The sequence below is a fragment of the Nycticebus coucang genome, chromosome 3 (assembly GCF_027406575.1).
Source record: "Nycticebus coucang isolate mNycCou1 chromosome 3, mNycCou1.pri, whole genome shotgun sequence".
Lineage (NCBI taxonomy): Eukaryota > Metazoa > Chordata > Mammalia > Primates > Lorisidae > Nycticebus > Nycticebus coucang.
This window is the reverse complement of record NC_069782.1, coordinates 9,344,072-9,414,234: the sequence shown is the minus strand read 5'-3', so window position 1 is coordinate 9,414,234 and position 70,163 is coordinate 9,344,072. Positions and strand designations below refer to the sequence as shown.

General features: G+C 48.9%; 2 protein-coding genes and 1 pseudogene across 5 annotated transcripts in view; all 3 read left to right on the top strand.

Moving 5' to 3' along the window:
• SYNGR1 (synaptogyrin 1) overlaps positions 1 to 15,508 on the top strand; it is a 30,382-nt gene extending 14,874 nt beyond the window's left edge. The window contains exons 2-4 of one of the 3 annotated variants that reach the window (XM_053585999.1): positions 5,198 to 5,435; positions 6,779 to 6,924; positions 11,728 to 15,508. In XM_053585999.1, the coding sequence (XP_053441974.1) occupies positions 5,198 to 5,435; positions 6,779 to 6,924; positions 11,728 to 11,949 (606 nt within the window). In that variant the 3' untranslated portion in view covers positions 11,950 to 15,508. Of the gene's footprint in view, positions 1 to 5,197; positions 5,436 to 6,778; positions 6,925 to 8,738; positions 9,044 to 11,727 lie in introns of those variants that run through there. The other 2 variants (XM_053586000.1, XM_053586001.1) reach the window with 2 other exon arrangements.
• A 13,966-nt stretch (positions 15,509 to 29,474) lies between these two features.
• Positions 29,475 to 29,840, top strand: LOC128582266 (histone H4-like; annotated as a pseudogene).
• Positions 29,841 to 32,117: 2,277 nt separating this feature from the next.
• TAB1 (TGF-beta activated kinase 1 (MAP3K7) binding protein 1) lies at positions 32,118 to 67,673 on the top strand. Of its 2 annotated transcripts, XM_053585995.1 has the most exons (12): positions 32,118 to 32,306; positions 52,312 to 52,448; positions 52,792 to 52,945; positions 54,103 to 54,189; positions 54,615 to 54,753; positions 55,579 to 55,692; positions 56,370 to 56,481; positions 59,579 to 59,723; positions 62,042 to 62,264; positions 63,679 to 63,835; positions 65,729 to 65,962; positions 66,154 to 67,673. In XM_053585995.1, exons 1-11 carry the CDS (start codon positions 32,274 to 32,276, stop codon positions 65,934 to 65,936), a joined length of 1,509 nt encoding a protein of 502 aa, XP_053441970.1. In that variant the 5' UTR covers positions 32,118 to 32,273; the 3' UTR covers positions 65,937 to 65,962; positions 66,154 to 67,673. The 2 variants fall into 2 exon arrangements, with proteins under 2 accessions (XP_053441970.1, XP_053441969.1); XM_053585994.1 differs by having other exon boundaries at positions 65,729 to 67,671.
• The last annotated feature ends 2,490 nt before the right edge of the window (positions 67,674 to 70,163 follow it).

Below are 70,163 nucleotides of genomic sequence, written 5' to 3'. Positions count from 1 at the left end.
AGCCCAGGGACTTCCCTGTACCTGCTCTACAGTCAGCTCCCACAGCAGGGTCTCCTTGGACTCTGGTTGCTGCTCTCCCAGAGTGGTGACATGTGCTGAGAAACCCTTGACCTGTGATGAAAGCCTGATTAAGACGGGTGTCTATGGGCACCCTGGTACCATGGGGCCCCACCCTGTCCCTCTGAGAGTTTTTTTTTTTTTTTTTTTGGAATCAGAGACTCACTTTCTTGCCCCCAGTAGAGTGCCCTGTATCATAACTCCCAGCAACCTCAGACTCCTGGGCTTAAGCGATTCTCTCGCCTCAGCCTCCCGAGTAGATGGGATTATAGGCACCCTCCATGACGATTGGCTATTTTTATTTATTTATATATTTTTTGAGACAGAGTCTCACTATGTCACCCTCAGTAGAGTGTGCTGGTGTCATAGCTCACAGCAATCTTAAACTCTTGTGCTTAAGCAATTCTTTTGCCTCAGCCTCCCGAGTAGCTGGGGCTACAGGGGCCCACCACAACACCTGGCTATTTTTTGTTGTTGTAGTTGTCATTGTTGTTTAGCAGGCCTGGGCCAGGTTCGAACCTGCCAACCCCGGTGTATGTGGCCAGCACCCTAACCACTGAGCCATGGGCACCAAGCCGACTGGCTATTTTTAGAGGCAGGGGTGTCACTCTAGCTCAGGCTGGTCACCAACCTGTGAGCTCAGGTGATCCGGATTGCCCGCGTTGGCCTCCCAGAGTGCTGGGATTATAGATGTGAGCCACTGTGCCCGGCACTCTGAGGGTGTTTTGATCTTGCTCTGTACCCTCTTGGGGACACATCATCTCCAGCACTTTCCTCCTGCCTCTCCAAGGACTCCCTGTCCCTCTCCCATAAGAGGGCCCCGTCCTAATGGTTCCTCCTCTGCTGTCCCCCAGGCCTAGGCTTCCATCTGCCTGTTTGTTTCCCCTCGGCCTCCTCTCTGCTTTTGGCCAACCAGTATTTTTCTGTGTTTAGAAGAGGAGCTTCTAAACTTGTTTCCACCACTGGCAGCAGTGGGGTCTCCTCCAGCCCCTAGGTTGCAGTGTTTGCTGGGAAGAGCTGTTCAGGGGGCCTTCCTAGTGTTATTCTTCCTGGGGCCTCCAGAGAGGAAGTGAACCCTTAGCAAGCTCCTCCGGGGCACTGTTCTGCTCTGGGTACTGCTGCAATTCTCTCAACAGGCCCAGAAGGGAGGCTAATTTTTTACAGAGAACCAATCTGAGACTCAGAGAGGTTAAGTCACTTGTCTTACACCACACAGCATGAGCTACAAGCTTCCAGTTTGAATCTGGCAGGTCTGTATGACTCCTCAGTGTCTGCGGCCTCTCTCCATCAGGAAGCTTTTTTGTTCTGCTGTTTTGGTAGCATCTAATGACATCTGGGACTAGAACTGAGATTCCTGACCTGGCAGTTTTCTAGTAGGAGCCTCGGACTTGTCATAGTGCACAGGTCCAAGGGGGCTGTGTAATGGTAGTCCCTGGAGTTGTGCAGTGCACGACATAGGCAGCTGACTGTGATTTTACCTGCCTTTGCCTTCTGGTGCCCAGGTCTGCCTTGTCTGGGTACCTTTGATAATTTGTTTTTTAATTGTTGGGGAATCATTGAAGGTACCTTTGATAATTGCTATGAAGTCCTGACTTCCTGTCACTGCCCACATGCCTCTGAGCACCAAACTTGGGCCTCAACTCATGTCACCTGATCCAGTCACACTGAAGCTGCCCAGAAGGCCTCTCCTCCTGCTGATTCCTCTGCCTGATTCCTTGGTTTCTGGAAGTAAATACCACCCTTCTTCAGGGTCCACCTCTTGAAGCTGAAGATCAGCTCAGCCGGATGGAAGAGAACACAGAGCTAGGAATCGAGAGACCCAGGTTCAAAGTCAGCCTCCCCTGCTGACAGCAGCGTCACCTTCTCTGAGCCTCAATTTTCCTATCTGTCAGTTGGGCACAATGTGATTATCCCTCTCAGATTTAAGGAGTGATCTTGAGGTTACAGAGCCTGTTAACAGGTAGAGCTGTGGTGTTCCCAAATCAGGACTAGCAAATGTGTGGTTCACGGGCTGCCACTGCCCACTTCTGTGCTGTGGCTGAATCAAGGACACATTCTCGGAATCTTTTCTTTTTTTTAATTGCAGCCAAATTCATGGAACCCTTGATGAACCATGTTAAAGTGTATAACTCAGTGATGTTTAGTGTATTCACAGAGCTGTGCGGCTGCTACTGTGCTTTGAAAGTGTTATCCTCACCCCAAAGAAACACCTCATCCCCATGAATTAGTAACTGCCATCCCCTCTGCCCCATCTCTGGTAGCCTTGAATCTGCTTTCTGGCTCTCTTTTGCCTGCTATGGATATAGCACATAAAAGAAATCCTGCCTGTGACCTGTGTGCCTGGCTTCTGTCCCTTGTGTTTTCTCTCGTTTCCAGGGTTTATCCACGTTGTAGCATGTGTCAACTTCACTCCTTTTTATGACTGAATGATAACCCGCTATATGAATATGCTGCAGTTTTACCCTTCCTTCATCTGCTGGTGTAGGTTTGGATAAGAATCCTCCTTTTTTTTTTGAGACAGAGTCTCACTTTATCACCCTCAGTAGAGTGCTATGAGATCACAGCTTACAGCAACCTCAAACTCCTGGGCTCAAGTGATACTCTTGCCTCAGCCTCCCAAGTAACTGGGACTATAGCCCCCGCCACAACACTCAGCTAGTTTTTTTAGAGACAGGGTCTTGTTGGTCTTGAACTCCTGAGCTCAAGCAATCCACCTGCCTCAGCCTCCCAGAGTGCTAGAATTACAGAGGCGAGCCATCACACCCAGCCCTGGATCATAATCCTTCTTAATGGACTGTCCTAAACCAGTGGTCTCCTAACTCGTAATCATGCCCTCCTTTCAGGAAATTATACATATATGTGTGTGTGTGTGTGTGTGTGTATATATATATATATATATATATATGTTTTTTTTTTTTTTTTGTGACAGTGTCTCACTTTATCTCCCTGGGTAGAGTGCTGTGATATCATCATAGCTCACAACAACCTTAAACTCTTGGGCTTAAGCAATCCTCTTTCCTCAGCCTCCCTAGTAGCTGCAACTTCAGGTGCCTGCCACAGTGCCTGGCTAATTTTTCTTTTTATTTTTGGAGAGACAGAGTTTCACTTTATTGCCCTCGGTAGAGTGCTGTGGCGTCACACAGCTCACAGCAACCTCCAACTCCTGGGCTTAGGCGATTCTCCTGCCTCAGCCTCCCGAGTAGCTGGGACTACAGGCGCCCACCACAACGCCCGGCTATTTTTTTGTTGCAGTTTGGCCGGGGCTGGGTTTGAACCCGCCACCCTTGGCATATGGGGCCGGCGCCCTGCTCACTGAGCCACAGGCGCCGCCCTAATTTTTCTATTTTTAGTAGAGACAGGGTCTCATTCTTGTTCAGGCTGGTCTCAACCTTCTGAGCTCAAGCAATCTGTCCAGCTCAGCCTCCCAGAGTGCTAGGATTAGAGGTATGAGCCATAGCACCCAGCAAGGAAAAATTTTTGAGTCAATGCTCCCATGAAATGTAGATTTAGCTGGGTGCAGTGGCTCATACATGTAATCCAAACAACTCAGGAGCCTGAGGCCAGGAGTTCAAGGCCAGCCTGGGCAACACAGTGAGACGTGTTTCTTAAAATAATAATAATAAGTATAGATTTGGTGTATGTATATATATATATATAAAACCATTGCACCAGTGTATCCTATGGATATATTATAAAATCCATGTAAAGAATAGGCATCTTAAAAAGATAAGATCATTTTAATGCTTCTCATATGTTTTCCTACACCTACACTAGAATCACTACCCATCCTGTTCATTGGCTATGGGAGAAGATGTGCCCGGCTCATATTGAAATTATACTTTCTTATTGAAGAAAAAATGGAAAATAGGGGCGGCACCTGTGGCTCAAAGGGGTAGGGCACCGTCCCCATATGCCAGAGGTGGCAAATTCAAACCCAGCCCTGGCCAAAAACTGCAAAAAAAAAGAAAGAAAGGAAAAAATGAAAAATAAAGAGAAGTGGAAAAGGGACAATAAAAATCTCCTCCAGCTGCCACCTAGCCTTAGCTGCCTTGTCTGTGAGGTGCTGATGGTGCCGAGTGCACCTGTTAGCCATTGGTGTACAGTGGAGGGCCCCAAACTGCAGACATCCATCATCTCACCATTTCTGTGGTTCTGGAGTCTGCCACTGCCTCAAGGTCCTCATAAGGCTACAGTCACAGCACTGGCCGGGGCTACGGTCTCCTCTGAAGGCTCAGCTGGAGGTGGACCCACTCTCAAGCTCACTTTCCTGGTGTGGGCAGGACTCAGTTCCTTGTGGGCTGTTGGATTGAGGGGCTCTGTTCCTGAGACTTCTCTTGGTTCCTCGCCATGTGGGTCTCCCCAGAGGGCAGCTCAGAACTGGACAGCTGGCTTGCATCAGAGTGAGCAGGGAGGGGACAAGAGAAGGCAAGCAGGATGGAAACCAGAACCTCTTATCCATTAGAAACAATCCCTAGGTCCAGCTGCCCTGGGGGAAGTAGGCTGCAGGAGCCTGTGAGTGGCAGGAGGTAGAGTCTTGGGGGCCATCTCAGCCAGCTGTCTCCCCAGCCACAGAGGCCCCTCAGGACTTAAATGAGGTAGCACACGTAGCACCTGGGTATCATGCAGGGTGCCCTGTATCTGGCAGCACCATGACTCTTTTATTTTTTCGTTCCTCACTCCATCCACTTGCTGGGCTTGGGTAGGCACCAGGACAGGGTCTGAGACCCCAGACCAGCCCATGGCTCTGCAGAGGGAAGGGGCTTGCAGGATGGGGCTGTGATATGCCAGCATCTGGAGACAGCCTAGAAGGTGGGGTTCTTGTGCTGGGGACTGGTCCAGTTTTAGGACACCTTGGTGTCAGGACTTCTCTTGGTTGGGGAGTGGTGGGTGGGACCACATCTGTGGTCAGAGGGTCCTCAGTGCCTGTGGCTGAGGAAGGAAGCGATTGACCCCACCTGTGCTGTGTGACTCCGAGCAAATGGCTCTCCCTCTCTGGTCCTCCCCTCTGAAATGACTGTAAGTCATTCACACAGTCCTGTGGCTCACAGAGGGACTGGCAGCAGGCTGAGGGCATGTAGGTAGCCTGCCCCTCCCTCAGGCTGCTACTGGGTCTGAGGCTCTGCCTCCTCCCTGCCCGCAGCTGTTCTCCATCGTGGTGTTCGGCTCCATCGTGAACGAGGGCTACCTCAACAGTGCCTCGGAGGGTGAGGAGTTCTGCATCTACAACCGCAACCCCAACGCCTGCAGCTACGGCGTGGCTGTGGGCGTGCTCGCCTTCCTCACCTGCCTGCTCTACCTGGCCCTGGACGTGTACTTCCCACAGATCAGCAGTGTCAAGGACCGCAAGAAGGCCGTCCTGTCCGACATTGGCGTCTCGGGTGAGCCCTGCCTCAGCAGGTAGCCCCTCTGCACAGTCTGCAGAGGGCTGTCCTGGCCATGGGAGGGGGCGGCCACCCTTCTCCCCATTTTCCAGATGAGGAAACTGAGGTACAGACAGGGTCAGAGGCTGACAACAGGGGAGGGCAGCACCAGGATGGGGCCTGAGACCCTGGAATAGCCCATGCCCCTGGGGCAGCTCAGGTGGGTCTGGGCACCTTCTAGCCTTGAGGAATCACCTCTTGTTTCAGTGGCTGCCTGGTTTGGCCCCATGAGAATTGGGCAAGGGGTGACTGGACACCTAGCTCCTAGTAGGGCCTGGGGGCCTCAGCCTCTCTTATCCCCACCCCAGCCAGACCTGGCAGGATGAGGACCTGGAATTAGGAGTCAGCGTGACCTGTAGCCCTTTGCTTTTGGCAGAGGCAGCTGACCTCCTGGGAAGGAGTCCAGGAACCTGGTGGGCAGATGCTATTGGTCAAGGGCAGAACCTCCCTGGTCTAAGGCTGTGCTCTTGGATCTCAAAGCTGGGCCCTCCTCCCATTTCCAGGCCTGGGTCTCTGGATGAGCCTGAGTCTGACTGCAGGCAGTGGGGCCTGGGGCCCCTAGGACTAGAAGGAACTAGAACTACATGAATGGTTCTCAAACTTCCATGGATCCTAGGGTTCCCAGCAGCGCCTCTGGGAGGTGGGCTGGGCCCAGACACCCCACACCTTGGCATATGTGCACTTTGTCCTGAGCAGCTATGGGCTTCTGTGGGGAGATCTTGGACACCTACGGGCTCCCATTAGTAAAACCTTTGGCTTTTAACAGGCCCCTCACTAAACTCAGGGTGTGGTAAGGCTGCAGCACTCCAGAAGTCAAGGCCCAGACTTACTCCTGTCTCCTCTTTGTCCCCCACCCCAATTCTCTGGAAGCCTATAGGAGGGTGGGGCAGAGGTCCTCCTCCCTGAGAGCTGCAGGCCTCGGGTGCACCCTGGGGCCCAAGTCAGGATGTGGCTGGAAATTGGGGTTTGGCAGGAGCTAGAGCCACATGGCCTGAGTTGATTGCCTTTTCTCTCTGTCTCTCCCTCTTCCTCCCCTCTCGCTGCCCATGGCTCTCCTCTGCCTGGCCTCGGCCCTGCCCTCCATGGCCTCTCCCCTCTGCACCTGGCTGGTCTCTCTCTTCTCACCTGCACCTTCTCTTGGCAACCCCCCATATCCTTGTGCCTCTCCCTTTGGGGGTGGGGGAGTGTGGGAGACATGCTCTTGAACTTTCCCTTGCTCCTTGGTTTCCTTGCTTTTTCCCACTCACCCTCTCTCTGTGTGTGGTGCTGTGGCTATTCTGCCTGGCCCTGGGGAACCCCAGCCTTCTGGGCCTTCCTCTGGTTCGTGGGCTTCTGCTACCTGGCCAACCAGTGGCAGGTCTCCAAGCCCAAGGACAACCCGCTGAACGAAGGGACGGACGCGGCCCGGGCCGCCATTGCCTTCTCCTTTTTCTCCATCTTCACTTGGGTGAGTATAGCCGCCCACTGAGCCCACCTTCCCCCCTCCCCCAGCCACACCTCTGTGCTGGTGGCCTCTGGCATCACCAGGAACTGTCTCTGTCTCCTGGAGCCCACGCTTGTCTCTGTAGCGCACATGGCAGTGCTAACTCCCTGAGAAAGGAGGCTGTGGCCCTTGGCACCAGGATAGTCATGCGGTGAAGGCAGACCCTGGCTTTGCTTCAGAGCAGCCTCCCTGGGGGTCAGGGACCCCCCTCAACTACTCGGGGTGGATAGTGTTTATTATGCCCTCTTACAGACGAGAAAGCAGAGGTCTGGACAGGAAGACAAGGCTTCGAGGCTGAGAGGAACTGGCCTAGGAGCCAGGAGCCCTAGCTAGTTTTCTAAGCTGCTGCCTCCTTATCTGGAGAATGAGGGGATCAGATCTGGGGGCCAGCAGGGGCACAAAGCCAGATCCTCAGGGTCCAGGCAACCGGGAGAGCACGCTCTGCTTGACTCCTGTGGCCATGTAGGAGTGGAGAGCCAGAAAAGCCAGGCATCTGGATTTTCATGTGTAATCTGATCTTTGTATGTCACCAGTTTAGTCAAGTTTTTTTGTTTGTTTGTTTGTTTTGTAGAGACAGAGTCTCACTTTGGCACCCTGGGTAAAGTGCTATGGTGTCATAACTCACTGCAGCCTCAAACTCTTGGGCTCAAGCAATCTTCTTGCTTCAGCCTCCCAAGTAGCTGGGACTATAGGCGCCTGCCACAATGCCCAGCTATTTTTTCTTTTTCTTTGAGACAGTCTCACTTTGTTGCCCTCGGTAGAGTGCTGTGGCATCACAGTTCACAGCAACATCCAGTTCTTGGGCTTAGGCGATTCTCTTGCCTCAGCCTCCCGAGTAGCTGGGACTGTAGGCGTCTGCCACAACCCCCAGCTATTTTTTGTTGCTGGGGCCAGGTTCGAACCCGCCACCCTTGGTATGTGGGGCCTGCACCCTACTCTGAGCCACAGGCGCTGTCCTATGCCTGGCTAGTTTTCAGAGGCTGGGTATTGCTCTTGCTCAGGCTAGTCTCAAACTTGTGAACTCAAGCAATCCATCCACCTTGGCCTCCAAGAGTGCTGGGATTATGGGTGTGAGCCACTGCTCCCAGCCCTTTATTCAAGTTTTTAAGATACTGTGTGGGCCGTAGGAAGTGTGTCTGTGGGGCTGACTGGCCAGAGACCACACCTGGCAGCCCCTGGCCCCGGGGTCCGGAGGGCCCACAATAGCAGAGCTGGCTCCTCTTTCCCACTGGGTCAGCTCTGCTGCTTCTCTCCCAATCTGCTGCTTTCAGAGATATAGGTCACCTCACCTCCAATGGCCCCATCCCAAGGGTTCTCCGTTCCCTATCTGCAGCCCCCCTCTCCTTCTATATACAGGCTGCCAACCCTCCCTGCCCCCCACTAGCCTCCAGTCTGCCCTTGGTGACTTCTTTTCTTTTTGAGGGTCGCTGGATATCCATTCTTTTTTGGGACACCTACCCCCCAGTACAACATTGGGAGCTAGAGTTTCAAGGGGGAGACCCATGGTTCAAGCCCTAGCTGGCCAGCCATGGTTGCTTCAGCCCTTGATGTTCCCAAGACTGAGCAGGAAGAGCCAGGTAACCCCAGGGGATCTTCTTCCAAAGAAGGTACCCCAAGAGTGGGGACCACTCAGCCTACAGGGAGGAGTTTGGGAGATGAGGATGGGACTATGCCTGACTGACAGGTGCCTGCCTGGCCCGCCGCAGCCACCCTCCCCACTGGCACCTCATCCTTCTTGGCTCTTCCACACTGTCCTCCCCCCTGCTTTCTCCTGGCAGAGCCTGACCGCAGCCCTGGCCGTGCGGAGATTCAAGGACCTTACCTTCCAGGAAGAATACAGCACACTGTTTCCGGCACAGCCGTAGCCTCCCCAGCCTTCAGAGGCGGGGAGCTTGTGTCACACCTGGCGGTGAGGCTGCAGGAGCAGCCTAGTGCTGGCAGTGTCCGGTGGCCAGGGCATACAGGGTGGTGAAAGGCGGCCTAAGGAGCCGGTCACGATTTGCCACTTACTCATTCATTCATTCATTGCTTCCTTTGTTTATTCTTCATGTGTTCATTCATTCAGTAAACATTTATTGAGCAACTGTTTTGTGTCTAGTGATGAATTAGGTGGGATCCAGGCCCCAGGACTCCCTAGTCTGGGAAAGGAAGACAGGCACCTCAAAATCTCCCCCACATGGACTGCCAAGGCTTTTTGGGGGTTGGAGGTAGCTCCATACACAGGCTTCCAGGAGGTGTCCATGGTCTCAGGGGCTGAGCTGTGGACACAGTGTGATAGCCTGTCCCACAGCTTATACTGTCTCTGTGAGTGATCTCACTGTCTCTATGGAGGCTGGCTGCCTGATGGGCCTGACCTAGGATGTCAGAGGATTCCTGTTCTGGCTGTACCCTCCTGTGTTATTTGACCTGGATAAACCCCTGGACATCCCTGAACTGAGGGGATAATAATAGATCAACCTCTCAAGGTCATGGTGTGGATGAAACAAAGGCCAGCACAGGGCTTGGCACAGGGATGCTCAATAAATGTAAGTTCTTGTGTTCATTCATTCATTTTCTACATACTTATGGAGGTGAGAGACACTTCCATGATTTCTGCTTTGGGAGTGATTCTCATATGATGTGATGGATCCTGGTTCTTCCAAAGGACTTTGGCCTCTGGTTCTATGCAGGTTTGCTCCTTGGGGGCTCTCAGCTGCCTGAGCAGGAACCCATCTCTCCACTGTCTACAAGAGTTGAGGAGGAACAAAAACAGGTCCCCTGAGCAATGCCTTAGTCTTGCTAAGGGCTAAGCACACAGAGAGTGAGTTTCCTGGCACTGGAGGCATACAAGTGCAGACTGCTTGCTGCACAGTGGAGATGCTGCAGAGAGTGGACCTGCTTTGAAAAAGTGGGACCAGGTGGACCACCAGGTCCCTGGGTTCAATAGAATGTCTACCCTCTTCTCTGCAGCCCAGTCCAGCAGGGGTACACTCCTCCAATCTTGTGGCCCCTTTGAACTGGTTGACTTACTGGGGACAGAGGGCTGACCACAGAAACAGTACTAGGTGCCTGTAGCCAGAGGCGTTTCCCTGGTAGGGTCTGCCAAGGTCATCTGCTCCTTTCCCCTGCCTGCCAGGACACCAGCTTGGTTAGTGGAGCCAGGGAGCCTGGGGAGAAGGAGGTCTATAGACATTGCCTTCAAGGGATTGCTCTTGTGGGCTCACTGTTGGCTCAAGGATTCCCTCCGGGAGCTCTTCACCTTCCCTGCTTCTTCAGTCTCCTGCATCCGAGCCTCTAACAGCCATGACCTTATACCAACAAAGTGGGAAAACCCCACAGTACCACTTTGTTCCTCACCCAGCTTCCTTAGACCTGGGCTCATCAGCCTCTGCCTTCCCGGGGTCCTGGCACTTTGGGTTTTTGTTGTTGTTGTTGTTGTTTGTTTGTTTGTTTTGAGGCAGAGTCTCACTCTGTCACTCTGGGTACAGTGCTGTGGTGTCATAGCTCACAGCAACCTCAAACTCCTGAGCTCAAGCAATCCCCTTGCCTCAGCTTCCTGAGTAGCTGGGACTATAGTCTCCTGCCAACAATGTCCAGCTAATGGTGCTTTGCTTTAAATAGCACTTTCCAGAAAGGGCTGCTCCCTCAGATTTGCTGTCAGTGTGCACCAGTCAAAAGTGAATGCCTAGTCACTGGGCTTCTGGAGCTTTCTGGAATATAACACCAAGCATACTACTTTTTCCTGGGTGACCCACACTTTTGGGTTCCTGCCTGAGTGCCTTGTCAGGGCCCATGCTCAGGGCCAGGCTCTGGTACTAACTGCCATGGGCCCTCCCTCCTCCAGGCCTCAGTCTTCCCAACCCCCAAACAGGGCTATGGAGAGTAGCAGCATTTTCCTATCACGGGCAGGTTCTCTGGGCTGGGAAGATTTCTGGAGAAAGCTTTCACTGTAAACCTCTAAGCTGTTTTTATAATGGCAAGTTTGATTTATTCAACTTTGTATAATCAGTATCTCTGTCTTTAATAACAATGTAATTGCTTTTATTGAGGAATAATCTCCTGACTATGCATGTGTGCCATGGATAAGTCTTTCCCAGTCTGGGTTCCATGAAAAGAGGGCTTCAGTGGTCAGATATGGTCAGCAAATGTTGCTTGCCTTATTTCCCCCTTGGGGATCCAGCATACATCGAAGAGTCAAGGCTCTGACAAGTCAGATGGTCCTGAAACTTGTTTCACTGTTTAACTCCGTTTCCCAAACTTGTTTGACCAACAAGTTTGTTTGTTTTTTAACCAAGTGTTCCAGTTAGAGTTAGGGTCAGCAACTAGTGGCAAAATTCCCAAATAATGGTTGTGTCAACAAAGTCCAAGTGTGAGGAGCTGGTCCAGGACTGGCATAGTGACTCCAGAGGTCTTCCGTGACCCAGGCATCTTCCAGTCCTACAATTTCGCTTATGGTCCACTTGGGCAACTAGAGCTCCATCCATCACATCTGCATTCTGAGCATCAGGTCAGAGGGTAGGACAAAGAACACTGGGCACCCCAGGGGCCAAATTTTAGTCACATGGCCAGTTCAAGCTGCAAGAGAGATAGAAGAATGGCTTTTAGGAGCTGCCAACATTTCTCTTTCCCACAAAGAAACTGCAAGCACATCCTTCCTTCTCAGAGGATCTTTAACACTCTATTGGCTGTGTCCTGTGAACTAACCACTACTAACACAGTGCTTTTGTCTGTCTCTCCCCTAATCATCCCCTCCCACCTGTCCTTGTCCCCGCTGACCCCCATCCCCAGGCGGGCCAGGCTGTGCTGGCCTTCCAGCGGTACCAGATTGGCGCCGACTCGGCCCTCTTCTCCCAGGACTACATGGACCCCAGCCAGGACTCCAGCATGCCTTACGCCCCATACGTGGAGCCCAGTGCCGGGCCGGACCCCGCCAGCATGGGTGGCACCTACCAGCAGCCAGCCAACGCCTTCGACGCCGAGCCCCAGGGCTACCAGTCGCAGGGTTACTGAGCCACAGTGAAGTCTGTCCTCCAACTGCCCCTATGCCTGCACTCACCCTCTTCCCTCTGCACCCAACCCCCTTCTCACTCCCAGGCCACCCTGCCCAGCAGCTCATCTGCCTCGGAGTTGTCCCACTGAGGTCCAGGGTAGCTTGGGATGGGGGTGGGGTAGTCAGGTGTTGGGGGGTGTCTACATGTGTGTGCAAGTGTGTCTGAGGGAATGTGCCTGGCAAGGGCCTGGAGGGTGGGTGCCGGGGTGTTTGTATTCGCACATTGTGTCATCGAGCATTCATTGGGCGCCTACTGTCTGTCAGCCTCTGCTCACATGGGTGATGAAAGAGGCAGAAATGGTCCCTGGAAAGGGGAGAGATAAGGTGTGGAAGAGGTAGGGATGGTGGGAAAGACCGTGGCTCAGTTGCAGGACCCTGGGGCTGTCACCTCCAGACCTTCTTGACTTCATAGCAGTCTAGCCAGGAGTGTCAGGGCTATCTCCATTTTATGGTTGAGGAAACCGAAGTCTGGGGAGGTCAGAGTCACTCGCCCAGGAAACCTCTGTGGAAGTGGGCCAAGCCCTGGCACCTAATGGCAAGGCGTCGGCTCTTTCCTGGCCTCCCACCTCCTCCCTCCCAAGCTTGTGGCTCAGTGTTACTAACACAGGAGACCTGAGGGACCTCAGCCCCTTGAGACACCATGATTCTGTTGCCAGCTAAGGGCCTGTTCTGCCCTAGCTGTCCCCCGCCCCCAAGGGATGACCTTGCCTGGTGTCCCTCAGTCCACATCCCCACTGGCCCCTGCCCCTGGCCACCTCTGAGAGGGCCTGTCCTACTTGTTTGTTTCCGTGTACTGCTCTATGTCTACGCATCCCACAGGGAGCTCAGTCCAGGAAGCTCTGGCTATTCCCATGACCTTCCAAAGGACTGGTCACCGAATCTGCATCTAGTAGGACTTGCTGAGCCCTTGTCTGGGGCTGGGTGGGTGAGGAGGCCCAGTTGGGGTGTGATTGGCCCAAGAGTGCAGTGAGTGAGTGGCAAAGCTGGGCTTGTTGCCCAGGTTTCTTGGCCCCAGCCACCTAATAGGTACCCCCACTGTCTGCCCTTGTGACCTCCCAGGAAACAGAATGGATCTGGGACACTATGTCAATCTTTCCTGTCATCTGGTGTCAGTTAGGGGATTGGGGGCTGGAGCAGCAAGGGCATGGGATGTTCCTCCCCGGCCTTTCCAAAGGCCCACTGAGAGCCAGCCTTCCTACGGGAGGCAGAGTGGAGAGGATAGGGCTTTGGAATTAGCAAGGTCAGCTTGCAAGCATAGCCATGGGGGTGCACTGCCTCCAATATGACACGGGTGAGAGCCCTGCTTGGTAGGCCAGGGAAGACCACGGGCTGTAGGAGAAAGGATAGCAGGTAACTCCAAAGGCACAAAGATGGTTGTGGAGCCTAAGGGAGAGGTGGCTCCTTCCAATCAGGGGCAGGGAGGGATTCTTACATATGGTGGGCTCTTTGCTGAGCCTTAAGGGATAGGGAGAGAACTGGAGGCCCAGCCCCTGGCTGGCCCCTCAGGGAGCAGAGCAGAAGGGGTGGAGGATTTGGCACAGTGTTGGGTGTTTCCACCACCATCACTCCATCCCCCTCCTAAGAATGTTTGTTCATTTGGCACTTTTGGTATGTATGGTCCCGGCACTTGAAGAACTTCCAGTCCACCGGGGAAGGTGAATACTAAAATAATAGTACAAAGAGTCCATTATAGGTGGAAAGCACTAAACAGGCACAGGCTTGACGCTCCCCTGAATACTGGCCCTAAGGATGGACAAGAGTTAAGGGAAGAAGGAACTTCTACGTGGAGAAGTAGAATCATTGTCTTCATTTAATGAAGGGGAAACTGAGGCTCTGTGAGCACAAGGAAGTTAGCAGTGGAGTACAGATCTGAACTCCAGTCTGAGTCCTCCCAAGGGGCAGCAGTAATGGAAGGGGACCCCACATAGCTGAGTGACAGCTGGTTGCTGCTGGCTTTATTTTCCATATCTGGGAAAGGGGCCTCATCTATGGTCTGCCCCCTGGGTGGCCCAAGTGGGGAGACAGCACAGGTGAGTTATCTGCTACCCTGAGCAGTGAAACCTTGACCAGGCCAGAGGTGAAGGTGGGTGCAGGAATGTTTCTGGCAGAGGGAAGTTCTATATCCATAACAGGAACCTGTGAGAGGTCCTGCCCCTTGCCCACTCCCACCAAGATCCTCTTCTGCTAATGAGCTTTAGAAGACCTCAGGGTGCAACCCACCCAGCTGCTGGTGATCTTAGGTCACAGGGCAGGGCACTAGTTAAGCTTTGCCTAGTCCTGTATAGACACTGCATTTACTATAGACCCTCCCTGCCAACCCCGGCTAGGAAAGTTTGCAGGACTCCAACAGGAAGTAAGCATCTCTCACTCTTCCCAGGGTATGGCCCAGAAGTGCACCCCAGGCATGATCCTGCCACCAGGCTGAGCCCTGTCAGGGACCTGCCCATGATGGAAATGAGAGATGGGGTAAGAGATGTTCAAGGGCAGGATTTGGATGAGACCCTGGGCTCCTTCCTGACTGCCACTGAGAGGTTAATGAGAAGCCCACTCCTATTGGCTAAGGACAGCCCCCTAGGGGTCCCAAGGCCATCCACAGGCCAGTGCTATCCCATGTCCCCTTTCCCCTCTCTGCTGCCTTCTCTGCTTCTCCTTTGCTCTCTTGCTCCCAAACCTTTTCTTGGAAAAGGACCCGTGTCAGCCTGACCTTGCAGAGTTTGGGCTCCGTCTTCCCCATCAAGCACAAGAGAAGGTCCAGGAAACTGGGATTCCACTCAAGTTCAGAGCTGCGAAGATCCTTAGAGACAGCAGAGTCTGGGGCAGGCAGATAGAGACTTGTCCAAGGTCAAGCACAGAGTGAGAGGTTCAGGAGCCAGGTCTTCTGCTTTCGGAGTTAACACCCTGTGCAATTACAGATGGGTCTTGTCTGGTGTTTCCTTAGCCACCTATAAGAGTGGAGCTAATTCCCAGGGGACTATGGTGATTCTTGATCTTCAAAGATTCTTGGGGGCCCTAGGTTTCCTCAAGTAAGCAAGAATCCTCACCTGTTAGCCCTGGAAGACCCCCCCACCCCCAACCTTGACCCAAGACCCTTTTGGTTCTCTGAGGAGCACAAGGGGGGCACCCTTCCCAAGAATTTATGGGAGGATAACTGGTCCAGCTGTCTCCCAGCGCTGCCCCGACCTAACTCTTCCCATCCCTTGGTGCCCACAGCCCTTGTCTGGGTACCCTGGCCCCTCCCGCAGCGTTACTGCCTGTGTATAGTATAAATATATATATTTTCTATATATAAAATGTATAATATAAGGCTCCACAAATATATGTGTGTGTGCGTGTGTGTGGTGAAGGGTGGTCCCCATCCTAGGCTCCCTCTCCAAAACCCCCAACACCTGGTTAAGTCTCTCAAGAGTGAGTTCAGTGACCTCATGGCACCCTCGTTTATGACATCCATCCATTCGTGGTGAACCAAGTGAAGGTGGTGACTTCTGGTGACCCAGTAATAAAGTGAAGACTCAGAACCCACCAGCAGAATGCAAGTGTGTCCTGGTGTTTCCTTGTTCTTCGTGCCTATGGCTTAAGATTGCCCATCCACTCTGCCTCCCTGACTTGGGCCGAGTCTTATTTGTTTATTATTATTTATTATTTAATTATATAATGGACCTAAGAATATATTCATCTTTTATTTATTTATTTGTTTGTTTGTTTGTTTAGAGACAGGGTTTTTTATTGTCACCCAACCTTGAGTGCAGTGGTGAGATCATAGCTCACTGTGGCCTCGAACTCCTGGGGTCAGGTGATCCTCACACTTAAGCCTCCTGAGTAGCTGGGACTACAGGACTAAACCACCATGCCTGACTATCTTTTGTTTTCTTATTTTTTGAGACAGAGTCTCACTTTGTTGCCCTCAGTAGAGTGCCATGGCATCATAGCTCATAGCAATCTCAAACTGTTGGGCTCAAGCGATTCTCTTGCCTCCCTCTCCCAAGTAGCTGGGACTGTAGGTGCCCACCACAACACCCAGCTATTTTTAGAGATGAGGTCTCCCTCTGGCCCAGGATGGTCTCAAACCTGTGAGCTCAGGCAATCCACCTGCCTTGGCCTCCCAGAGTTATTTTTATTTTCTTGTAGAGATGGGGGTCTCACTATGTTGCCCAGGCCAGTCTTGCACTCCTGGCCTCAAACCATCCCCCTTCTTTGGCCTTTCAAGGTGCTGGGATTACAGGCCTGAGCCACAGTGCCTTGCCTACTGTCTTTTTAAAAAGTGAAATCCTTACAGTTGAAGCCAAAGAGTCCCACCTTACATATGCATGTGTATACACACACACAAACACACACAGAGTGGCACCATCACTATTCCCTATCCTGGTCCCTTCCCCAAGCCCTGTAAGTAACCAAGATTAGGAGCTTGGCCTCATTCCATCCAGATCCTTTATATGGTTTTACGTATGCATATGTATAGAGGTCGTGGCCCTGGGCTGACAAATTTACCCAGAGCCCACAGAGTACCTGACACTGTATTAGGCCCTGAGAGTTCAACATTGGATCAGATAGACAGTCCTTCCCCTTAAAGAGTTGGCCATATAGTGTGGGAAGTGGACATTAAATAACATGCAAGCAAACCGAGAAATTCTGCTAAGTGCTGGCGTGGTGGTTGGAGAGAATGTCACAGATCCAATTTGGAGCATCCCTCTGAGAAGGTGACACTATTGCTCTTAGAGGAACAGGGACCAGAGACGGGGTGGGCTGGTGAGTCCTGTAGAGAGATCTAGGCAGGAGGAGGTGTGGGATGGGGAAGAGTTCTGAGTGCTGGAGTGGAGGGTAGGTGTAGTGGAAAGGAGAGAAGAGAAGGAGCGGGGACAGGCAGAGGACACTGTGGGTCCCACCGCGCTGGGCCTGGAGACTCCGGAAGGGATAGCTCCTTCTGAATGATAATGAGAAGCCACTGAAGGGCGAGTGACCACACCGCTGTGTGCCCTCAAAGGACCACTCTGCTGATCACTTGGCAGTCAAGAGGCAGAAAGGATTCCGTGACAGTGGAAAAGAAGAAGTCAAGAAGTCATAATCTGCAGGACTCAGTGCTATTTGAAGGAGCTGATCTGCAAATGATGAGCTGAAGTAAATCATGAGCGAGGCGAGCGCGAGAAAGACTCCCCAGCCGCAGAGCGGAAGAAGGGCAGGAGCCCCCGCGAGGTAGGGGGCAACGGGCGGGGCCTCGGCAGACCCGCCACTCACCGTTTGGCCACGCCTACACCCTGGTAGGAGGGCGGGGCAATGCGAGTCCAATCAAATTGTGGTCAGCTGGGAGTGGGCGGAGGTGGGAGGAGCCTCGAGGAGCTGAGTAGGGCGTGAGAGAAAGTGGGTGCGCTACAGGCTCTGGGGGCTCCCAAATCTCTCTTCCAGTCGACCCAGGTTTTCACCCCCTTTGCTTTAAGGAGGTCAGGGGGCAATCGTGAGATCCCGAACACCCCCGAAAGTCTACCCCTATGACTGCTGCCCGCCAGGAGAGCAGACCCCTGGGATGCAGAGGGAACCGAGCTTTAACCAATCCCGGGCCGGTCAGGGCACCCACCCTGCTTAATTAATCCCAGGCCCTCACGTGGGAGAGCCCCTCAACTGCGGCTCCCCGCCCCACCGTCCACCCATAGACTTCAAGATGAAATGGAGTTGGGATCCGTCGGACAGCAGGACACGTGTGCAGAGTTGTTATTACTTTACGGTCACTTTGGCCTCCGTCTGCACTTACCTCGTCACCATCATTCAGTTATGCGCTCCACTCTTTACCGAAGCGCTGTCACATACACTGCCTGCCAAAGGACGGGCGTCTGCCGCCTGCGGGGTGATTCAGAAGGATGAGTCTCAGCTGGAGAAGAGAGCTCCCCAAAAGGGATTAGGACAACTCGGGAAGTTTAAGCCATGGTGGAGCATGGCAGCCCGTCAGTGACCAGTTGTCCACACCGTGACAAATCACGGTGTCACGTGGGTTTTAAAAACTGATAAAGGGATCTTCGTTCATTGAGTGAGAGAAGTCATTAAACCCTGAAAGGGTTTTAACCAAGTTGGTACAATTCAGAGAAATAGTAGTTTTCAGAATCAGGGCTGCTGCATAATCTGCAGAACGCAGGGCTAAATGAAAACGCAAGGCCTCGGTTTGGCGCCTGTAGCTCAGTGGCTAGGGCGCCGGCCACATCCACTGAGGCTGGCGGGTTTGAACCCCGCCCCGACCTGCTAGACAACAATGACAACTGCAACACAACAACCAAAATAGCTGTGCACTGTGGCGGGCGCCTGTACTCCCAGCGACTTGGGAGGCTGAGGCAAGAGAATCACTTAAGCCCAAGAGTTTGAGGTCGCCTTGAGCTGTGACACCACTGCATTCTACTGAGGGTGACAGAGTGAGACTCTGTCTCAAAAAAAAAGAAGAAGAAGAAGAAGGAAAAAAAGAAGAAAATAAGAGGAGAAAAAGGGCGGTGCCTGTGGCTCAAGGAGTAGGGCGCTGGTCCCATATGCCGGAGGTGGCAGGTTCAAACCCAGCCCCGGCCAAAAAAAAAAATAATAATAAGAGGAGAAAAAGAAAAAAAAGAGTGCAGCACATAACTGAATGCAAAGCCTCTTGTTCAAAAAGAATTATTTTTTTTTTTTTGTAGAGACAGAGTCTCACTTTATGGCCCTCAGTAGAGTGCCATGGCCTCACACAGCTCACAGCAACCTCCAACTCCTGGGCTTAAGCGATTCTCTTGCCTCAGCCTCCCGAGTAGCTGGGACTACAGGCGCCCGCCACAACGCCCAGCTATTTTTTGGTTGCAGTTTGGCCAGGGCCGGGTTTGAACCCACCACCCTCGGTATATGGGGCCGGCGCCTTACCGACTGAGCCACAGGCGCCGCCCAAGAATTATTTTTTAAAAAGTGCATTTGAAGGTATATTTAGGCCAGATGTGGTGGCTGGTGCCTGTAATCCTAGCACTTTGGGAGGCTGAGCTGGGAAGATTGTTTGAGACCAGCCTGAGCAACATACCAAGACCCTGACTCTAAAAACAACAACAAGGCTCGGTGCCTGTGGCTTAAGCGGCTAAGGTGCCAGCCACATACACCTGAGCTGGTGGGTTCAAATCCAGCCCGGGGGGCCGCCAAACAATAATGACGGCTGCAACAAAAAACAGTCAGGTGTTGTGGCAGGTGCCTGTAGTCCCAGCTACTTGGGAGGCAGAGGCAGGAGACTCTCTTGAGCCCAGGAGTTGGAGGTTGCTGTGAGCTGTAATGCCACGGCACTCTACCCAGGGCAACAGCTTGAGGCTCTGTCTCAAAAAAAAATAATAAAATAAAAACAACAACAAAATGTTTTTTATTTTATTTTATTTTATTTTATTTTTTAGAGACAGAGTCTCACTCTATCACCTTGGGAAGAGTGTCATGGTGTTATCATAGTTCATACCAACCTGAAATTCTTGGGCACAAGCGTTCCTCATGCCTCAGCTTCCCAAGTAACCAAAACTACAGGTGCCCACCAAAACACCCTGCTAATTTTTCTGTTTTAGTGGAGATGGGTCTCATTCTTGCTCAGGCTGGTCTCAAACTCCTGAGCTCAAGTGACCCGCCCACCTTAGCCTCCCAGAGTGCTAGGATTACAGGTGTGAGCTACCCACCACGCCTGGCAAAAAAAAAAAAAAAAAAAGAATTTAAATACATACAAAGCTTTTCACTTTTTAATTTTTTATTTTATCATTTATTTATTTTGATTTATTTAGAGACAGGTGCTTGCTCTGTCACCCAAGCTGGAGTGTAGTGGCACCATCGTAGCTCACTGCAATCTCCAATTCCTGAGCTCAAGTGATCCTCTCCCATCCACCTCCCAAGTAGCTAGGACTACAGATGCACATCATCAAACCCAGCTATTTTTTTTTTATTGTTTCAGGTTAATTTGAGGGTACAAAGAATTAGGTTACAATGTTTGTATTTGTTAGAGTCCCTGTTATAATTATGTCCCTCCCCCAAGAGGCATGCCACACACTCTAACATTGTGCCCATTAAGTGGGAGCACACCCATCCCTTTCCCTCTTCCCCTTTCCTGCTCCCTCAAACTCAGCTAATTTTTAAAAAGTTTTTGGTACAGGCCAAGCATGGTGGCTCACACCTATAATCCTTGCACTTGGTCTCCCTCGTTAGAGACCAGCTTGAGCTAGAGTGAGACCTTGTCTCTAAAAATAGCCAGACATTGCGGTGGGCACCTGTAGTCCCAGCTACTCAGGAGGCTGAGGCAAGAGAATCGCTTAAGCCCAAACGTCTGAGGTTGCTGTGAGCTATGACACCATGACACTCTACCGGGTGCAACAAAGTGAGACCCGTCTCCCCCCCAAAATTTTTTTTGGTAGAGATGGGGTCTCGTTATATTGCCTAGCTTGGTCTCAAAACTCCTAGCCTCAAGTTATCCCTTCTGCCTCAGCCTCCCAAAGTGCTAGAATTACAGATGTGAATGACTGCACTCATAATTTTTTTTTTTTTTTTTTGAGACAGAGTCTCACTCTGTTGCCCAGGATAGAGTGCCATGCCATCACACCTCACAGCAACTTCAGATTTTGGGGCTTGGGCAATCCTCTTGCCTCAGCTTTTCAAGTAGCTGGGACTACAGGTATAAGCCACCACACCCAGCTAGTTTTTCCTTTTTCTTTCTTTCCTTTTTTTTTTTTTGAGACAGAGTCTCACTATGTCGCCCTCGTTAGAGTAGCGTGGCGTCACAGCTCACAGCAACCTTAAACTCTTGGGCTTAAGTGATTCTCTTGCCTCAGCCACCTGAGTAGCTGGGACTACAGGTGCCCACCACAACACCCGGCTATATTTTTGTTGTCGTTGCAGTTGTCATTGTTGTTTAGCAGGCGCAAGCCAGGTTGGAACACACCTGCCTCAGTGTATGCGGCCGGTGCCCTAACCACTAAGCAACGGGCGCTGAGACAGTTTTTCCTATCTTGCTCTTGCTCAGGCTATTCTCCAACTATTGAGCTCAAACAATACACCTGCATCAGCCTCCCAGAGTGTTAGGATTACAGGCGTGAGCCACCGTACCTGGCCTCACACTCATAATTTTAAAAACTTCATGTGTTTGATTTCTGTATCTTCAATTACAAGGATAAGTTAATTTTAAAATTGCCTTCATCATTAATAATGAGGCTTCACATGAAAATAGAATTATTTCTGTGAACTTTACATTTAATTTCTATTTCTAAGCTTATGGATATTTGTGATATTGCAACAGTTTTTTGTTTTTTTTTTTTGTAGAGACAGAGTCTCACTTTATTGCCCTCGGTAGAGTGCCGTGGCCTCACACGGCTCACAGCAACCTCCAGCTCTTGGGCTTACATGATTCTCTTGCCTCAGCCTCCCAAGCAGCTGTGACTACAGGCGCCCACCACAATGCCTGGCTATTTTTTTGTTGTTGTTGCAGTTTGGCCGGGGCTGGGTTTGAACCCGCCACCCTTGGTATATGGGGCTGGCGCCCTACTCACTGAGCCACAGGCACCGCCTGCAACAGTTTTTAAAAGTAGAGATTCTAAACTCTTTGAAGAATCCCAACAACTCTCTCACATGCTTTACTGTGGTGTCTGTGTGCATGTTTTTGTTCTGGAATAACATACTGACAAAGTTTACTGCCTGAGCACTGGTAGGACCTCTCCCAGGCTGGTGAGCTGTATACTCTCAGGGCAGACACTACAGGAGGGATGAGCTCTTCCAAGCGTGTCCTCGGTGATGGCATGGTGCCATGCTACCACCATCGGTTTCTTCTGTTGCTGCTGCTGTCAATCTGGGCACCAATCCTGGCCCCTGCTGTCTCCTCATAGCCCCATAGTGTTCCAGACTGCCCAGCCATGTGGGTGCACACAGGGTGGCCAGGCCAATTGCTAGGCAACTCCACTGCCCACTGCCTGCTATCCTTGCTGGCCTGAGCCAGCTCACAGCCACCTGGTATATCTTCTCTGCTCATGCACATACTTCATTGTCCCACTGGACTTCCCTTAAAAAAAAAAACAAGTTTAAAAATGAAATTATTAAGAATTTCAAGATGGCAAAGGCAGAGCATTAGATGAAGTGCTTGGCCTATTCTGAGAGCAGGCTCTATGGGACGGCATGGAGCCCATGCCCATGAGTGCAGGCCTCCCCCTACTTCCCCTTGGTTCTATTCGGAATCTTTTCTTCTCCTTTGAATCACGTTGTCATTTAGGTAGATGCACTTGACTGTGAACCAGAGCTATACTGACCACTTTGTAAAACGTTATCTAGTTCAGGCTCAGCACATGTAGCAGTTAGGGTGCCAGCCACATGCACCGGGGCTGGTGGGTTCAAACCCAGCCTGGGCCTGCTAAACAATGATGACAACAACAAAAACAAGGGCCAACAGCTGAGTGTTGTGGTGGGCTTCTGTAGTCCCAGCTACTTGGCAGGCTGAGGCAAGAGAATTGCTTAAGCCCAAGAGTTTGAGGTTGCTGTGAGCTGTGATGCCATGGCACTTCAGGACAACGTAGTGAGACTCTGTCTCAAAAAAAAAAACAAAAAAACCAACAACAAACAAACCAATATCTAGTTCAGTTCTTTTTCTACCTGTGATGGAGGCATTAAGATGCTCCCATTTTAGCAGAGAAGGTCAAACTCTCCCTCTTTGCTGACGATATGATCTTATACTTAGAGAACCCCAAAGACTCAACCACAAGACTCCTAGAAGTCATCAAAAAATACAGTAATGTTTCAGGATATAAAATCAATGTCCACAAGTCAGTAGCCTTTGTATACACCAATAATAGTCAAGATGAGAAGCTAATTAAGGACACAACTCCCTTCACCATAGTTTCAAAGAAAATGAAATACCTAGGAATATACCTAACGAAGGAGGTGAAGGACCTCTATAAAGAAAACTATGAAATCCTCAGAAAGGAAATAGCAGAGGATATTAACAAAATGGAAGAACATACCATGCTCATGGATGGGAAGAATTAATATTGTTAAAATGTCTATACTTTCCAAAGCAATCTACCTATTCAATGCCATTCCTATCAAAATACCAACATCGTACTTTCAAGATTTGGAGAAAATGATTCTGCGTTTTATATGGAACTGGAAAAAACCCCGTATAGTTAAGGCAGTTCTTAGTAATAAAAATAAAGCTGGGGGCATCAGCATACCAGATTTTAGTCTGTACTATAAAGCCATAGTGGTCAAGACAGCATGGTACTGGCACAAAAACAGAGACATAGACACTTGGAATCGAATTGAAAACCAAGAAATGAAACTAACATCTTACAACCACCCAATCTTCGATAAACCAAACAAGAACATACCTTGGGGGAAAGACTCCCTATTCAATAAATGATGTTGGGAGAACTGGATGTCTACATGTAAAAGACTGAAACTGGACCCACACCTTTCCCCACCCACAAAAATTGATTCAAGATGGATAAAGGACTTAAATTTAAGGCATGAAACAATAAAAATCCTCAAAGAAAGCATAGGAAAAACACTGGAAGATATTGGCCTGGGGAAAGACTTCATGAAGAAGACTGCCATGGCAATTGTAAAAACAAAAATAAACAAATGGGACTTCATTAAACTGAAAAGCTTCTGTACAGCTAAGGAGATAACAACCAAAGCGAAGAGACAACCTACACAATGGGAAAGGATATTTGCATATTTTCAATCAGACAAAAGCTTGATAACTAGAATCTATAGAGAACTCAAATTAATCCACATGAAAAAAGCCAATAATCCCATGTATCAATGGGCAAGAGATATGAATAGAACCTTCTCTAAAGATGACAGACGAATGGCTAACAAACACATGAAAAAATGTTCATCATCTCTATATATTAGAGAAATGCAAATCAAAACAACCCTGAGATATCATCTAACCCCGGTGAGAATGGCCCACATCACAAAATCTCAAAACTGCAGATGCTGGCGTGGATGTGGAGAGAAGGGAACACTTTTACACTGCTGGTGGGACTGCAAACTAGTACAGCCTTTCTGGAAGGAAGTATGGAGAAACCTCAAAGCGCTCAAGCTAGACCTCCCATTTGATCCTGCAATTCCATTACTGGGCATCTACTCAGAAGGAAAAAAAATCCTTTTATCATAAGGACACTTGTACTAGACTGTTTATTGCAGCTCAATTTACAATCGCCAAAATGTGGAAACAGCCTAAATGCCCACCAACCCAGGAATGGATTAACAAGCTGTGGTATATGTATACCATGGAATACTATTCAGCCATTAAAAAAAATGGAGACTTTACATCCTTCGTATTAACCTGGATGGAAGTGGAAGACATTATTCTTAGTAAAGCATCACAAGAATGGAGAAGCATGAATCCTATGTACTCAATTTTGATAGGAGGACAATTAATGACAATTAAGGTTATGGGGGGAAACAGAAAGAGGGAAGGAGGGAGGTGGGTGGGGCCTTGGTGTGTGTCACACTTTATGGGGGCAAGACATGATTGCAAGAGGGACTTTACCTAACAAATGCAATCAGTGTAACCTGGCTTATTGTACCTTCAATGAATCCCCAACAATAAAAACAAAAAAGAAGATGCTCCCATTTTGTGGATGAGGAGCTGGACCAGAGAGAAGGGGCACATCTAGCAGGTCACACTGGGGCAGGGTCTAGCTTGAACTTCAGTCTGTCCAGATCTAAAACCCATGCGCTCAGCCACTTTGCTGCCTTTCATTAAACTATTTTTATACATTTTAGGTAACTCACATATCTTAAAACCTATCTTTTTTTTTTGAGCCAATGGAGCAAAATTTGACCACCGTGGACTCTGGGATGAGGGGTATATGGGCCTTCACGTGCCATTCTCTCTCTTTTCTGTGTATACGTATTTGAAATTTCAATTTATAAAAAATTAAAAATGGCAAAGTAAACACAATCCTTCCCCTCAGGGAGGTCACAGTCCAGCAGGGAAACAGACAAGGAATAGGTCCTCTCAGAGCAGTGTGTCACTGTGTGATGGTGGTAGCATGTCACCACTCTATGTCACCCTCAGTAGAGTGCTGAGGAGTCACAGCAACCTCCACCTCTTGGGCTTAAGCAATTCTCTTGCCTCAGCCTCCCAAGTAGGTGGGACTACAAGTGTCTGCCACAATGCCTGGCTATTTTTTTATTGCTTTCAACTAGCAGTGCACATAGAAATTGGGGGTATAACATGGGAGTGGCCATTTCTGGAAATTATCTGAAAGGAATAATTCAAGAGAAGAAAAAACCTGCAAAGATGCCTTAGTCTGTCACCTTCACCTATAGTCCGTTCCATGCCCAGGTGTGCGAGTGATCACTCTCAAATCTAGATCTGATCATGTCCTTCCCCTGCTGCCTGGAAGGATGACATGGTTCACAAAGCACCGTTGGTGCAGCCTCCGCCCCCTGCTCTAGCCACAGCCCGACTTCATCCACACTCAAGCCAGCCAGCCCATCACTTCTGAGGCTTTACCTGCTGCACCTCATCTACAGCTCTTGGCTCTTGCCAGCACCTCTGCCAGGAACACCCGTCCCCTCCATTTAACACGGCCACCTCCTGTTGCATCCTTCAGGCTGCAGCTAAGATGTCACCTCCTCTGGGAAGCCTTTACTGATTTCCTAAGGCAGAAGTAGGTGGCCCTCTCTGAGCACTTGCCACACTGCTCTGAGAGGACCTATTCCTTGTCCGTTTCCCTGCTGGACTGTGACCTCCCTGAGGGGAAGGATTGTGTTTACTTTGCCATTTTTAATTTTTTATAAATTGAAATTTCAAATATGTATACACAGAAAAGAGAGAGAATGGCACGTGAAGGCCCATATACCCCTCATCCCAGACTCCACGGTGGTCAAGATTTTGCTCCATTGGCTCCATCTCTTCGCCTCAGTTTTTTGTTTGTTTTTTTTTGTAGAGACAGAGTCTCACTTTGTCACCTTTGGTAGAGTGCCGAGGCGTCACACAGCGCACAGCAACCTCCAACTCCTGGGCTTAGGTGATTCTCTTGCCTCAGCCTCCTGAGTAGCTGGGACTACAGGCGCCTGCCACAACACCTGGCTATTTTTTTAAATTATTTTTCATTAAATCATAACTTTGTACACTGATGCATTTATGAGGTTTAGGGTACTGCTTCGATATACAATATGAAATGTTTACATTGAACTAAGTAACACATCCATCATAATTATATTCATTTCTTTTTTGTGTGTGTGTGTGTGTGGTTTTTGGCTGGGGCTGGGTTTGAACCCGCCACGTCCGGCATATGGGACCGGCGCCCTACTCCTTGAGCCACAGGCGCCGCCCTTTTTTTTTTTTTTGTAGAGACAGAGTTTCACTTTATTGCCCTCGGTAGAGTGCCGTGGCGTCACACAGCTCACAGCAACCTCCAACTCCTGGGCTTAGGCGATTCTCCTGCCTCAGCCTCCCGAGTAACTGGGACTACAGGCGCCCGCCGCAACGCCCGGCTATTTTTTTGTTGCAGTTCGGCCGGGGCTGGGTTTGAACCCACCACCCTCGGTATATGGGGCCAGCGCCCTACTCAATGAGCCACAGGCGCCGCCCTATACTCATTTCTTAATAGTTTTGAAATGTACCATCACATCATGCACATTAGGTGGTTCCCCCAAATACCCTCCCCTCTTCCCATATCCCCCCTCTCCTCTTCCCTTCCCAGCTATTTTTTTGTTGCAGTTTGGCCAGGGATGGGTTTGAACCTGCCACCCTTGGTATATGGGGCCGGCGCCCTACCCACTGAGCCACAGGTGCTGCCCACCATCTCTCCCCTTTTAACTTTTTTCCCTTTGCTAAAGTATTATAAAAGAAATTTGCAAACCAGAGTTGCAGCCATGGCTATTCCTGAGGCCAAAGGATTGATCAGAATCTCCCGACTCTGTGGAGAGCTGCTGGAGGTACAGACCTTATGACAAGGGAGGTTTTGAACTTCCATGCAAAGCCCTTCTCTGTTGTCCGAAGGTGGCCCAAAGTGCTAAAGGGTGTTTTTTCTGTCTAGTGTCTGAGGTTTGGAAAGGGCATGGTGCAGTTATCTGATGTCTGGGTCATGTGCACATTTCACTGTACATCGGGGACTTTTGTCCACATCAGGCAGCCCACCCATCTGGTTGTGCAGGATACAGCCCGAAGCTAGCTCTGGTTGTTTGAATGGCATCAAGGCCAGTAGTTGCAACATTTTTGTTCCTGTGACAGAAGCACGTCTTGAATCGACTGCAAACCTGTGTAACAGAGACAATTGTTCTGGGGAAAATAGGATCCATTTTACAGCTCAGTTTCCAGACACATGGACCCAGGAGGCGAAGGGGACTTGTCCACAATGGACTTCCTCAAATCCATTCCTCAGCCCCTGGGAGCTCAGTGCCCTGCAAACAGAAGGCACTGACGTAATGCTTGCTCTCCCAAGTGCCACGCTGAGCCTAGCAGTCTCCTCTTCCTCCTTGGAAAACCAGACTCCCTGGCATTTGGAGGAACAGCCTGCCATAGAACACTGTTTAGGGAGTTCAGTGTGGGAAGAGGTGTGAACAGGGTCCCTGTGGCTCAGTGAGTAAGGTGCCAGCCCCATATACCGAGGGTGGCGGGTTCAAACCCAGCCCCGGCTGAACTGCAACCAAAAAATAGCCGGGCGTTGTGGCGGGCGTCTGTAATCCCAGCTGCTTGGGAGGCTAAGGCAGGAGAATCGCGGAAGCCCAAGAGCTAGAGGTTGCTGTGAGTCCTGTGTACATCATGGCACTCCACTGAAGGCGGTAAGGTGAGACTCTGTCTCTACAAAAAAAAAAAAAACAAAAAACAGAAGCTTCCAATCTTACTCCCAGTTTCCCTCTAAATCACTTGGAGACCATGGGATGGTCTGAACCTCAGCTTCCTCATTTACCAATGTGTCCATTAATCTCTGTCTGACTCTTTAACCAATCTGATGATGCAAACATCTGCCAAGAAGCTTCTTCAGAGCTTGTGAGGAAACCCAGAGCTGAATCACCATAGTTCCTGCCCTTGGCAAGTTTGCCACAAATAACATGAATGGTTTTAAATGACGAAAAGGGACTGAGGGATTCCTTCTTGGGGTGAGAATCAAAAAAATTTCCTGAAAAGGGATTTCATTAAATATGAGCCTTGAAAACTGAGTAGATGTTCACCGGGTAATCAGGTGTGGAAAGGCTTCGGGCAGAGGGAACAGCTTGTCCAAAGGTGGAAGGAGGTGGCTATGTGGCTGTTTGGGAAATGACAAGTAGTTACTTGGAGGCCAAGCTATAAAGGGATGTGGAGGGGCCGCTTATCTCACAGGGGTGCCAGGGAAGGCTTGGAGGAGGATAACCTGAGTTGAAGCCCTGACATTATTTGTTGGGTGACTTGCTGAATTGGACTTTCCTGCATGAAAAAAGAAGAACGATTATGACACCTGCCTCACAAGGTTAGAGTGAGAAATAAATAAGTGTATGATGATAAAGCATTCAGCAATGCCTGATTGATGTGTATTTGCTACCTTAAAAAACTGAAATTGTATCAGAACATAACAAGCATCAGTGCCTACCACAGCTCAGACCTTCCCTTGATTCTTATTTAATCCTTGCAGGTATCTGTTAAGCAGCTTGTCATTCCCATATTACAGAGAACACTGAGGCTCAAGGAGGGCAGGTAGCTTGTCCAAGGTCACACAGATGACAGGAGCTGCGATTAGGGTGGAGGTGGGTTGGGTTCCCAGCCTTGATTCATTTCAGACTCTCTTTCAAACCTGCCCCTTCATGGCAGAGACTGCTCACAGCCTCCTGGTATCTATTTCCTATAGATAAATAGATACCTCCTGATATCTATTTCCCACCCCTTCTTCAGCAACAAAAACCCATTTGTAGTTGGGCACATTATAGCTCAATCTATAATTGAGCTCCAGACTGTCAGTTCCAGACTGTCCTTGCAGCCACCTGTGGCCATGGAGCTGGATTATAGGCAATGAGATGTAGACAGAAGCATCATGTGGCACTCCTTTCCAGAGGTCTCCTTAAAAGGGAAGGGAGTAAATGTTTAATTATTTTTGCAGTTTTTGGCTGGGGCTGGGTTTGAACCCGTCATCTCTGGCATATGGGGCTGGCGCCCTACTCCTTTGAGCCATAGGTGCCGCCCAAAATGTTTAATTTTTTTTTAGGTGGGTAGGGGGTGGGACTATAGGTGCCATCTTCCTTCCTTCCTCTTTCCTGCTGGTTGAACTTGAGCAGAATGGCTGGAGCCCAACAAGTCATCTTGGGCCATGTGAAGCTATGTTGGAAGCATAGCAAGATGGTGAGCCTCAGACTGCCTCCCCTAATTCCCTTTGAATCATTAGCTCTTCTCTATTAAGCCTTCCCTTCTTGCTGGGTGCAGTGGCTCATGTCTGTAATCCTAGCACTCTGGAAGGCCAAGGTGGAAGGATCTCTTGAGCTTAGCAGTTCAAGACCAGCCTGGGCAACATAGTGAGACCCTGTCTCAAAAAAAGAAGGAAGCTGCAATTTCTGCTTTCTGCTCAGCATGTCGGGCTGAGGGAAAGGTGGGAAGGGCCTGCGTAAGAGGGGCGCTAAGCGCCCTACCACCGTAAGGTCTTGTGGTACAACATCCAGGGTATCACCAAGCCTGACATTCGTCACCATCCTCATCGTGGGGGTGTCGAGCACATTTCCGGCCTCATCTACGAAGAGACTGGGGCATGTTGAAAGTGTTTCTAGAAAACGTGATTCAGGATGCTGTCACATACACGGAGCACACCAAGCGCAAGACAGTCATAGCCATGGACATTGTCTATGCTCTGAAGCGTCAGGGTTGCATTCTGTATGGCTTTGGTTGCTAATTTCCCCACTTTCGGTTTCCTGCTTTTTTAAATAAAGAATTCACAAAAGGTCCTTTTCACCTAAAAAAAAAAAAAAAAGGAATGAAGGGAGGGAGGGAGAGAGGGAGGAAAGGAAGGGTTAAAAAAGCCTTCCTTCAGCATTTACATAGACTCAAGATTCTCCCAACCTTAAAGGAAAAACCCTTCCTCAATCCCATGTACCCTTGTCTATCTTGTAAAGCCCACCAAGGAAAGAACCACCTTTTCCTGGAGGTCTTCTTCTACCCTGCCATTATACATTCCACCTTAATTGCCTGGGCCAAGGGCTACCAGGCCTCTACATCTAATGGACTTCTTTCAGCTATCTTCTAACTAGACCTCCGAGAAGCATCTTAGACACACCTTGCCCAGGCCCTCTTTGGACACTCCTGGCTTTGGGTTCTGTACCGCCTTGTGCTCCCCCACCTCTCCGGCTACTCATTCTCTGTCATCTATGCTGGCTCAGCCTCTGTTCTGAGCTCCGGGTCCCTTTATCTAATGACCGACTCAGCTTCTCTTCTTGCATGTCTCAAACTCAACATGTCCAAACTGAAATCATGGTCATTCCCATCTCTCTCCCCCCAGACCTAGCTGTCTTTGCCAAAAATCTGGGAGAATCTTTCTTTTGATGTGGAATGTCACTCTGTTATGCTGGGTAGAGTATAGTGGTGTCATCATAGCTCACTGCAACTTCAAACTCCTGGGCTCAAGTGATCCACTTGTCTTAGCCTCCTGAGTAGCTGGGACTACAGGCATGTGCCCCCACGCCCAGCTAATTTTTCTGTTCTTTTGTAGAGATAGGGGTCTCACTCTTTCTCAGGCTGTTCTCTACTCATGAGCTCAAGTGATTCTCCTGCTTCAGCCTCCCAGAGTGCTAGGATAACAGGTGTGAGCCACCATGCCCGGTAGTAATCTGGAAGAATCTTTGACACATCTCCATCACCCCTAACAACCAAGTCAAACCAAGTCCTGACAATTTCATCTCCTGAAAAAAATCCATCTACTGCCATCATTTATGTCTTGCCTAGAATTATTACGACCATCCCTTAACTGCTCTTCCTGTTCCCACTTCAAACCCCCTAAAAATCTGTTTTGTTCATAGACGTCAAAAGGATCATTTTACTAAAGGGTCCCTGTCAATGACTTGCCTAAAAGTCAACATCTTACCCCTGCCCTTCAGATGAACAGCCAAATTCCTGTCTTGGGCTCACCTAGTCAGAGCCTGTCCCACACCAATTTAATCTTTCCCTTTCCCCATGTCTGTTGCAGCCATAGTGCCCTCAGTGACAAGCATGCTTCCTGGACCCACAGGCTATCTTCCTGGGGTCTCCTGCACTAGCTACTCCTCCATCTGGCCTGTTCTTCCCTGTTGCCAGTTAATGCCACATTTCCATGCCACCATCCATAAACTTCTCTTTCTAGCATTTAGAACCACTTGGAATGTCCTATGTATGTAAATGCTGTTCTCGCCAATTAAAATGTTAGCTTTTGAGGCAGGGTGGGGTGGCTCACACCTGTAATCCCAGCACTCTGGGAGGTTGAGGTCTGTGGATTGCTTGAGCTCAAGAGTTTGAGACCAGCTTAAGCAAGAGACACCCCTCTCTAAAACATAGCCAGGCATTGTGTGTGTGTGTGGGGGGTGCCTATAGTCCCAGCTACTACAGAAGTAGAGGCAAGAGGATCGCTTGAGCCCAGAACTTTGAGGTTGCTGTGATTTATGATGACACTACAGCATTCTTACTGGGGGTGACAAAGGGAGACTCTGTCAGTTTTCGTAAGGCCTGTTCTGCTCACTGCAGCACCCACTATGGACCCAAAGAACATTTGCTGAATGAATAATTCGTCCTTCCCTGACCTCACTGTATTCACAAAGAATGCTAATCCATACCATGGCTGTAATCCTAACACGGTGGGAGGATCACTTGAAGTCACGAGTTCAAGAGTGACCTAAGTAAGAGTTAGAACCCGTCTCTACCAAAAATTTGAAAAATCAGCCAATATGGCACGTTCTTGTAGTTCCAGCTATGAGGGAGGCTGAAGGAGGAGGATCGCTTGAACCTAGAAGTTCAAGGTTGCTGTTAAGTATGAACATGCCACTGCACTCTAGCCCGGGCAACAGAGTGAGACTCTGCCTCCAAGAAAAGAAAAACAACCCCGCTAATCCTGGACCGTAGAAGTACCCATCCGAAAGGTCGGCTGGAGAAAGTGCGCAAAGACCGGCGAGTAGCAGTCAGGTCAGGACCAAGGCGCCTGGCACCTTCCGGCTCAGTCCCAAAAGAAAACCGACAGCCGACCGCGCCTGCGCACAAGTTCCGCTACGGTTCTCAGTCCTCTTCGGCCGTCGGGTGGCGCTGGGCGCATGCTCCCTGGCCTCAGGTCCTCCACCGCTCCTTCGGGCCGCTCTAGCCGCCCTTCTCACTGCTCTGTCGGGAGGCGGGAGCGCCCGCCGTGGTCCCTCCAAGATGGCGGCGCAGAGGAGGAGCCTGTTGCAGAGTGTGAGGAACCGGCCCGCTCTTTGGTGCAGGGGTTAGGAGCCTGGGTGGGGAGGGATGGCTGTCGGTTCAGGAACGGCTCCCTCTCCGCTTTTGGACTGCTTCTGTGGCGGGATGTGACCGCCGCCCTCCTCTCTCGGACTAGCCTCTCATTCCCGAGGCCCGGCGCCTGTCGGGAATGAGGGGGCTTGGGAAGAGTTTCGTCCCGTGCGTGCGCGCTGCCTGGCCGGCCCTGCGGTGGTCAAGGGCGCGGGGACTGCTGGCTGCTCGACTGGCACCTCGACCAGGTGTTGAGGGTGGGAGCCTCCTGCAGCCAGAAGGGAACGTGGCGCGGCAGTGGCGCCAGCCCAGGTAGTGAGCCCACCGCGGGACCGAGCAGTCGTATAATAATAATAATAGCACCATCCACTTGTGTACCGCTTATTGTATCTCAGCCATTGTGCTATTAGTTTTACATTTGTAAATTTAATTTTCGCAACAGCCCATTAGATAGGTTCTATAGTTATTCCTATTTTTACAAACTGAGTTACTGACCCTTGGTCATTTGCCCAAGGCCACACAACTGGTTAGTGTCAGCATTAAAACTAGACAATCCGAATCCAGAAACCTCATTCGTCTCTAGGCTGTACCGAAGGAATAGAGAGTGGTGGCCTCTGGGTTATAGTCCTGGCTCTAACTCCTTCAGTTGTGTCTCCTTCAGCCTCAGTTGCTGAATGACAACTCTGACTGTGTCTCCTTCAGCCTCAGTTGCTTTCAAAGGGAGTGGGAGGATTGTCTGGAGACTCACCCCTAGCCCCAGTCTGGACCCTCATAGTTTGACGCTGTCTTTCAGCCCAGCATCCTTCTGACGTGCAGATGCACATAGATGCCCATACATGTTAGCACTGTGGCCTACCCTGATCTGCCAGTGTAGGGTGCTGGTCTCCTGGGTCCTATGGATTTGTCTGGTTCCTGTGCTAGAAAGTAACAGCCGTGTGTGGTGGCTTACTGACTGAAATCCCAACACTTTGGGCGGGGCTGAGGTGGAAGGATCGCTTGAGCCTGGGCACCACAGGGAGGTCTTGTCTCTATAAAAAATAAGAAAACTAGGCTTGGTGCATGCCTGTGGTCTCAGCTGTTCAGGAAGCTGAGGCAGGAGGATCATTAGAGCAAAAAAAAAAAAAAAAAAATGCAAGGTACAAGGCAAGGGAAAGGGATGTCTACACAAGGCCCCTCCTGCCCTTGTGATGATCTGCACATCCCTTCTCACAGGGTGTCCAAGTGTCCAAGCAGCTGGAACACCAGCATTCAGCAGATGTTTATGAGAGCTGCCAGTCTGTGGCTACTGGTCCTGGGAGTGTGAAGATCATTGAGGCATGGTGCCCACCCTTGTGATTGAAGTCTTGTTTGGGAGGAGGAGCATATATCACTAGTACAATGTGTGAGGCACATTCATGTTTATGTGTACCTGTGTTAGGATCCCTGGGCAGGTAGCGGAGAACTTCAGAGGCTTTGAGGGACAGTAGGAGTTTGCCAGGCAAAAGGGAGGAGGGACATTGCGAGAGGACATCTGTTTAAATGTGTTTGTGTAGTGTTCATGAGCCTTCATGGACTATGTTATATACAATTGGTACTCCAAATCTGTGTGTTGAGGGCCTGTGGAGCAGCTTAATTTGACCAGGTCAGAGGGGGTGACGGGCTTACAGTAGTGCTGAAGATCGCCTGATATAGTACTTGCAAGGGTGTGCTGAGATCAGCTGGTAGACACTTGGTGGAATGTTATACCCAGCAATGTAATACAAGTAAGTTTGATGTGTTCAAAGAACTTAGGCCTTTTAGTCTATTAAAACAGAGTATGAATCCCATATGACTTTGGGCTTAGTCATTACCTGAGCCTCAGTTTCCCTAATCTGAGAGGACTTTTGGGAGTATTGTTAGTATTAAATGAACTGTTATACTGGTAGCCTGGCATGGTCACACTCTAGCCATGAACTTATACCTTCAGTTCTGCTGTAAGTCAACATCTGCTGTTCATTCCTTCAAATGTTGCTGAATTCTTACTATGTGGCAGGCACCTTGTAGGTACAGGGGACACTGCTTTTGTGAGGCTTATGATATAGTAAGGAAAACAGTGAACAATGAACAAATGCAGATTATGTATGCTTTAATAATATCTAAACTACAGCATTCAGTGGTGCTTTGAGGAATAGTCTGGATTCACACAGAGTGGTGGAGGGGCCATTTTGGACAGGGTGCTGGGGAAGGCTTCTATATTTGATGAATTGAAGTGGGGGCTGCAGTGTGTGTTTCAGCCCAAGAAAGCAGGGGCTGTAAAGGCCTGCCTATTTCAGGAGCCCCTTTTATGGCTGGAGTGGAATTCTGTGAGGAAAAGTGATTAGTGGCCAAGGTCCAAGGGAGCTGGGGGGCATGTTTGGCTTTTTTTTTTTTTTATCCTGTTATGGACTCTGGATTCCATTCTGAGTGTGATGTGAAGCTTCTGGGTGTTTTGAGTTAGGACCTTATGAGATCTAATTTATGATTGGAGAAAGATACTCTGTTGAGTTTGAGTGGTTAGGGCTAAAGTCTGGGAACTGCTAAGTGACTCCTAAATTCATCCAGGTGGGCAATGGCAGTGACCTGGCCAGGGTGACAGCAGAGAATTGGGTGAGAAATGTCATTGTGGCTGTATTTTGGAGGAAGAGCTTATGTGATTTGCTGCTGGATTAGATGTGGGTGCACAGCAGAGCAAGAAGAATCAAAGACCCCAGAGTTTTGATTTGAACAGCAGTGGTACCATTTACTGAGCTGGGGAACCCTGGAAGAACAGCACCTTGGGAGTAGGGAGAGTCAAGTGTTTGATTTTGCCTGAACTAGTACTTAATTACAAAAAAGAAAATCAAGTCAAAATCAATTTTTCTTAAACTTAGACATATCCTGAACAGTTATATCTAAGAAATCACAGATGGTTGGCTGTATATTTTTTCTGAAAGTTATTAAAGTAAATATGTAGCCACTAAAATAAAAATATCCAGGCTCGGCACCCATAGCACAGTGGTTACAGCACCAGCCACGTACACTGTGTCTGGAGGGTTCGAACCCAGCCCAGGCCAGCAAAACAACGATGACAACTGCAACAAAAAATAGCTGGGCGTTGTGGCTGGCACCTGTAGTCCTAGCTACTTGGGAGGCTGAGACAAGAGAATCGCTTAAGCCCAAGAGTTTAAGGTTGCCGTGAGCTGTGACGCCACGGCACTCTACCGAGGGCAACATAGTGAGACTCTGTCTCAAAAAAAATAAAAATATCCATTAGACCAGTGGTGGGGAACCTTTTTTTTTGTTGGAAGGCCACATTAATTTAACTGTAATCAAATAAGGTCACATTAAAGAACCTTCAATTAGATATACTTTTTATTTTTGGAGTCAGTCTCACTTTGTCACCCTTGGTAGAGTGCCATGGCATCATAGCTCTCAGCAACCTCATACTCTTGCGCTCAAGTGATTCTCTTGCCTCAGCCTCCCAAGTAGCTGGGACTACAGGCACGTACCACAATGCCTGGCTATTTTTAGAGACAAGGTCTTGCTCTGACTCAGGCTGATCTCAAACCTGTGAGCTCAGGCAGTCTACTCACCTCGGCCTCCCAGAGTGCTAAGATTACAGGCACGAGCCACTGCACCTGGCTAGATACACTTTTAAATGTGTATTATTTTGTTAAAATCTACTATATACTTAATAATAAAAAAACTGAAAACGATTTTTTAATTTTAAACTTAGCTAACCTTTTAATGACCGTTGTATCTGCTTCTTGTTGGATAGCATTTGAATATTTGGTTGCACCATGCAGGTCCACAGTTTCACCTGACCCTCTAGATAGGTATCGGTCCTTTGTGACCTTAGGGCGTCTTGATTTGGGTTAGATAGGAGAATGTAGGTTCACAGTATGAAGTGGTTGAAAAGCAAGAAAGCATTTGGGGGCATGGGTATTCTACTGCATCTTTCCATATTTCAAAGCATCAACAATGACTTTACAATGTTATCTATTGAGAGCTCAGTCAACTCCATCTGTAGTTCTTCAGGTGCCTTGGTGATATCAACTAGGAGTGTCTGAAAGGCTAATTTGAAGATGATTCATGATTCTCAAAGTCAGTGAACTTTTCATTGTATTCTTCAATTAATAGTTCTGTGTATTCTTCAGATGATTTACATATATTATCCTGCTCGTCAGTGACCTTTGCTAACTGGGGAAAATATTTATCCAAAATTTCCTTTTGAAGAAGAAGTATTTTGAAAAACGATATCAAAGATATCTTCTTTTGGAATGCTTGCATCTTTTTACCACATACCACATTTAGACTTAGTTTTACCTTGCAAAGAAATGTTCAAGTTTTTTTTTTTTTTTTTTTTTTTTGTAGAGACAGAGTCTCACTCTACCGCCCTCGGGTAGAGTGCTGTGGCGTCACACGGCTCACAGCAACCTCTAACTCTTGGGCTTAGGCAATTCTTTGCCTCAGTCTCTGGAGCAGCTGGGACTACAGGCGCCCACCACAACGCCCGGCTATTTTTTTGTTGGAGTTTGGCCGGGGCTGGGTTTGAACCCGCCACCCTCGGCACATGGGGCTGGCGCCCTACTCACTGAGCCACAGGCGCCGCCCTGTTCAAGTTGTTTTGATTTGACATGGTATTACACAGAAATGAATGCTGCATTCCTTTAGAAATCTTCCAATATTCACATTGATGAGTTTGTTTTCCATACAATTTAACTATATTTTCCTTTTTTTTTTTGAGACAGAGTCTCAAGCTTTTTCCCTGGTTAAAGTGCTATAGCGTCATAGCTCACAGCAACTTTGAACTCTTGGGCTCTAGCGATCTTCTTGCCTCAGTTTTTTCTTTCTTTTCTTTTCTTTTTTTTTTTCTATTTTTAGTAGAGACAGGGTCTTGCTTTTTGCTCAGGTTGGTCTTGAACTTACGAGCTCAAGCAACCCACTTTAGCCTCCCAGAGTGCTAGGATTGCAAGTGTGAGCCACCGCACCTGGCATAACTGTATGTTCTGCAGAGAACATTTTGGCTAACACCTGTCATCCTTTGCCCCCGTTGACTTCCTTGTTCTCTAGCCTGTCCCCACAAACACCTGTCCCTACGGTAGCCAAACCACTTTAAAATAAGGCAAATCTGCAAATCCACAAATCCACAGTGAAACCACGTTGTTCAACTTTAGCATGTTATGAAACTGAATATAGCTGTGTTGTACTGAATGTAATTAGCCCTAACCCTAACTCACTTAAAATAGTACCTTTAGCATAGAGATTTTGTTTTGATACCAGATAACTTGAAAAGAAATGAGAACATCTGGATCTGTTAATACTTTTTAAAATAAACCCTTCGTGTTTTCCTGCCATGGAAGGTTACCACCTTTACATACACTTACTAAATTTACCAAATTCAGTCCAGCTTCATGACATTTATCTTGAAAATTGTCGAAGATATCTGTTTCCTATATTCTGTTTGCAATAGTGTCCAAAGCAAGTAACTCTTCAACTTTCATACTTATACCTGAATGAAGTACAAAAAGACAGTTGATTCATCCAAAGCAATTGAATAATATATGTTTTCCTTTTGAAATATTGCATGAAAGTTGTTGTATTAAGTTGAAGGCTATTTCATGCTGCCGATCAGTTATGGTTCTCCTTGAAAGAGGCAGTTCTTTGTGTGTTGAAACATGATCAGGGTCTAAGCATCCTACAACTTAGACAATGCATTCTTTCACAATCTCTACATCACTGAATGGTTTCCCCTTTTCCCTGAGTGTAGAAGCTATTTTATAAGTTGCCTTAGTGGCATTATTTCCAGGTCCTATTGCTTTTTGAAAGCATTATCTTTGCTTTCACTTCTGCTTTACATCTTTTAATTTTTACAATATAACCTTCCATGCCTCTCTCTAATTTAAAATATTTGTGTTCCTTATGAGTGTTATAGTGTTGAGCACTGAATTTCTTCTTTTTTTTTTATGATCTGAAGAGAAAGCTTTATTTGATCTGAAGAGAAACCAAAGTATGAATTTCTTTTTTTTTTTTTTTCTGTAGAGACAGAGTCTCACTGTACCGCCCTCAGATAGAGTGCCGTGGCGTCACACGGCTCACAGCAACCTCTAACTCTTGGGTTTACGCAATTCTCCTGCCTCAGCCTCCCGAGCAGCTGGGACTACAGGCGCCCGCCACAACACCTGGCTATTTTTCTGTTGCAGTTTGGCCGGGGCTGGGTCTGAACCCGCCACCCTCAGCATATGGGGCCGGCGCCCTACTCACTGAGCCACAGGCGCCGCCCTGAATTTCTTTTTTATTTATTTTATTTCTTTTTATTTTTTTAGAGACGGAGTCTCATTTGGTCGCCCTCGGTAGATTGCTGTGGTGTCTCAGCTCACAGCAACTTCCAGCTCCCGGGCTTAGGTGATTTTTCCTGCCTTGGCCTCCTGAATAGCTGGAACTATAGGCACCTGCCACAATGCCCAGCTATTTTTTTGTTGCAGTTTGGCCGGGGCAAGTGGGGTTCGAACCTGCCACCCTCGTTATGTGGGGCCAGCACCCTACTCAATGAGCCATAGGTGCTGCCCAAGTATGAATTTCTTTAACATTGATATTGCAGTGTCACAAAGCAAGCAAATCATCTTTATTTATTTATTTATTTATTTTTTTTTTTGCAGTTTTTGTCCAGGGCTGGGTTTGAACCCGCCACCTCTGGCATATGGGGCAAACGCCCGACTCCTTTGAGCCACAGGCGCTGTCCTATCTTTATTTATTTTTTTAAGACAAAATCTCACTCTGTTTCCCTGGGTAGAGTGCTATGGTGTCATTGTACAGCAACTTCAAACTCTTGGGCTCAGGGTAGAGTGCTATGATGTCATTGTACAGCAACTTCAAACTCTTGGGCTCAGGGTAGAGTGCTATGGTGTCATTGTACAGCAACTTCAAACTCTTGGGCTCAAGCTATCCTCCTGCTTCAGCCTTCTGAGTAATTGGGATTACAGGTACATGATAGATCCTGGCTAGTTTTTCTCTTTTTAGTAGAGATGGGGGTCTTGCTCTTGCTCAGGCTGGTCTCAAGCAGTCCACCCACTTCAGTGCTAGAATTACAGGCTTGAGCCACCACACCTGGCAAGTCACCTTATTTTTAAAATAAAGATAATATTGCAATTCCAATCTTATTATTAAAAAATTTCTTTTCAGCGGCACCCATAGCTCAGTGGATAGGGCGCTGGCCACATACACCAAGGCTGGCAGGTTGGAACCCAGCCCGGACCAGCTAAACAACAGTGACAACTGTAAAAAAATACCTGGGCATTGTGGTGGGCGACTGTAATCCCAGCTACTTTGGGAGGCTGAGATAAGGGAATCACTTAATCCCAAGAGCTGGAGGTTGCTGTGAGCTGTGATGCCACAGCACACTACTAAGGGTGACATAGACTCTGTCTCAGAAAAAATTCTTTTTCTTTTTTTCCTTCAGTGTTCTCTTGCTCTTTTTGACATGATAAGCTATTAAGCAGACAGAATTAAAAGATACTGTTGAGCTGTGCAGCTTTTCACAAATTTCAGTTCAAACAGCAACACAGTGCACCGTTGTCAAAAGCTGATAACAGACTAATGTACTCGACCCTCATAAACTCTTGCCAGCTAGCCTTGTGTGGGAGTGGCGCCAGTCAGGGGAAGTTAGAGCTAAATCACGAGCATAGGCTTAGTGGTTAGGGTGCCAGCCACATGCACCGGGGCTGGCAGATTTGAGCCTGGCCTGGGCCTGCTAAACAATGACAATAACAAAAACTAGCCGGGCATTGTGGCGGGAACCTGTAGTCCCAGCTACTTGGGAGGCTGATGCAAGAGAATTGCTTAAGTCCAAGAGTTTGAGGTTGCTGTGAGCTGTGACATCATGGCACTCTACCAAGTGTGACATAGTGAGACTCTGTGTAAAAACAGATAAATAAGTAAAATAAATAACACACTTAAATCATGAGCATAGCAGCCACCAGTTGAGCCCTTATGGCCTACTAATGTTTTAATTATGTCCATCAATCTGGGAGGACTATTTTGTTTAACTTATTTTATTCTTTGGTATTTTTAATACATTTTAAAAATAAAAGTACAAAAGATGAGTAAACACATGTTAATAAAAATGAAAGGATTTATTCTGTAAAACTTGGATTTAGTCAAAGGCTGCACTTAAGGACCTGGAAGGCCGCATGTGGCCTTAAGACCATAGGCTCCTGTCCTTGGATTAGACAGACCATCACCTATACCCATGTGATAACGCCCAGCTCCTGCTCTAGCACACAGGAAGTGCCCACAATTATTAGTGGCCCTTTTAAGAATGAGCTCCAATGGGATGGCTTGGCACCCGTAGCTCAGTGAGTAGGGCGCCAGCCACATACACCAAGGCTGATGTGTTCGAGCCCGGCCTGGGCCTGCTAAAACAACAATAACAACTGCAACCAAAAACTACCCAGGCGTTGTGGCAGGCGCCTGTAGTCCCACCTACTCGGGAGGATGAGGCAAGGGAATCACTTAAGCCCAAGAGTTTGAGGTTGCTGTGAGCTGTGATGGCACGGCATTCTACTGAGGGCTTCATTGTGAGACTCTGTCTCAAGAAAAAAAAAGAAAACTGCAATGAGAAGTGGGAGCCAGGAGTGTAGTGGGTGTCAGGGATAGCAGGAGGTATCAGGGCCTTGTGAGCTTTTTGTTTCTGTTTTTTAGAGACAGAGTCTCACTTTATCGTCCTCGGTAGAGTGCTGTGCCATCACAGCTCACAGCAACCTCCAATTCCTGGGCTTAAGAGATTCTCTTGCCGGGCGGCGCCTGTGGCTCAGTCAGTAAGGCGCCGGCCCCATATACCGAGGGTGGCGGGTTCAAACCCGGCCCCGGCTGAGCTGCAAAACCAAAAAATAGCCGGGCATTGTGGCGGGCGCCTGTAGTCCCAGCTACTCAGGAGGCTGAGGCAAGAGAATCACTTAAGCCCAGGAGTTGGAGGTTGCTGTGAGCTATGTGATGCCACGGCGCTCTACCGAGGGCCATAAAGTGAGACTCTGTCTCTACAAAAAAAAAAAAAAAAGAGATTCTCTTGCCTCAGCCTCCTGAGGGGCTGGGACTACAGGCGCCTGCCAGAACTCCCGGCTTTTTTTTTTTTCCAGTTTGGCCAAGGCTGGTTCTAACTCACCACCCTCAGTATATGGGGCAGGCACCCTACCCACTGAGCCACAGGCGCTGCCTTGTTGTAAGCTTTTTGGAGAGAAAGAACTGCTGTCTCCCATGCTAAGCCATCATCCTGGGGGGTATCATTCTCACTTTCTGAGCTTTCTTTTTGCCTCTGTGGATTTTGGGAACTTTCACCACAAAAACACTCACCCTTTTCTTTTTTTTTTTTTTTGGCCGGGGCCGGGTTTGAACCCGCCACCCTCGGTATATGGGGCCGGTGCCTTACCCACTGAGCCACAGGTGCCACCCAACACTCAGCCTTTTCATATCATAATTAGATATTCAAGAAGTAGCCTGAACTCGGAACCGGGCTTTGCCCAGTTCTGCTGCCCAGGAGTTAGAGAATGAGTCTGTGTGGGGGCCTTTCATGAACTATTTTTTTTCTTTTTTCATAAACTATTTTTAACACATGTATGTCAGGAGCTAATGTATATGTGCACAAAGTGTTTGTAAAGCCCCTAATTGCTTAAATGCAGTTTTTGTACCAAGACATGAATTTTGGAAACTAGGTAGTGCTTTTTATTTGTTTTGAGGCAAGGTCTCACTGTCGCCCAGGTTAGACTGTAGTGGCATCATCATAGCTCACTGCACCCTCAAGCTCCTAGGCTCAAGCAATCCTTCCACCTTTGCCTCCCAAAGTGCTGAGATTACAGGCACGATCCACCTCATCCAGTAGGCCTTTTGAAACAGTCCTTTCTTACTGTATTTTCTGTTAACTTTCTTGTGAACAATTAATTCTTAAAACATGAAAGAGTTAAAGTCCTGTGTGTTCATTGTCCTGTGTATTTAAATGGCTCTGCAGTAAGGCTGTGGTGAGTGTGAGACGCCCCCTTCTCAGCTTCTAGCACACTCAGGCTTCCTGCGCTGAAGCGCCACTTGCTGCTTGTGCTGGCAGTCCTGGCATTTGGGGGTGTGGGAGAAAGTATGCATCAGTGTGTGCAGGGGTGGAGCGGTGGGTGGTTTGTGTGAGTAGAAAATACGTGACCTTTCCGAAAATGTTTCAGAAATGTGGAGGAAGGAAGCGAGAGACTTGGCAGTCTGGTAGGTTTTAATAGAATAAGAAGGGATGTTTGGTGTAGATAATCTCCCATGGAGATAGAAAGAGGTGAGAGAATATGATCAAAGCTCACTCACAGGCAGTGTGAAGGTTATTTCAGGTGCACTGGTAAAATTAGAGGGGACCAGCTGCTGGTCTCACCCTGGTAGAACCTCCTGGAATTATCTGGCCACTTGTTATTGAGTCAGTCTGAAATGCTGTGGGGCAGTACATCCCAGGCAGGGCCTTCCACTGAAGGAGCACCCAGACTGTATGAGAAACGCCCATAAGTCACTGATTCTAAGACATCATTATTTTAAGGACATTTTAAAATAATGGTATTTTGTATTCTGCTGAGAAAGAAAATTCACCAGTAATTAACATGTAACATACCAACTCTAGAGGTGTTAAAATGTGGAAAATGTAGGTCTTCAAATCAGTGAAATAAGGTAGCTAATTAACAACGCCAGGCTATAGTGTGAGGGTTGCCTCATAGCAACTTGATTAATGGACAGTGAGTGGGATGCTAAGGCCACTGGGACAGGGCCCATAGCCTTGGGCAGTGTTTTCCTAGAAACTGAGACACATACAATGAGGTGATTTGGGATACGTTAGTTACAAATTGTGAGCTAGTTATGCATTGTCAGTTGTCCTTTTTAATTTTTTTTGAGACAGAGTCTCACTGCATCCCTTGGTGCTGCAGCAACCTCAAACTCCTGGACTTAAGCAGTTCTCTTGCCTCAGCCTCCCAAGTAGCTGGAACTACAGGCGCCCGCCACAACGCCCAACTATTTCTTTGTTGCAGTTGTCATTGTTGTTTAGCTGGCCCGGGCCAGGCTCACTTGAGCTACAGGCGCCAAGTCTGTCTTTCAAACTTTCTAATATTTCATAATAAAAAGAGAAAGACTTTGTTTGATCCTCGTATTTCCTTAACACCTTTCTGGTACTTGCTGATCTCCCTTTTTTGTTAATGTAGAATAGGGCTCCAGCTTAGAGTCTGTAGTCTGCAGTAGGTTCAGCTAGAATTGGATAACCTTGTTTTGTTTTCATTTTTTATTATCTTCTAGATATAGCAAGTAATACTGGTTTTCTACCATATAATTAATACTAAAAAAGTTTACACTCAAAATGAAATCATTTGCGCAAAGGAGAATGTGGCAATTTAAAGATAAAATATGAAGTGGGTAATTCCTTAAAGGGATGAGTGGATGACTGAGGTTTGGGGAAAACCTGCTCATTGGTTTGAGCAGGGCCTTTGAGTAGGGACAGGGCTTGGGAGGACAGAAAAGGGCGGGCCTTGCTCGCTGTGGATGCTTTTAAAGGAGCTCTTTGGGTACTTTTTTTTTCTTAATTTTTCTTTCTTTATTTTAATTGAAGGACAAGGCAGATTGGCCAGGAATTTAATGTTTAAAGACTGCCTAGGTAAAATGAATAGAACTTTGCTCAGCAAGATGCAGGTACATAAATAGCTAGTTTGTTGTGAAGTGTGTGCTTGTGTCTGTGACTGTACATCTGGGGTCAGGAGCCTCTTCATTTTAGGCCTCCACAATACATTGGGCTTTTCTTCCTTTTTTTTTTTTTATTAAATCATAACTGTGTACATTAATGCAATCATGGAGTATAATGTGCTGGTTTTATATACAATTTGAAATATTTTCTTTTTTGTTGTTGTAGAGACAGAGTCTCACTGTACCGCCCTTGGGTAGAGTGCCGTGGCGTCACACAGCTCACAGCAACCTCTAACTCTTGGGCTTACATGATTCTCCTTGCCTCAGCCTCCCGAGCAGCTGGGACTACAGGCACCCGCCACAACGCCGGCTATTTTTTTTTGTTGTTGTTGCACTTTGGCCGGGGCTAGGTTTGAACCCGCCACCCTCGGCATATGGGGCCGGCGCCCTACTCACTGAGCCACAGGCGCCGCCCTACAATTTGAAATATTTTCATCAAACTGGTTAACATAGCCTTCATGGCATTTTCTTAGTTATTGTGTTAAGACATTTATATTCTACACTTAGTAAATTTCACATGTATCCTTGTAAGATGTTACCATAGGTGTGGTCCTGCCAATTACCTTCCGTACATCGGGCTTTTCAAGGGAGGCAAATGCTTGGTGAGATGTTAGTTCCCTCCTGTGTTTGGTGCGGACACCTACCTCCTGCCAGACATGGGTCAGCTACCCATGCTCTTTGTTCTGGTCACAGTTTTTTAGAAGCCATTTGGAATGCCGTGTAAAAGGCCTTATCTGCACAAGATAGACAGCTGAGCGAGACTGTTAATCTGTGAAATGGTGAGGATCAAAACTATGTCAACAGTCTGCAAGGCTGGGATGAAAGCATTAAGATATAATCTGACCGATACAAATTTAGGTTTAAAAAAAATCTGCAGGTGTTCTGGGGAGACTGACATGGGAAAACCTCATAGGAAAGAGACTTTGTTACAAAGTATTTGTTGACAGCCAGGGGGAGTTTTCAGGTTCAGGCTGGATGCCCATCTTTTATTGAGGTATATGAAGATGATTGTTTTCTTGAGCTGATTTTCTATCCTGGTACCTACCCAATTTCTTTTATTGTTTTAGTTAGTTTTTCATTGCTTTTTTTTTTCTTTCTTTCTTTTTCTTTTTTTGAGACAGAGTCTTACTCTGTCACCTTGGCTAGAATGCAGTGGCATCATTATACAAGGTCAGACACTTAAGTTCACAAAGTCATCCTAGAAAAAGTGCTGTGTACCTCATTGCTGAATATGGTCACCTTTGAAGTACTCTCTTGGGAAGCTGTGCACCAATGCCAGTGCCTAGTCCAGTCTTTAAAGCCATTTGGAACTCTTTCTGGAATGACCATCAAAGCCTGTCATCACACTGACAATTAAGTTTGCAAATTCATTCTAGAGAAAGAGCTTTGAAGAGTGGACTAAACGTTGATGTTGGTGCATAGCTTCCCAAAAGGAGTACCTCAAAAGTGACTGTAGTGATATTTAGCAATGAGGTGTGTAACACTTTTTCTAGGATGCATTCACAGACTTAATTGTCTGACCTCACTGCAACCTCAGACTCCCTAGAGTCAAGGGATCCTCCTGCCTTAGTTTTCCGAGTAGCTAGGACTGTAGACATGCCCCATGCCCAGCCAATTTTTTTATTTTTTTGTAGAGATGGGGTCTTGCTCTTGCTCAGGCTAGTCTCAAACTCCTGGCCTCAAGTGATCCACCTGCCTTGGCCTCCCAGAGTGCTAAGATTACAGGTGTGAGCCACCACACCGACCCACATGGATTCTTTAGGGTTTCCAGGTATACTATCATATCAACTGCAAATAGAGATAGCTTTACTTCTTTACTAGTTTTTATGCTCTCATTCTTTTCTCTCTCTGATTTGCCTGTACTGACACCTCCAGTTTGGTGTGAAGTAATAAAGAGAGTAGGCAGCCTTGCTGTGGCCTTGACCTTAATGGAAATGACTCTTCTTTATGTTTCCCCTCTAAGATAGATGTAGTATTAGGATTAACTGAAGTATGTGTGTAATAGTGTGTTCCACAACATCCATCAATTTCTGTTCGCCTGTGTTTTATCAAAAATGAACAAAGATTGTCCTTAGGCAACAGTACTAGAATCTTTACCCATTGACCTAAATGCCAAAAGTAATACAATTCTAAAATACTACTAGTCCAACATTATGAAAAATCAGATTTCCCACAAAAAGCATGTAACACTGTATGACACTAGTCCTAAATACTTACTGGAGAACAAGGCACTTGCTAAGTAGATTGACTGCTGTCATGCACACACGTTTTCTAATTTGGGAGAATTTGTCATCCCCCTATTAACCAAGTATGGCTGCAGTGCCCCGGGGTCAGAACAGCATCAGCCCACATTTGATGGCAGTGTTCTGGGCTCCCATTGTGAAATGCTCTCAGATGAGTTATTTGGTTCCATAGCACACCAGCAAGGCAAGTTCCTCAGTCCCTGAGTTTGTTTCCTTCTTTACTTGTGTAAGACGATATCACTGGCCTTCTTAGTAGTTTATTTCTCATGTTGAATGGGCCTGTAAATTGTTTGGATGATACTTTTTTTTTTTTTTTTTTTGGAAAGATTCAATCCCTGGAAGCCTGTATTTGTCCCTGATGGGAGTTAGATAATGGCAGAGGGCATACTGTGATTATAGCATCGTATTACTCTACATTGGTAGAGTGCCATGGCATCACAGCTCACAGCAACCTCCATCTCCTGGGCTTAGGCGATTCTCTTGCTTCAGCCTCCTAGGCAACAAATTTGTATCGTTCATCTCATGTAAGAGAACAATTTCAATTTATCTTAATCTCATCTTTAATCATAGACAGGGCTCTAGAACATATAAATGTATTTTCCTTCCATGCTTTAAAACACTTGTGGCACCTTGGGGTGCTGATCACTGACTTCTTGGCTCCTCTTTTCAGTAGGAAGACATGGGATACTCCTGACCAAGGAGATGCATTTGTGCTTCTGCGTAATCTTATGGTTTGTTTTTGTTTGTTTGTTTTGAGACAGTTTTACTCTGTTGCCCCAGCTGGGGTGTAGTGGCATCATTTTAGCTCACAGCAATCTCAGGCTCCTGAGCTCAAGTTATCCTCTTGTCTCAAGTCACCTGGGTAGCTGGGACTACAGGTGCCTGTCCCTGTGCTGGCTGTTCTTTCTTTTCTTTTCTTTTCTTTTTTTTTTTTTTGTTGAGACAGAGTTTCACTTTGTTGCCCTCAGTAGAGTGCTATGGCATCACAGCTCACAGCAATCTCCAACTCCTGGGCTTAAGCCATTCTTTTGCCTCAGCCTCCCCAGTAGCTGGGACTATAGGTGCCTGCCACAATGTCCGGCTATTTTTTGTTGCAGTTTGGCTGGGGCCAGGTTTGAACCTGCCACCCTCGGTATATGGGGCCAGTGCCCTACCCACTGAGCCACAGGTGTTGCCCAGGCTATTTTTTCTATTTTTCACAGAGATGGGGTCTTGCTCTTGGTCAGGCTGGTGTCAAACTCTTAAGCTCAAGTGATCCTCCTATCTCAGCCTCCCAGAGTGTTAGAATTACAGGTATGAGCCACTGCGTATGGCAAAAAAAGGTTTGCTTTGCAAAAGACACTATTAAGTGAATAAAATGCCAAGCTATAAATGGGAGAAAATATAGTAGAACCTTTGTAAGTTGACCACCTAAAGGACTGTAACAAACTGGTCAACATATGGAGGGAGTTAACTTAAGGATCTAGGCCTATGGTACTGATATGTACATGTGGTGCATGTCTGATCTGTGAAGGTCAATTTAAGGAGTTGGTCAATGTCAAGAGGTGGTCAACTATGAAGGTTCTAGTATATTTGCAAACCACATACCCAACAGAAGATTTTTATTTATTTTTTATTTATTTATTTTTTTGAGACAGAGCCTCAAGCTGTTGCCCTGGGTAAGTGCCATGGCATCACAGCTCACAGCAAACTTAAACTCCTGGGCTCAAGCAATTCTCCTGCCTCCGCCTCCCAAGTATCTGGGACTACAGGGGCCTGCCACAACACCCGGCTATTTTTTGGTTGCAGCCATGTTTGGTGGTTCTGGGCTAGATTTGAACCCACCAGCTCAGGTGTATGTGGCTGGCGCCTTAGCTGCTTGAGCCACAGGCACCCAACAAAGATTTTTATTCAAAATATGTAAAGAACTCTCAGAACAGGCGGTGCCTGTAGCTCAGTGGGTAGCTACAGTAGTGCCTGTAGCTCACCAGCCACATTCACTGAGGGTGGCAGGTTCAAACTCGGACTGGGCCAGCTAAAAAACAACAATGGCAACTGTAACAAAAAAAAAAATAGCCAGGCATTGTGGCAGGTGCCTATAGTCCCAGCTACTTGGGAGGCTGAGGCAAGGGAATCGCTTAAGTCCCAAGAGTTTGAAGTTGCTATGAGCTGTGATGCCACAGCACTCTACTCAGGGCGACAGCTTGAGACTCTGTCTCAAAAAAAAAAAAAAAAAAAAAGAAAAGAAAAGAAACAACCCACTTTAAAAATGAGCATAAGGCCAGGCATAGTAGCTCACACCTGTAATCCCAGTACTTTGGGAGTCTGAGGCGGGAGGATTACTTGAGCTCAGAAGTTCAAGGCTTGTCTGAACGAGAGTGAGACCCCGACTTATGAAAAAAATGGTAAAACCCAGGCGCTGCATTGAGCACCTGTAATCTCAGCGGCTTCTGAGGCTGAGGCAGCAGGATTCCACAGCTGGAGTCTGAGGTTGCAGTGAGCTATGACGCCATTGCACTCTGCTCAGGGCATAGGATAGAACTCTGTCTTGACAAAAAAAAATAATAATAATGATAAATAAATAAATAAATATGAGCATATGATTAAATAGACACCACCAGAGAGGATATGTGAATGGTAAATAAGCACATGAAAAGATGCTCAGCATCATTAGCTATTAGAGCGGTACAAGTTAAAGGTGTGATGAAATACCTCTACATACCTCTTACAGTATATAAACTGAAGACCCTAAAGGCCGGTACCACATGGTGGAAAGGATGAGGAGCAATTGGAACTCCTGTGCATTGCTGCTGGGGATACAAGTGGTATAACCACTCTGGAAAACCGTTTGGCAGTTTCTTACAAAGTTAAACATATTTACCATATGACCCAGCACTCCCACTCCTGGGTATTTACTTTGGGGTCCTCAAACTAGGGCCTGTGGGCCACATGCAGCGGTGTGATTGTATTTGTTCCCGTTTTGTTTTATTACTTCAAAATAAGATATGTACAGTGTGCATAGGAATTTGTTCGTAGTTTTTTTTTTTTTTTTAACTATAGTCCGGCCCTCCAATGGTCTGAGGGACAGTGAACTGGCCCCTGTTTAAAAAGTTTGAGGACCCATGCTAGAGAAATGAAAAATTATGTTCACACAGAAATGGGAATGTTTAATCTCTTTATGATTGTAAAAAAACTATAAACAGGCTTAGCACCTGTAGCACAGTGGTTACGGCACTGGCCACATACACCCAGGCTGGCAGGTTCGAACTCAGCCTGGGCCAGCTAAACAACAACAACTGCAACAAAAAACAACAGCCAGACCTGGTGGCGGGTGCTGATAGTCCCAGCTACTTGGGAGGCTGAGGCAAGAGAATCACTTAAGCCCAAGAGTTTGAGGTTACTGTGAGCTGTGCTGCCACGACACTCTACCAAGGACGACATAGTGAGACTCTGTCTCAAAACAATAAATAAATAAATAAAAATTAAAAACTATAAACAGCCCAAATGTCCTTCAGTGGGTGAATCAGTAAACAGGCTAGCTGGGCTACATCCATACAGTGGAATCTTTATCTACATGAAGAGGGACAGCTACTGATGCGTCAAGTAACAGCTTGGGTGAATCTTAAAGGAGTAACACTAAGTAAAAGAAGCCAGTCTCTAGAGGTTCTGTACCATGTGGCTTTCTTGAAAAGGTAAAACAGGTATAGAACACGCTTAAGCAAGACTTAAAAAATAAAGACGTACTGTTCCTGACTCACAAAAAAAGAAAAAGAAAAGGTAAAACAGGTCAATGGAACCTCTTCTCCACCTTCTCCTTAGGGGAAAGGGTGACTTCAAAGGGGCAGCATAAGGGAATGTTTTGGGGTGATGGAACTGTTCTGTATCAGACTGTGGTGGTAGTTATGCAGATTTCCACATGTGTTAACATGAAATTGCACACCTAAGAAAGTCGGTTTTATTACAAATTAGTTTAGAAGTAAAACAAACTCTCATACCCTGCAGAAGTTGCTCCAAAGTGCAAAGTATAGAGAACTAAAGCACTAAAATGGGTAAAGACAGCACAAAAACAATTAAAATGAGAAAACTATACATAAAGTCCACTCCCTGTCAGTATGTAAGTAACAGAAGAAATTTGCCACAAAAGCTAACCACAGGCTTTTTACATGTCTGATTGCAAAAACCTGTTGAAATGGTTTTCACATCCTTTTTTGAAGACTTAACCACTAATTTGTAAGAAGTTGCACAAGTATCTATGTTTAATATTTCTTTTTTTTTTCTTCTTCCTTTCTTTCCTTTCCTTTTTTTTGAGAAAGAGTCTCACTTAGTCGCCCTGGGTGGTAGAGAACGCCATGGCATTATACCTCACAGCAACTCCTCAAACTCCTGGGTGCAAGCAATCTTCTTGTCTCAGCCTCCCAAGAAGCTGGGACTGCAGGTGCCTGCCCCAATGCCCAACTAATTTTTCTATTGTTAGTAGAGATGGGGTCTCGCTCTTGCTCAGGCTGATCTTGAACTTAGGAGCTCAGATGATCCAGAGTGCTAGGATTACAGGCATGAGCCACTGTGCCAGGCGTAATGTGTTTAATATTTAAATAAAACTTTTCATATGAATTTTCATTATTTTCCTTGAAATTGAACTTTGATTCTTCCAATTATTTTAGTTTGCTCAATTTCAACATGGTGGTTCTGGGACTACCCTAGTGAACAAGGCCTAGTTCTCAGGTGAGAGGCTAGATGTGGGACAAGCTTTCGGTGAGAAGCTGGGGATTGTACCTGGGCCTTTTAGCAGTGTCATTTCTGGGTGTTAAAAAAATAGATGCTCAAGGGTAACCTCAGGGAGATTTAGGAAATTCAGAATCTGTGTGTTTGGGCCAAGGCCTGGACAGCTGTGTGTGTCTACAGCTCTGCGGTGATTATGTTGAACAGCCTGTTTGAGATCCCATGGACTGGGAGCCAGACACAGACAGACAGGGGTGATGGAACTAGGGTGCAAGAGGCAGACACAAGAGGAGCACCTGCCAAACCTGGAGTGGGTCATCCTAAGGAAGACTTCCTGGAGGTGGTGACTCCTCAGCCAGGATATAGAAAATCACTAGAGAAGAAGGAGGGGGGTGTGGAGTGGGCTGCAAGCACTTGGGACTGGCAGGGAAGGATGAGGCAGGAGAGATGGGAGAGGATTCCAAGGCAGAGCGAGGAATGGGTGGAAGCCCTGTGCCAGGGTGAAGGACTGAGACTAGCTTATAAGTTGGAGATTCTGAAGGCCAGGTACATAGCCACCTGCATGTGAATCACCTGTTCGGAGCTGCCTACAATGCAGGTATCCTGGGCCCTACACAGGTCAGACTTTCTGCATGCTGGGGCCTGCCCAAGGGCTTCCTCTGTACTGTGCAATCAGAGCCACTTTGGTGGGAAATGGGGCCACCAAAGAGTAAGAGTTTGCTTCGTTTGTGTTTGTTTCACTGGTGTTTTGTAGCTTGGCTCCCTCCTGGAAACCATTGCCAAGCCTTGCATTTGGGAATGCTGTAGTCTTTTTCAGGGGAACCAGTTTGTGGACTAGCCATAAAAACAGCAAGCCAGCGGCAACCATTGCTCAGTGGGTAGGGCTTCAGCCTTATACTGAGGCTGGCGGGTTTGAACCCAGCCCGGGCCAGCTAAAACAACAATGACAACTGCAAAAAAAAAAAAAACATAGCTGGGCATTGTGGCAGACACCTGTGGTCCCAGCTGCTTGGGAGACTAAGGCAAGAAAATCACTTAAGCCCAAGAGTTTGAGGTTGCTGTGAGCTGTGATGCCTCGGCACTCTATGGAGGGCAACAGCTTGAGACTCTGTCTCAAAACAACAACAACAACAAAAAACCCCAGCAAGCTCTTCTGCAAGTGTCCCTTCATGCAAGCATCATTTTTTTCCAGAAGGAAATGGAACCCTTTGTGGGGTTCCAGGTCTGCTAGGTTTTTGTTGAAGTAGGTGAAGTGGGGTCTGCCCTTGGGAAGAGGTGGTGCCTGATGGTCTCTGATGTCCTTCCCTAAGGAGCAGCAGCCAAGCTGGACAGATGACCTGCCGCTCTGCCACCTCTCTGGAGTTGGCTCAGCTTCCAACCGCAGCTACTCTGCTGATGGCAAGGGCACCGAGACCCACCCGCCAGAGGACAACTGGCTCAAGTTCAGGTGTGCATGCCAGCATCGCTCTCCTGGACACAGGAAGTTGGTTTGCAAGCAAGGAAAGGCACCCATTTTGCTGCTGTCTTGTATGGGAATGAGATGTGACCTGTGGGAGTTGGCCTCCACTGCTTTCCCTTCTACAGCTAGACTTCAGACCAGTTAGGGTCCACTATAGTGGGAGGATAGGAGGCATCCAGAAGATTGTAGAGTGAAGCAGGGTGACCGGTGTGGGGTGGGAGGGGCACAGGGGACATGAAGTCACAGCTGCTGTATCTGCAGTCTCTCTACCGCCTCTCCTTCCACCTTTCTGAGCCTCTGTCTTAGGTCTCCTGCCCTTTCTGTCTGCCAGGAGTGAGAATAACTGCTTTCTGTATGGGGTCTTCAATGGCTATGATGGCAACCGGGTGACCAACTTTGTGGCCCAGCGTCTGTCCGCAGAGCTTCTACTGGGCCAGCTCAACACTGAGCACGCCGAGGCTGATGTGCGGCGCGTGCTGCTGCAGGTAATGGTGCTGCAGATGACGGGACCTGGCCAAATTGTGTCCCACACCCCATTCTCCTGGAATTTGGTCCCTGCAACTATTTGGTATTGCCAAGGTTGGCCTGAAGACTCTATTGGCTTCTTCTCTCCTGTTGGCTTCTTCACCCCTGTGGAGGAGTAGCTCTGGGAGCAGCTTCTAGAGCCAGGGGTTGCCCTTCCCTGGTCCAGGCCTTGGGGGTAGGCAGCAGGCCTTCTCGGCTGGCAGGGCTGGCTCTAAAGGGGATACTGCTGGGGGAAAGGGGATTTAGGGATGTGAATTTGGACAGAGGTATGCAGTTGGGGCAGGCAAAGCCTGAAATAAGGTCCCTTTTCCTCTGGGATTTGGTCCGGGCCTTGGCTTCTAGGGGCTGAAAGCATCCCTGGGCATTTGGAAAAAGACCTTGCCTTCCTGCCTCTGATAGGCTGCTGCCCTCACTGGCCAGTTCTGCCTTTCTGCTTGCTCCAGTTTGGGGCTTTTCTTCCTGGCACCCACATCTGGAGGTGCTTTGTTTTAGATGAGAGGGCGGATTTCCAGTTCTCGACCAACAGTGATCCCAGCCTCTTTCTGCCCTTCGTGGCCTCTGTGCTACCATGTCAGTGATTCTCAGCAGATCCCACACTAGGGGAAGGTGTCAGTGTCACCAATGTCCAGAGGCCAGCAGGATTTGACAGCAGCCTCCCTGGAAGAGGTAGTTATCATAGGAGCTGTCGTCGATCTGGCAGTTTCTCTGGGCAGGGTGCTGTGTAGAGGATGGCTCACCTTACTTTGCCCTCAGACCAACACTTACCTCCATCGCATAGATAAGGAGGCTGAGTGGCAGAGCTGGAGTTCACACCAGGTGGTCTGTTCCTGTGCTTGTGGCTTCTGGGTGGTCTGCTGCTTCTGATCCCTCTTTATGCCACCTGTGCAGTGTGCCCTCTTCCATGGGGGTGAGGGTCTTTTGTCAAAGACCTTGGTCTGCAGGAAGAAGCAGGTGCTTTGTAGCACCGGGTGGGGGACAGAAATGCTGTGTGTAAAGCTCCCATCATAGGAGGACCTGCAGCAAATACAGTGAATTTGATGCTGTCCTATTAATAGTATTTTTGAGCAGGTGACATTGGTGTTTTGATCAAGCCTTTGCCCTGTCCCCTGCCCCCCAGGCCTTTGATGTGGTGGAGAGAAGCTTCCTGGAGTCCATTGATGATGCCCTGGCTGAGAAGGCGAGCCTTCAGTCCCAGCTGCCGGAGGTGACACCCCAGCCCACATCCCAGGAGAAGCAAGTCAAGGCCTGCTTTTGCTTTTGCTGCCTTGTCACTTTCAGGCCATTGACATAAGTGGGCCAGAGCAGTAGGAGTTATGGGGGATGCTGGAGAGTGGCAATGTATTTGCCCTCACCCTCTGGGCACAGCTTCACCATGAGGTGCAGCAACCCCGACAGTGACAGGCATGAGGAAAGACCTTTCCAGGACCTGTGACTTGAATCAATCCACAGGCTGCTCACTCACCTGCTCACATCACCCCCCAGCCCTTGCAGAGCCAGCCTCTGAGTTCTGGTTCTCTGAGTTAGGTCATCTCCTGGCCTGGATCTGCAGCACAGGCTCAGCCTTGCTCGTGGGAGGTGGGAGAAGATCCTGAGGCCCATGCTGCTCTGACCTCTGATGATGGGTTCTAGGGTGTCCCTCAGCACCAGTTGCTACCTCAGTATCAGAAGATCCTTGAGAGACTCAAGGCTTTGGAGAGGGAGATTTCAGGCGGGGCCATGGCTGTTGTGGCGGTCCTTCTCAACAACAAGCTCTACGTCGCCAATGTCGGTGAGCTGCCCTCCTGTTGTGGGGAGTCTGGGGGAGAGGAGGTCAGCTTGAAGGCCAGTGTGTCATTTGGCCATGTGTTTTCCAGACACCTAGGTGCACCGAGAGCCTCTGAGGCTGTTGGGTGTGTTTCCTCATTCCACAGTAGTGCCTCAGCCACTGCTGGGAGGGAGAAAGGAGTTTCACGTGAGGCCTCTCACTGCCTGTGGCCCTGAGAGTCACAACCCATCTCTGAGTGGCCTCACTCAGTATCCCCGTAAACAGCTGCGGGAGGGGGTGGGTGACAGGAACATCGGGATTTGTGGGCGGAGGACAGGGAAGCAGAGAAGGCTACAGGGTGAGAGTTACTGCAGGAAGTCTGTAGCGGCCCCACCCTGAGGTCCCCCAACTCTTGCTCCTTTCCTTAAGATTTCAGTGTGGGAAAACTTCTAAAATACAAAATAATGGAGTGAGTATTATTTAATGAACTTTCCTCAACTCTTATCATCACCTCATAGCCAATCTTGCTTCATCTGTAGCCCTTTGTCCCCACATTATTTTGAAGCAAACCCAGACATTGTCATGTTATCCGTAAATATTTCAGTATATACCTCTAGAGAAAAGGTATTTTTTATTAAAATCATAATCCTATGATTACATTATAAAAGTTTAACCTAATTCCTTAATATCATCAACTGTCCCTGACTGGTGACTCTCCTCAGTGTTCTAAGCCTGTTTTGCTCTTTTGACGTCTATGTGTGAGATGCCTGCCTTTTCTCTCTGTCTTTTCTCTGTGTCCTATTTTTCCCTGTGCTTGGTCTTTGCTTAGCTGCTCAAATTCTGCTGCAGGTACAAACCGTGCTCTCTTATGCAAATCCACGGTGGATGGGCTTCAGGTAACACAGCTAAATGTGGACCACACCACAGAGAATGAGGATGAACTCTTCCGCCTTTCACAGCTGGGTGAGTGGGGAGAATGTGGGGTGGGGGGGTCACTGGGAGCAGGGCCTGACCCCTGTGGGCTTTCCCTAGGCCTTCCTTTGTTGGCTAGGTAGACAAGGTTGTGTAGCAGAGGGGCTGTGACCTTGGGCTCTGGGACTAGCCTGCCTGGGTTGGATCCCAGCTCAGTTGCTTGCTACTTGGTGACTGGAAGTTACTAAAATTTTCTGTGCCTCAGTTTCTTCATCTATTAGGAGGATAATAATAACCTACCTCAAGGTGGTGAGGCTCAAGAGTTGATTCCTGTAGAATACTTCCTAAAGTAATTAGCACATAGTCAGGACTCACTATTAAAGGTGGAGGCTAAGAAAGGCCAAAAAAGTCCTTTAATTCCAGCTGCCACAGTAGCCACTCCCTCCCTTTGAGGGGCCCATACAGCAGAGGGCAGCTTGCTGCTCAGTGCTGGCAGACCAAAGGTGGTGCTGGGCACTGCTAGAGTACCCACCAAGAGCTCTGGGCAGGGGGTGGTGTTCTGATGGGGTTGGGGACCAAGGACGCCGCCCTCCAGGTACCTTGGTGTTGTCTTCACATCCTCTTCAGTAGGTCTTCATTGCCTGGCTTTCACAAACATGTCCCTGTCCCCTTCTTTTTGTTCTTTGTGAACAAAAAATGGGATTGTTACATCCTTCCTCCTCTGACAGGTTTGGACACAGGAAAGATCAAGCAAATAGGGATCATCTGTGGGCAGGAGAGCACCAGGCGCATTGGGGACTATAAGGTCAAATACGGCTACACGGACATTGACCTGCTCAGGTAGGTGCCAGCTGTCCCCCACTCCCCATCATTTGTAAGACCAGAGGCCTGGGGTAGAAGCAGATTTTAGGCTCCAGGGTAGAGGTGGTGGTGAAGGAGTTCAGAGCCTAAAGAGACTTTTCCTCCCAGAGAGGTTGGTAGGGGGCAGGCCCTGGACTAGCAGGCCAGGAGTTGGGGTCCTGTCACGCCAGACTGGCAAAAGTTGGGTTGGGGCCCTGGGGAAAGCCAGGGACAGTAGCCAGTGCCCCAGGGGCTGGCAAGAGAAGCCAGAGTTGGCATGAAGTGCCTGGCATGGACAGAGACCAACAGGTCTCCCGTTGGCCTCCCAGAGGGCTAGGATTATAGGTGTGAGCCACCACACCTGGCCACCCAGTGTTGTCTATGACTGGGGCTGGGCACAGGTGTAAGACAAATTGGAATTTCCCTCCAAGGGTATTTCTGTGCTGGGAGTAACCCAAGTGCTTGTAGCAGCAAAATGAACAGTAATGATAATCATAAGCCTTTGTTGTGTGGAGGCTGTGCAAGGCGCCATACATACTTTCTGTTCCCTACTCAGGCCCACTGGGCACCATCACCACTGCAAAGGCATTTCATAAGAGGAAACTGAGGCATGGAGGCATGAGGTCACCTGTGCTGGTCAGAGGGCTAGTTATGGACTAAGGCAGACTCAAAGGCGGGTAGCCTGAATGTAGAGCCTATGTCCTTAACTGTTGGCTGACCTGTGTGTGAAATGGTGTTTTCGAAGTATGTGTGTGTACTTGGTGATGCCAGTCACGGCACTAAATGTCATCGCTAGAATAGAGCCCTGGAAGAATTGTGCCAAAGACCCCATCAGCAGAGGCCAGGCCTTGTGGCTTAAAAAGCACGGGTTAAAACTCCTTGCCCTTCCGATATTTAAACTATTGAATTTGGACCTTTTGTTCCTATTTTGTGGGGTCCTGTTTGCTTTATTGGAAAGTCAGCTGTGGTTTAAAATGCTTCAAACAGTGCATACTATGAGAAGTCTTCCACCCCAAGCCAGGACTCGCTCCCCAGGGGCTGCCTGTCCTCTGATCTCTGTGTGCACGCACATGGGCACACATGCATGCATGTGTGTGTGTTGCATGAAGTCTGCATCCTCAGGACACCCACAGATGCCCCACACCCTGCCCATGTCCTGCCTCTCCCTCTTGTTTTCTTCCTGCCCTCCAGTGGCATGTGAAGTAAGGGTTATTTTCTTTTTAAAAAAAATCTCGAGGTGGCCGGATGCAGTGGCTCACACCTATAATCCTAGCACTCTGGGAGGCCAAGGCAGTAAATTGCTGAGCTTACAGGTTTGAGACCAGCCTGAGTAAGAGCAAGATCCATCTCTAAAAATGGCTGGGCGTTGTGGCAGGCGGGTGCCTGTAGTCCCAACTACTTGGGAGGCTGAGACAAGAGAATCACTTGAGCCCAAGAGTTTGAGATTGCTGTGTGCTGTGATGCCACTGTACTCTACCAAGGCTGCCAAAGTGAGACTCTGTCTCAAAAAAAAAAAAAAAAAAACCCTCAAGATATGACTGACAAAAACTGCACACATATTTAATACATATGACTTGATGAATTGGGGTAAGTTCACAGGCACCTTGCTGTTGTTGGTGCCCATCCCTGGCTGGGCGTGGTAGATCACATCTATAATCCCAGCAATTTTGGGAGGCTAAGATGAAAGCATTGCTCGAAGGCAGGAGTTCAAGACCAGCCTGAGCAACACAGCCAGACCCTCTCTCTAAAAATCTGTTAGAAATTAGCTTTGTGTGGTAGCAGGCACCTGTAGTCCTAGGTACTGGGGAGGCTGAGGCAGGAGGACTGCTTGAGCCCAGAAGTTCAAGGCTGAAGTGAGCTATGATTATGCTATTGCTCCCTAGCCTGGACAACAGAGTGAGAGCCTGTCTCTAAAAAATAGTTAAAAAGGCGGTGCCTGTGGCTCAAGGAGTAGGGCGCCAGCCCCATATGCCGGAGATGGTGGGTTCAGACCCAGCCCCGGCCAAATACTGCAAAAAAAAAAGTTAAAAAACAAAAGATGCTCATCTCTCCATTCCTGCCTACCTGCTGTTGGGCGACATCATTCTTTGTAACTGTCAGTAGGATTCCAGCTGCTACTGATGTTTCCAGACTTTACTCGTACACATATTGGGTCTTTTTGACATTTGTGACTCTGATACCACATCAGTAAAAAATGATCCCCGTGCATGTAGAGAGTATGTCTGGGGTCTTAGCTGGCTTGGACACCTGTCTCAGAGGAGCCCAAGTGATAGTAAGAGTAGTGGTCTTTTATTCTTTTTTTTTTTTTTTTTTTTTTTTTTTGTGGTTTTTGGCCGGGGCTGGGTTTGAACCGGCCACCTCCGGCATATGGGACCGGCGCCCTACTCCTTGAGCCACAGGCGCCGCCCAGAGTAGTGGTCTTTTAAAAGATAACCTCTCGGGGCGGCGCCTGTGGCTCAGTGAGTAGGGCGCCGGCCCCATATGCCGAGGGTGGCGGGTTCAAACCCAGCCCCGGCCAAACTGCAACAAAAAAAAATAGCCGGGTGTTGTGGCGGGCGCCTGTAGTCCCAGCTGCTCAGGAGGCTGAGGCAAGAGAATCGCGTAAGCCCAAGAGTTAGAGGTTGCTGTGAGCCGTGTGACGCCAGGGCACTCTACCAGAGGGCGGTACAGTGAGACTCTGTCTCTACCAAAAAAAAAAAAAAAAAAAAAAAAAAAAAAAAAAGATAACCTCTCTCTCTCATCACTTCTCGGCCTTTTGGCTAAGATCATGTGTAAAAGGTAACCTCTTCCTCTTGGTGGCCCATGCCCTACCTTGCCACCACCCAGGATCTGTGGATAAGAGATACAAAACCATCAGAATCAGGCTTTCATGACCTTAGTCACCTGCCAATTTTTCTGGCTCCTCTGAGCTTTATTTTAGTAGGTATTATAAGAAGTTGGGTGTGTTTTCTGATTTTCTTTTTCTTCTATTTCTTTTCCTCTTGTCAGGTTATGTATTGTATTTTATGTTCTGGGTGTAGATTCCTCCCCTCAGCAGAATCAGCATCCACCTGGGGCCATTCCCAACAAAGCTCTTCCCTTCACTCTCTCCTCATAGTGCTGCCAAGTCCAAACCAATCATTGCAGAGCCAGAAATCCATGGTGCACAACCACTGGATGGGGTTACCGGCTTCCTGGTGCTGATGTCTGAAGGGCTGTATAAAGCCCTGGAGGCAGCCCATGGGCCTGGGCAGGCCAACCAGGTAAGCTGGGCCTAGGTGAACCAGGGGCTGCAGAGCATGGCTGACCTGCTGGCCACCCAGAGCTCTGATTCCTAAGTTCTATCTCTGGGTTCAAAGCTAAGTGGGGCAGCTCACTCCTGTAATCCCACTCTTTGGGAGGCCAAGGCAGGAGGCCAGGAGTTCGAGACAAGCCTGGGCAATACGGTGAGGCCCCAGCTCTATAAAAAATAACTCTGGGAGAAGGAAAAGCCCTGTGTTCTGAAAACACCCACTTAGCCCAAAGCTTTGCTCATTCTAGGCTTGAAGCACTGTCAGTCCCTAGGGTCTAAGCGAGGCCTACAGGGAAGGTTTCCACGGGCACAGTATTGCTCTAGGACCTCCAGGAAGGGGCCTGGCCCAGGAGGAAAGCCCAGAAAGGGGTGTGGCCTGCTGCAGAGAGCACTGGCCAGGGCCTAGTCCTGTACTCCATCACTTCTTGCCTAGGGCTTCACTCCCCTCTGAGAGGCATATAACGTGTGGTATAATCCCAGCTCCACAGTGGTGACGGTGACATCTACCTTGGTGGGTGTGTGGTAGGGTCAGGTGTGCTAACCATAGGTCCCCAGCCGGTGAGAGCTGCTTATTTTTCCTACACCTGGTAGTATACACAGCAGGCAGTTGTCACCAGCACATGACCTGGGGACAGTCACCGTATGGATGGTTTTGAGGGAAAGCTGCCTTTATCTGACCTCGGATTGCAGGGTGGCTAAAATAAGTTCAGATTATATTCTTCTGTCTGTGCTTTTTAGAGGAAGATAACCTTTTCTTTTTTGTCCTTTTAAATTAAAGACCATGAAGAAAAAGTGCTTACCTATGCCCTGATCCCATGTTGAGTTTTCCACCTGTTTATCTTATCATCCCTTCTAACAGACTTGTAACACTTAACGCAGGGGGTTCAGGAGCTTATTCCCATGTAGGTTGGGAACTTGGGGCCCTGGGGGTTCAGGGTCTTGCCTGAGGTGACATAGTTGGTTAGGGATAAACCTGAGCCCCTTCCCCACATCCAGGTCATTTTCTCTCAGCTGCACCTGCTCTCCTTCTCTAAGAGACTAGACCACCCATCATATAGACTCAGAGTACGGTCTGAGTGGTTTTGTTTCTAATATTTTTGTCGATGTGATTTTTTTTCTTCCTTTTTTTTCCTTTTTTTTTTGAGACAGACCCTCAAGCTGTCACCCTGGGTAGAGTGCCGTGGCATCTTAGCTCACAGCAACCTCCAACTCCTGGGCTTAAGCGATTCTCTTGCCTCAGCCTCCCAAGTAGCTGGGACTACAGGCGTCCGCCACAACGCCCAGCTATTTTTTGGTCGTAGCCGTCATTGTTGTTTGGCAGGCCCCGGGCTGGATTTGAATCCGCCAGCTCAGGTGTATGTGGCTGGCGCTTTAGCCACTTGAGCCACAGGCACTGAGCCACCTTTTTTTTTTCTTTTTTGGTCTTCATGATAGAATTATCCAGCGGCTTCTACTAAGTTCTAGAATACAGATAACCTAACTTACGATGGTTCAATGTAGGATTTTTCAACTTTATGATGGTGTGAAAGTTGTGTGCATTCAGTAGAAAACGTACTTTAAGTGCCCATCAATCTGGGTACTTAAGGCATAAAAAAACATTCTGTTTTTTACTTACAGTCCTATATTCAGTACACTACATGAGATATTCAGTGCTTTATTATAAAATAGATTCTGTGTTAGTTGTGTTAGTCGTTAGCCCACTATAGGCTAATATCCGTGTTCTGAGCATAGGCTAGGCCAAGCTGTAGTGTTCATCGGCTGAGGTGTACCAACTACACTTTCAACTTAAGTTGTTTGCAACTTATGATGGGTTTATTAAGGTATAGCCCCATCCTAAGTCAAGGAACATCTTTATGCTAGACAGTGACCACTCTGAGGACAGGGACCATGTCTTCATCCTGTACCCCCAGAATGAATTCCTCCTAAAATCCCTGACATATTATAGCCTACAATAATAAAGCCTAATAACAATGCCATGTGGTGTGCAGAGTGCTCATACATCCATTATGCTATTTAATCCCCATAGTAACTCAGTGAAGTGGACATTATCCCCATTTTTGAAGCTAATAATTGGAGAGATTGCAAGTTGTTATATCTTTTCTAATGAAAAAGTTCTAGAAAGATTATCCTGAATACCTTGAAAAACTCAGATTTCAAGTTTGGTTGGCTAGGACTTCCTCCACCTGCTGGGCCAGTGGGATATCCCTGAGTCTCCTGATTGAGGGGTCTGGGGCCAGAGTTCCAGGCTATCTCTTGTTCCTCACCAGCATCTTGTTCTCCTTTCCTCAGGAGATCGCTGCCATGATTGACACTGAGTTTGCCAAGCAGACCTCCCTGGATGCAGTGGCCCAGGCTGTGGTTGACCGGGTGAGGCGCATCCATGGAGACACCTTTGCCAGTGGTGGGGAGCGTGCCAAGTTCTGCCCACGGCACGAGGACATGACCCTGCTGGTGAGGAACTTCGGCTACCCACTGGGTGAAATGAGCCAGCCCACACCAACGCCAGCCCCAGGTAGGTGTGCCATGCAGACAGGATGCCTTTAGGGGCTGTAGCTGGGTGCAGAGTGGCCGAGGTAGTGGCCTTGCTGCCTGGCATGGAGGTGGAGAAGGAGAACTGGCTTCGAGTGCTTATAATCCAGGCACTCTAACTTTCAGCCTTTCTGATCTGGGTACTGATCTTTGCCTTTTGTCTGTAAAATGAAGATAAAACTACCTAATTTTCCTCCTAAAGACCTGAATGTGTGAGCAAGCAATTTGCAGAGCCACAAGGCCACCAGTTGGGGGCCTACTATGTGCCAGGTGCATTAGCTGTGTTATTTTCTCATCAGCAACCCCGAGACAGGTGGCACCCCCTTTTTCAGAAGAAGAAACTGAGAATCAATAAAGAAGAGGCCTAGCTGAGGTTGGGCATGTGGACAGATGGTCAGGCCCTAAAGCCTGGTTCTGCCTCTGGCCACAGTTGGGGAATAGAGAGTGATACTTTACTTTCTTTCTTTCTTTTTTTTTTTTTGAGACGGACGTCACCCTTGTTAGAGTGCCATGGTGTTAGAGCTCACAGCAACCTCAAACTCTTGGGCTTAAGCAAATGATTCTCTTGCCTCAGCCTCACGAATAGCAGGGACTACAGGCTCCTGTCACAACGCCCGGCTATTTTTTTGTTGCAGTTTTCTTTGTGTAGCTAGCCTGGGCCAGGTTTGAACCCACCAGCCCCGGTGTATGTGGCCGCCGCCTAACCACTGAGCTATGGCCTCTGAGCCAATACTTTACTCTCTACTTTTTATTTTTTCTTCACCGTACAACTCACACACAGATTTTCTGCTGTTTTAATTCTTAAACCAAGTTACTGGGGAAAAATGGTGACTGTTTTTTGTTGTGCTCCCTCCAGAGCTGCTCAATGTTAGGACCTTCAGATCCTGAGGCTGCTGTTCTTTTCCTTTTTTAAACAAGCAAACCTTAGAGCCCAAGTGTCCCCAGATGGGTTTGTTCTCCTGTGGACACCGGGGTTACTGGAGTTTCTCTGGCTTGTTGTTATTGCAACCATATTTTTATTGGGTCAACCTCAACTAGGAGCAAACTTATCCTCTGGATTAAAGCATCCGTGGGAAGTTGGGCAGTAACCCTTTCATTGAGGTGACTTGAGCACTGATTCTGTTCCTGTTCTGGGCAATAACAGGCTTTCCTGCTGAAAGGGGATCTTGGCCTGGCTGGTAGAGTCTCTGCCAAGGACCACTCCTCTTGAGCTGTCTCAAGGGACAGGAGGTCATACTGGAGCGTAGGGACCCGTGCAGGGACAGGCATGACCACCACCCACGCTCTCAGCTCTCAGACACCACCCCTGTCAGGATTGAAGCAGCTGTGCTCCCGGTCCGGCTTCCTCCCTCAGCCACTGCCTATGCCTACTGCTGTCTTTCCCCCCCAAACTGCAGGGGGACGTGTGTACCCTGTGTCCGTGCCTTACTCAAGCGCCCAGAGCACCAGCAAGACCAGTGTGACCCTCTCTCTCGTCATGCCCTCCCAGAGCCAGATGGTTAATGGGGCTCCCAGTGCCCCCACCTTGGATGAAGCCACCCCTACCCTCACCAAGTAAGTCTCATGCCCCGCTCTCACCCCATGTTGTGTCCTGGGATCAGCCCTGGGGTACCTGAACAGAAATGGCCATGGAGCCAAGTCCTGTGGCTGAGTAATCATGGGGGAGATGCCCTGGGGTGTGTGTCTCCCAAATCCCCCTACTCCATTTTGGTAAGGGTGGCCTCCCTAGAAGCAGGGGCAGGAAGGCTCAGTCCTACTGAGCTGTTGCAGCCTGGGATGGGCTAGAGGCTTGGGGGCAGGGTGGGGACAAGTGGGGTGTCCAGACAGGCAGATGATGGTGACAACCTACTGTTTCTATTTACTCGTAGGCCCCCATAACTAGTTTTCATTCAACAGGAAGTTCCTCTTGTTCTTTTCTCCCATTTGGGAGTGTGTGATGTAGGATGGCCTTCCTGCAGTATCTGTGCTTGGGGGACATTGTTTGGCCTATACTGTCTTGTCCCATGCTCTCGGACTGTAATATTCTATTTTAGCTTTGAAGTGAGTTTAGTTTAAGGCCTGGGTGGGGGTCGGGGGAGAGATGGGGGCATAGCTTGAGGGGTGTGGGCAGAGCTCCACCCCCCACAGACCTGCCTGACAGGTCTGGAGTCTCCCCCACTCCTTCACTTCTGTGGAATGCACAGCCTCCACCCCCCACACCAGGGGACCAGGATCTGGTTTCCACATTCCAGCCCTGCATAGAATAATAGAGATGCCACACCCAGCCCACACGAGGACGGTGAGGATGGAGCTGAGCAGGATGTGGCTAATTAGAACCCTGGGGAGGAGTGGCCCTGTTTGCCTCCGCCTCTCCAGGGGCCTGCCTCTCTCCCTGCCCTTGTATTGTTGCTGCTAACAATGCAGCTGCCAATGGCCTGGAAGGGCCTGCCAGGCAGCCGAGCAAGTTCAGTGGGCATCTTGGGTGCAGGAGGGGGTGGTGGCCTCCCCACCACCCCGCGAGGCTGCCCAAAGGAAGCTGCCAGCTGTGTCCACAAAGCAGAATGTGGCTGTTGTGGCCCCAGGCAAGTTCCTTGTCCTCTCCCTGTAACCCCTGCTCTCATCAGCCTCTTCCCTCCCTCTAGCATCTGAGCAGTCAGCAGTGTGGCCCTGCCATGGGCTGGCCAGTGCTGGTGCTGGGCAGGACTAACAGGCAGTTCCTGGTTCTTCCACTCTATGCTCTGTGACAGCTCGCTGGGGCCTGTCCCCAGTGGCCTAAGGGGGTAATTTTTTTTTTGAAAGAAGACACCCTGCCAACGTGTGATGAGTGCAGTGTGGGTCAGGACAGGCCGAGAGACTAGAATGAATGCTTGGTGGCTTGGCGCTGCCCAGCACCCCTTCCTCTGGCCACAGAGTGTTCCATGTCTATACTGTCCACACAGTAGCCACTGACCACCTGTGGTTATTAAGCATTTGAACCAAGTGTTCTATTTTATTTAACTTAATTTAAGCAGCCACATGCAGCTGCCTTTAAAAATGCATTTATCTTTTGTTCTTGTTTTTTGAGGCAGAGTCTTATTCCGTTGCCCAGACTAGAGTGCTAGGCCGTCATTCCTCATAGCAACTTCCATCTCCTAGGCTCAAGTGATCCTCCTGCCTCAGCCTCCCAAGTACTTGGGACTACAGACGCCTGCCACTATGTCTGGCTAGCTTTCTTATTTTTAGTAGAGATGGGGTCTTGCTCTTGCTCAGGCTGATCTCGAACTCCTGAGGTCAGGCAATCCACCCACCTCAACCTTCCAAAGTGCTAGGATTACCCACAGTGTCCAGCTACAGGCCGGCTCTTATGGTCGTCTTTCCCAGAAAGGTCTACTGTCCAAGGGGCTGGTAGAGGCAGGGTTGTCCCCAGGTGGGAGTCAAAGCCCCCTTGACCTAGCTGCCCCTGACTGACCCCCTCCTGTCATCCCACAGCCAGAGCCCAACCCTGACCCTGCAGTCCACCAACACACACACCCAAAGCAGCAGCTCCAGCTCTGACGGGGGCCTCTTCCGCTCCCGGCCTGCCCACTCTCTCCCACCTGGCGAGGACGGCCGAGTCGAGCCCTATGTGGACTTTGCTGAGTTTTATCGCCTCTGGAGTGTGGACCATGGCGAGCAGAGCGTGATGACGGCACCATAGCACAGCCAGGAAGTGCAGCCTAAGCAGTGCGTGGCATGGGGATGAGGGGTCCAGTGGTGGGGTAGGACAGGGATTAGCCTCTTCTTGACATTTGCCTATGCCACAGTGGCCAGTGGGTTCCCTGTCTCCAGCCTGCATCTGACTGTCCCATAGCTCATGGGGCTTAGAGAGTGGGAACGCAGACTGGACCTGAGTTCTGCACCTTATCACTGCACAGGAGGCCACACCCACCCCAGCAGCCTCAGTGAGGACCATCATAGTTTCTGAGAACAGGGGACCCAAGCGAGGAGCTCTGGCCAGCCTGCAGGCCCCCCTGAAGGGCTTTCTGCAGTGCGTGGCAGAATGGGAAGAAGTGGTGCCGTGAACCCCAACTGCCATGAGCCCAGCAGACGCTGTTCTCAAGGCTTCCCACCACTGCCTCCTCTGGAAAAGCCCATGGCTGCTGCAAGTGCCCCTTGCCTCTGGGAGGTGGTTTCCTTTCTCCAGCCTCTCAGCCTGTGCTCCTAGATCCCAAGTGGAAACCCAGGTCGGTGTCCACACTTGTCCCTGGGCCCTATTCCTGGACCTGCCCTAGTTGTCAGCAGTGAGGGCCCAGGAAGACGAAGGGAGCTCGGGTAAGAGAAGCCTTGTTCCTGGAGCTGTCAAAGGAGAGTGGGCCAGGCACCTGGGCTTCCCCAGGGGTGGGCATGCCCTGTCTGAACTGCGGCAGTGGCTACTCTTGTTAGGCCCTGACTCAGGGTAAGCTGGCTCCTGCCTGGAGCTTCCCATGCTGGTTCTAAGGAGGACCAGCAGCAGGGGAGCAACTGAGTGGACAGTTTTTTCCACAGCTGATGAGCCTCTGTTGGCTGCTGGGTAGTAAGCAGGGCTCCAAGCCAGACAGTAGAGCCTCCCTTGAAAGAAGAATGGAAAGTAGCTCCAAGAGAGAAGAAATTTACTGAGACGCAGTGCTCTGGGAGGCCAAAGGCTTTAGGGATGTGCACTATTCCTGCAAACACACAGGGAAGAGTCAGGCTGGGCGAAGGCCTGAGTTAGAATATTTCACACATGTTCTCTGCCTTCAGGGACCAGGGTGCTACCAGGGCTGTGAGTTGGGATTGCCTCTCCTGTGTTCAGAGGAGGGAGCAGCCCAGAGGCTTGCACCTTGCGCAAACCTGTGGCCATTTCGGCAGTATCCAGGGCCTCACTGGGTTCTGCTGCCCCTCCTGGCCTCCCTCCCTCAGGAGGCCCCAGATGGAGCTCACCAGGGAGTGGCCAGTGCTGCTGTGTGGCCCCCAGTGTGCATAGTCTCTGAAAAGTCAAAGGCCTATCCCAAACCCCCTGCCGGCTCTGTGGCCCAGGAATCCACTTCCCTGAAGCCCAGTGCAGTGCCAGGGGGAGGCAGGAATGCCACAGCATGCCTTGATGCCCCCTCTGCTCTGAGACCATATCTGTCCTGCAGGTGAGTGGATTTAAAGTTAGTCACAGAGGCTTGGGAAGTAAGGGAATTCTCTTCTGAGAATATCTCTATGATGCTGTTTGGTCTGTGGAAACAGAATCACTTTCTTAATGCAATAGAGAAGGAATAAATGGTGGTATTACACGAAGTGTTGATGGTGGTGTTGCTTCTGTCTTCTGTTACAGCCTAGGAGATGGGTGCCTCCCTGCTCACTGCCCTAGAGGTTGTTGAGCCACAGGTAGCAGGCTTCTAAGTGTCAGGGCTGACTCCAGGCCACTGTGCTACAGTCCATGCTGTTGCCCTCACAGCATAGGGGAAAGCATGCCTCACCCCTGCTCCCCGCCCACCTAGGTCATGCCCACCTGAATAAGGTGACACAGATTTGCCTGCCTCAAGCCAGGTCCACCAGCTGTGGGTGGTGGCAGGGCTGTTGTGCTGCCCCACCCCCACCTGAGCAAGAGCCCAGGGTCTTGGCATGAGTGGTTCTGTGGCCACCCAGTGCTCAGGTCACCAGGGCAGCGGTCTTGCCCTCTTGCTAGCTAGTTTGCTTTATTTGGTTTTATTTTGTGACGGATTTTCTATAAATACTAGTCACAGAGTGCCTCTTCCTGCTTCTGGGACTTAAGAACTCATCCTTCTAAAAAGAGCATCTGCAGCAGAACCGAAGCTGCATCTGCAGAGGAACAAAGCCAAGCTCTGTCTGGCACGGCCTGGGGGCCCCGGATGCCCCTCCACTCCCTGCTGCAGGGCTCTGCCTGCAGAGTGTCCTTTCAGGATCTGTTCCCTCTTGGCTTCCACAGCTGTCTGGTTGGAGGTCCTAATGACCACCATAGCCCTGGAACACTCAAGGTACAGCGTCAGCCCAGCCACCTGAGAGATGTGGTGAGTAGCTGAGGTATAGATGGGCTCAGGCACAGTCCTGGTCACATGGCCACTGGCCACCCCAAGCTTTCTTTTTTGGGGGCATCAAGAGTCTCACTCTGTGGCCCAGGCTAGTGTGCTGTGACATCAGTCTCATACTCCTAAGTTCAAGGATCTTCCTGCCCCAGCCTCCGAAGTAGCTGGGACTACAGGCGCCTACCATCACACCCACTGCTATTTCCATTTTTTGTTTTATTTTATTTATTTATTTGCAGTTTTTGGCCAGGGCTGGGTTTGAACCCACCCCCTCTGGCACATGGGGCCGGTGCCCTACTCTTTTGAGCCACAAGTGCCACCCCTGCTATTTCCATTTTTAATCAAGACAGTGTCTCATTCTTGCTCAGGCTGGTCTTGAACTCCTGAGTTCCAGGTATTCTCCCATAATGGCCTCCCAGAGTGCTGGGATTACAGTCTGGAACCAGGCCCTGTTGGTCTTGTCCCCTATCCCCGGCATTGATCATTTAGCTGCATTTGAGCCTGTCTCCTGGGGAAATGGAGACAAGAGAGACACTGTTTCGGGCCCTGAGTTCCCATTAGTGGAGCAAGGGGGAGTGGTTTGAGAACTTAAGAAAAGGCCAAGGGTCAAAACAAGAATCGAGAGCCAGTGTGGCCAGGTGGAGCTCTGTGGACAGGGATAGGTCACTGCATGCCACCCATTTCCACAACAGTGTTTGACACAGGGCAGGCTGCTGGTGCAGGGTTATGGATCCTCCCCAGCCTTGTCCAGCTTCTGTAGCCTTGATGGAGAAAACACTCGATTCCTCCGAGGCTTCTCCAGACAGAGCCAAGTCCTCCAGACTCCACCTGGTCCTCATAAACCCCCTTGTCCCAGGTCTGTCCTGGTCTGGTGAGCCAGCTACAGGGCCACAAAGCAGGCTGCCCAAAAATACCCTTATTGGGTGGTCCCCACCAGTCCTGGTGGTGGCAGCAGGACCTGTTTGGAGTGACCCCAGACTGCTCTGACTTTGATAGGCAGAGAACCTGATAGTGCTCTTGGCACAGCTGGTTCCTTCTTGTCCCTCAGATCTCAGCACAAATGCTGCCTCCAGAGAGAGGCCTGCCTGGCCCCCATGCCACCCACTGCCCACCTACCTCTTCAGTTTTCGCCACAGAAACTTCCAGTGTGACCTTTCCTGTTCCTTTATCTGTGTTGCTCCTCGCCCACAAAGAGACCTCCTCCACAAGCAAGGGGCTCTGTCTCTCTATTCCCCTGGGTCATGGCCCCAGGGGAGGGCCAGTGCACAGGGGTCCCTCACACAACTGTTGAATGAGTGAAGGAATGAGGAAATAGTTGACCTTGGACGAGTTACTTAGGCTGGGCCTTGGTTCTTTCATGTACGAGATGAAGGTCGTACATATCTGAGTCGCCATAGCTATGGGAAGTAAAAGCTACCTTGTCCTGCCAATGTGGAAACTGGGCCAACATAGGTCACAATAGCATTAGCTGAGATCTCCACCCCCACCGCACACACTGAAGGTATGGGTATGGTGAAGGGGCCAAGGCCGGCCCAGGCCCCCGTGTGAGCAGGTGCTAAGTCAGCATTTCCTGCAACTTCTAGAACCCAGATGTTGGGCAGTGGGTGTGGTTCTTGTCTGTTCTCACCAGAGGTACAGAGGAGGCCCTGGGCCAGGCTCTGGAACATTTCCTCTGACAAGGGCATCTTTCATGATTCTTCTTTCTGGGCCCCCTGTTTTGAAATCACACAAAGATGCAGCTCTCTGCCAATCTCGACAGGCTCAACATGAGCACATGCTTTGTGCCCACATGGAGGTGATGTCAGCCTAGAGCAGAGACAGGCACTTGACATTTCCACGGGCTGCGGCCTCCTGGGAACAGACCCACTATCTGGCAGCTGGCTTTCAGAAATACT

Bases quoted from the DNA above. Each gene is read 5' to 3' on its own strand.
- TAB1 (XM_053585995.1), top strand. From the start codon at position 32,274: ATGGCGGCGCAGAGGAGGAGCCTGTTGCAGAGT. The intron at 52,946-54,102 runs GTAATGGTGCTG...CCTGCCCCCCAG, and splicing joins TGCGGCGCGTGCTGCTGCAG to GCCTTTGATGTGGTGGAGAG. The intron at 62,265-63,678 runs GTAGGTGTGCCA...CCCAAACTGCAG, and splicing joins CACACCAACGCCAGCCCCAG to GGGGACGTGTGTACCCTGTG.